We start from the raw sequence: 72089 nt of genomic DNA on the forward strand, positions 1-72089 counted from the left end.
TCAGACAATGGATAATTCATTACCCACGCATCTCTGTCTGAACAGGGCAACACAAGTCATTTGGCGTCTGCAGACCTAATTAGGTATCATTAAACGGACTGATGCTCATTTTCCTGCCGCACAACTAAGAAGGCAATTTGTTTGTGTGATGCAGTTGCAAAGATGGAGGAAGTGTTAAAATCTACTTCAACTTTGCATAACGTGACTGCAACTGGAATTGCAGAAAACCTGGGGTGGGAGTAAGGGGCATACAACATGGGACAGGTTTTTGGCCTCTTACACCGCTTATGTGACGTGCACAAGCATGCACAACTGCTGATGTTCAGTTTGCTATTGAAAGCAGCAGGCCCCACACAAAATACACTGAAGCACTGGAAACCTGGAGAGAGGGAAGCATAAAATCCCAACATCTGGAAAAAACCCTCCTTAATGAGATATTTTACACCTTTCTCTGTTTTATGCACTGCTTCTCATTACACAAGAAGAACACAAGCCAGAGCCCACGGAGGTCACAGTAACCTTTCCTAAAGAATCATTCAGGTGCTAATACATAGGTGTTCAGTGCCCTTCCGCACAGTCTAGAGGCATCCAAATGGAACTAGGTCCTCAATACCTACCTTCAGGCATGTGAATTACTCTCAGAGTTGTTTCAGAGGGCACTGGCTGTAGCTCCACATTGCCTCTGTAGCTGATAAAAACTCTGCTACAAGACCAAGCCAGGTGAGACACTCGCAACACCTCCTGCTTCTGTTTGCAGGTAACTGCTTTTTTTACTGAACTTTTCAACTGGAGTCCTAGACCTGAAACAACCCAGTGTTTTGAAGCTGCTCCAATACATGGATTCTGCTCCAATAAGTATATTCTGCTAAATCCAAGGCCAGTTTGTGGTTTGGGGATGTACCCTAAAAAGCATACAACCAAGTATTTTTGCTGTACCCGAGCTAACATCCTGTTTGGTTTTCTTTGTACTTTAAATTATTTACTGATGCACCAGAATAACTGATGTGGTTGTCTCTAGCAGGTACTTCTTTTTCCATGGGGTGATGTAGATGTTTTAGATATCATATAAGGACATATACCAGGCAGACCCAGTTCTGAATCTGGATGAAGGAATGTCATATGAAGATACTTCAAATAAACTGCTAAAGGCACAAAGCAATGAAAGTTTGCAGAATTACAGCTAGCTGAAGCACCATATCAGAACCACATATATACTCAAAGATCACACCGAGTCTAAACACGTATGTTTTAGAAAAACTTACTCTCCTGTGGCCAAGCTTGAATACCCACACATGGATTACAGATTGCATCCATACTGTTATTTCATTAAGGTAGCAGTCTCCAAGCTTCTCCAGTGCAAAAGTTGCTTGCACAGTGCAATGGCAACTACAGTGAAGTGCTCTGCTAAATAGCATCTGCTGCTACTCCAAAGCCATGTTGGCATTCTGTATGCCATACCGAAAATTGTCGGTTGCACAAAACATTCTGGAAAAACCACCCAGAATTATTGGTGTTGAAATATTGAAAAACGTGGCAACAGCCCTATGGGCTGTACTTCCGAAAGCAGTTATTAAGAGAGTGACTTCTTGTAACGACGTGTAATCAAAGGGACTCATGCTATGCTGGCTTCTCAATGCTTGAACACTATTGCAAATGTTAACAACAACCTTAAACCATCTTCTGAGACTGCTTTTGAAATCTGTGTCTTTTAGTAACAGGTTTGTGGTGACAGCATTTCTAGTTTGGAAGGCAGCCACAGTCTGTTTGACTGAAGGTAGGTACCAGTATAAAAATTGGAAGTTTTATCTACCTTAGTCCAGAATTTGCAAACCCCCCAACTAGAGAAGAGCCCCAGCCTTGCTTGGCAGCTCATTGGTAGAAGCCAGCCCTGGTGCATTGTGATGCAGGATCTTCCCGTCCATCCATTAAAAATGACAAGACTTAGGTCTCTCCTTAAAATCCTCCCTGTTCACAGACCAGAGCTGCACTTACTGGGCCACTTACCAGGACAGCAGCTAAGCAAAAATCACATGCATCGAGTATTTGGCCTATACTATCTAAACAGAAATTCAGCCAGGCCATTTAAATGGTGAGGAACCCAACCCAGTACAACCTATCTGCAGCAAACCTAGACAGCTCACCAGCAGCAAACTGAGTAACCCCCAGCATCTTCACCCAAGCTCTAGGAGCTCAAAGGACACTTCTGTCTGGGACTCCAAAGAACCTAAGACGATTAAAACCAACAGCGCACTGAAACTGGGTAGGGGCTTGCATAGTTGTGTCCTACAAGGATGCTTTTAATATGCTGCTGCAGGCAAAAAGTACTTTCCTCCAGACTGTTCTTATTTTTCTGCCTTCAGATTACTCCTGAACTACTAAAAGCCTGGGAGAACATGAGAGAGCGCTACAAAGCTACTTAAGACTTGGAGAAGAAGCATAAGGAAAGATTACTTGCTATTTATCACAGTAAGGGAATGTAGCAATATTCACTGAAATGATCAAGTGGAAGGTTTAAAACAACCAGAAAGATGACCTTGACACCTCAAGCTGGGAATGCCAAAAAGCAAACAGATTCAGAAAGCAACTGGGCAAAAAGCTCAGAAGTGAGGTATATGGGGTTAAGAGGTCATGGGATGGCTGCCAGCCCACAGACACTGCAGAAGTCAAAGAAAGCTATATCATCAACGCCAGTTCAGGAGAGGAGGCCATTACACAGGGAGCAAGGTGATATCACGGTGTCAGACGGGTCCCACATATAAGTCCATAAAGCTTTAACCTGGCCAAACCATAACGGTCTTTTCTGAGATTGCTGCCAAGTAAAGTATTGTCTGAACTGTTCTGACTGAAGTCAGCAGTGAAATTGTTACTGGTATAGTTTTGTTTATGATAAAATAGAAAGTAAACTCGGACTTTTTCTTAGAGAAAACCTAAATGTGTTTATGTTTTTATCAAGACACTATTTCAAACATGACCTTGACAGAAATAATAACCAACAGCCCTTAAAATATACTTAGGGCAAAATCTAAGGGGTGGAAATACAAGGAAAGGAATTCAGTTTGCATGTCTACAAAGGAAACAACAATAACTTCTTCTACAAAATGTTTCATTTTTTGATTTACCTGTTTACTAAGCCATATAAAGCAAGATGCCTTCTCTCAGTTCTCTTACTAAGCAGAAAGGTCAAGAGTATCTTGACCTCATCAGTAAAGGCAGTTACACTACTACTGTGCTGTGATGCTTCCTTACAAGCTAAAACAATTTTCTCTTGAACCAGATGATGCTAGTGCATGAAACACATGTATAGTGGCTGCAGATTGTATTTGTCTGGTCAACCTCCTGGTTACTTGCCTACATCACATTTGTGGTGGCACTGGCCGTTACTGCTTAAATATTTACGGGTCCAGGCAAGGCTCTGTAAGGACATACAAAAAAGATGGGTTTTGCCATGAGGAACTTTTGGTCTGACATGAGATACAACTGCTCTGGTTACTTTATACCTGTGCTATCCTCCAAACATTATCACTACTGCTAGCACAAGCATCTTTTGCCATTTGTCACTCACCCTGACACCACAGCAGCTATAAAGAAGGTAAAAACCCTACACTTGCCTTGATTTGTCTATTTTCTGCCACTATCGGACAGCTCTTAGCTACACAACCCCATCCTTATATTTTCCATACATTTCTGCCTCACCTGAGACTACAGGACAGAACTGCTCATTGCTTTCAAGTGCCTTGTTTCCGAGTTTGTGTTTGGTACATTGCTGCTTTCTTTATTTACTGAACCTTTGCTTAAAACCTCTCAGGATTTGCGACTTCAAGCTTTCCAAGATGCTCTTTGCAGTTGTGCCTCCCAGACCAAAACACATCTTACCTACATACCCCAGTGGAATGGTATGAGGTCATATTAGGCCTGTTACTCTAGAGAGGGGGATCTGAAGCAAAGAGATGTTATAATGAAAACGCCCGTTACTTTTAAGTACCCAATCAGAGATGCCAAAAGATTTCATATTTTTTTCTATACAGCACATCCTAAATTGCAAGCCCAGCTCCCCTTGATTTCAGACAGACCGTAAGGTGTTCCACATTCCTGACAAGTACACTCAGGGAACGAAGGGTGTGCTAACAGTCCCCTGGAATGAGGTGGTCAAGACAGTACTTGCATGAACACCACACCACACACAGGAACTGAATCCAGTTCACGGGGAACCCTTTCTTTCCCATGAAGACACTTTGTTCCCCATGTGACACTTGCCGGACATATCCACTGTGCAGCTTTTGAGACTACAGTCCATCTGAAAGATGCCATAATGCCACTGCCCCAAATAAGCTGCTCCGGTGCACACGAGACAGAGGTCTGCAGAATACCATCTCATAAGCATGATGTGCAAGATCAAATTCCAGCCTCCTTTCTGGCAATTTCTACCTATTTAACTTTGCAGGTAAACCCCTTCCCATATACCAAGGGCCATGAGTTATAAAGTGTGAGATGTAGATCTACTGTTGAATCATATTCAGTTACTGTTGCTGTCTCTCTTTTCTTTATCATGCTCAGTATTATTTAAGTGAGAAGAAAAATCTCCCTATACAAGCATTTTCTAGGCTATTCCAAAGGCTGAAGCAACTCTCACTTTATTAATTAACTATTAATGATAAGGCACTAAGTAATACATGGACTATGAACTACCCCCTCCTGCTTCTCTCAGACACTAGCATGTCTCTGGCTTATCCTTGTGTCACACAGATGTAAGATGTTTTTTGTTAATTTCTGGCCTATGTGGTCAGGAACATCTTGGCTTTTGTCTTTCAGAGTGGTGACTAGCTTTCAGGATCCCAGAGAACAACTGCAAAACTGACCAGAAGCAAGGATGGATTTTGTTTTGGTCCTGTGAATCCTCAAGCTGAACTGCTGAGGCCAAGGGGGACTAGGACCAGATCACCATTTGGGGCTGAGGGTTAAGTAGTGCTAACCCCCAGTTAACTTGCAGTCGCTCGAGACAAGTACATACCTGGGGACAGCCATATCCTCTCCTCTTATGTAATTAAGGCTCTGCCATAAAAAAACCCCATAGTGCTTGATTATCCATGATTTTCTACTAAAAGCATGCATTGGTCTTGCTTTGCATATGCTTGCATAGGCAATAAGCTTTATCAGGCCAGATTCTCAGCTGGGACATTCCTCAGTTAATAAACTGAACTCTGTCGAGCTGTTTTACACCAGCTGCTAATGTGGCTTCTTGGTCTTTGGTTTTAATTGCCAGCTAAACGTAATCCTACAGATGTGTACTTTGGACTTGCTTCTACTAATCCCTTTAGCTTTGAAATGGCCAATGAAAGGGGAAAAGGCAAGAGTCAGCCTAGTTGTCATGTCCGTGGGCATACACTAGTCACATCCTACCAACACACTCGCAGTACAAGGCAAGACAAAGCAGGAGGACTTCACCTCGCCTACTCCTTGGGAAAGCCAGCCACGAAGTCCAAACAACTGTTACTGATTTCAGGAGGCATAAAACAGCTTCCATTTTCTCCTTGCAGAGGGAACGGCAGCCAACAGCTTGGTTTTTAGCCAGAACCGTACATATGGATAAAATGGGGTCACCTCCCATTCTCAGGAATTCAAATTCATGCACAGCTGTTTTAGCTGGACTGATACCAGTGCATGATGTACCAGTGAGGGTGGCACTGGATCTTTTAAGCTATGGAAGAAACAGCAAGGGGGTGGGGGGAAGAATGGGATCAGAATAATATTTCCAGTCTTTTGCAGCATTGTCAAGCAGAGAAATCTGGAACCCACAGTGTTAACAAGTATAAGCTGCTTTGACAAGGGAATATATACTGTTAAATCTTGGGAGTTATTTAAAATGCCAGTGAGTATAATAGCAGTGCTCTGAAATAACCATTTCATCTGCCTACATTACTCTAAAATTAATGAATAATGAAGCGATGCCCTTCACATTCTCTTCCCTTTCCATTCCAAGATATATTGATCAGATGACATTTATTTAAGTTTGGGATAATGTATTAATTTCAAGATAATTATTCAATATACTTTTGTCACTGTTGATATGCTTCAATGTCATACAGGGGCCAGGGGATGAATAAACTGTTATCTGACATTGCTGGACAGGGTGCTAGAAATAAATGCAATTTTTCTCCTTGAGAATCACTGTCTTAGTTTTTCCTTTTCTTTTTTTTTCCCCTTCGGTGGGGAGGGAGTGTCGAGGAAGGCATTCTGATGGAGCAGAGCCAGGCGAGACAGATAAGGGGGGGTGGAGGGAGAGATAGTACTGTGGGATGAACTGCTCTTTCGTTGTCACTGGGGTCAGCCTGATGCTTAGCAAAGCTGACAGAGCCCATCCTTAGTGGATGCCACTGCAATATTAACACTCATTTGGAGCAGATGTGGCTAAAAGCATAAAACATTGAACAAACAGCTGCCACGGATCCAGTGCCATTGCACGAGCACTTATGTTCTATTAATGCAGTGTGTTCCTGAGGCCAGGAGGGCAGCCTTTATTCCCCTCCGTTCTTTGGCAGATGGGTCAAGCAGCAGCATTGTGGAGCTCCTTTTGTGGCGTGCCAGGCTGCACCGCTCACCGCACTCAATGCCCACCTGACCCCTCTGTGCCGCACCATTCCACCGCTTGTTTTACATAGCGGCATCATTTTTGCCCCAGATTTATTCATACAGAGAAATGGTAACTTTTTTTTTTTTAATCTTCAGTCTTTATGTGGCCCTCCACATATCACCACAGCAGACAGCAAAATGGGACAGTAAAGACTCAAAAATCCCAGCTCAGCTTTGGGAGATCTCTAGTGTAAATCTGGAGTAAATCTGTTGACCCACACAGACTTATTTCTGGTGTGCCCGAGAGCCAAAATCTTAGCTGTCATGTACGTGGATGAGAAGATGAAAGATACGAAAACCTTCCTCTGGGCTTACTATTAAAAAGAGAAGAGTTTGCTGGCAGTGCCAGTCTTGTCCTGCTAGCTCTTGCTCTCTTCTCTCCTAGCTCACTTCATGGCAGTACCCTGGCTCTCTGCAATGCAACCAGCCACCAGCTGTGGACTGGGAGGAACCGTGGAGCTTGCTGCATCCTTAAGTGCCCACGTATGTCTGTGTCCCTGAGAGGGGCAGACACATCCACCTGTTAACATAGGCCTCAGCGTTACATGCTGCAGCACAAAAATACCCAAGGGAACTCATACATGTTTTCTAGGTGTGATGACAATGATACAGGTGTTCCAATTTGCTCTGGGTCTTGTGCTCTTAAATAATTTTGATGTAACAAATCTACAGTTATTTCGGGATCTACCTAAAGTGCCCTCATCATTAGGAGCAAAACATACAGCAAAGCTTAGCTGAAGGCTGCATTAGCCAGCGGACTCACTGACTTAGCAGACTTCTGTTCAACAGTGGCAGGGAGTTACACTCTCAACCAAGAAAAAGTGCTAGAAAAACAGAAAGGACACTGTGGCCAAATAAAGGCAATTGGGACTATGCCGGCATCCTTGATGACTGAAGGAAACTACTAAAAAACAGCAGCTTGAGACTTCTGTATCCATAACCAGCTCTTATCTAGGTATCTTGTAATCAGTGGGGCTAGTCTCCCTACACAGTAGTGAGTGTCTGAAGGACATGTGGATAAGGGACTTGGACTTCAACTCAGACCTTGTGCTGTGCGTGGGCACCACCCTGAGCAGTATCTCCAGGGAATCCTCAAGTTGCTGTAGAGAAGAATGCTCCATAGCAGCTGTTGGCATTCACATCCTGCACCTCCAGAGCTGAAATAGCCCTCTTCCTTCTTCTCAGACAGAAACAAAAAAATATTAAGGGAATAAATGTCACTACTTGGGAGTTAATGCCTTGTGACTTTTACCTTATCAAATGTATGCAATAAATTCCAAGGGGGTGAGCTCACTGCCTTTAAAAAAATACTACTAGCAACAGATCTGCAGTTGTGAAGATAAGAACCCCTGTATATATAACCTGTCAGGCAAGCCAAATTTTGTAGCCTACCACGATTGGAGAATTTTCATGGCAGCTATCAAAGGTTGACTTGTATGTGAACTATGTAGAAAAGATGGCACTCATCACCTCCTAAGAAACATCCCAGCTCTCGCATGAGACATGGGGTGACACTGCTGACCCTTTAATATCCTTTAGCCAGCAAAACCAGGTACTAGTGCCTTTTTTCCCAGGCTGAAGATGTGTGGCTCCAAGGGGACAGCGCATGCTAACAGCCTCCTCAGCACCACTGCTGAAGCCTGTGTGGGGACATGAGATGACAATGAGTAGGAGTTCACTAGACAGAAGATGCATCAGGCTCCTCTAGATTACAGCCATATGTATGCCATTTCGGAATTTTAGGGTTTTCTAAATGATTTCTCCCCCATATTTTAAGATTGCCATCTCTTCATCTGCTACTTATCTAAGCTCTCCTACCAAAAAGAACTTCAGGTAGTAAAAAGTAGTTGAGTCTGCTGAGGTAAACACTATTAATTTAACATTAATTACCATAAAGCACCATTAACTGGGAGTCCTGTTTGAAAAGGAAGAAGATTACCCGGTTTTCTTCTATTTAAGAACTAAATCCTGAAGAAGGCCAAAAGCAAAGAGGGCAAAAAGAGAAACCTGTAACTTAAGTACTATTTCAAATAGAACAAGTTACCTACCAAGAGGGCAGAAAACCAAAGGACACTGACAGCTAGGACCCTAATCACTGTCACCTCTTTGTCTCCATTTCCTCCTACTTGCTCAGGGTCACCAGCAAGACATTAACTCTGTCTTTACTGTACAGCAGGGTTGCATTTCAGTACATGTGGAAAGGACGTTTCCGGTGCTTGTAGATTCCTAGCAGCTTAACTGAGATATGTTTGTCATCATTATTATTTCAAAAGTAAGTCAGATGCCGTATTTCCCCACCCAGAACCAGGTATTTGCTATTCAGGTTTTCAAAAGCAAAGGCAGCCACTGCCACTTGTGAGATGAGCTGCAAAGGGGGACTCATGACTCAGGTTTCTGATATGGCATGCTGCAATGCAATGCAAATTCTCCCTTAAGTGCAGTAAATCACACTTGGCTTTGCAGTCTGTGCTGTTTGCCAGCTGACAGGGATTCCAATTTTCCTCTTGCTTGTCCTAGTTCACTGAGGGTACCTTCAGTTGTGTAGAACCCTGCCTTTTACTTTTATTACCCTTTGATGCCTGCATTTGCATAAGCCACAATGGTAACAAAAAACACCCCCCAAAACCATAAAGAAAGGGGAAGATCTTCTATTCTCAAGTGCTGTGAGATGCCAGTGAGAAGCAGAAATGGCACCATGGCACAGCACGTTCACTGACACAATGTAAGAGCATCTCCTCCCTCCCTCAGCATCAACTACAAGATACAACAGCAGCATAATGAAGTGTCATTGCCATCGTTAGTGACATGATGGACTGTCCTCCATTAATTCACCTGATGGTCAGGTCTGCCCTCTGTTCACCTCCTTCCGCCTTTCAAGCGTGCTCCTAATCCTCACACTTCAAGTAGCACAGCCTATAAATCAAATCGTCAGCAGTTCCTTTCCAAAATGGGCAAAACTGCGTACTTAACTTCCCTTTCCTGTGTCTGTCATCATTCTGCCTAGTAAATCAGAAGCTGATATATATTTGTTATGTCCCTGACAGAATGGAGATGAGTCAGCGTCAGCAACTCCCTGAAGGATTCGAAATTTATACCAGTGACAACTCTGGCCTTTTCTATTGCCTTTTCATCAATTAGTGTAATTCTGAAAGCTGTATTCCCCCACTCTGGTACGTTTCTTAGTTCTTACATGTTCAAAGCTGATAAGTAACAACCGGGCAAGGAACAAGCAAAAAAGTTTCTCAAGGTCTCTCTGTCTCTTCATATTGCACAGTAAATCTGAAACACACAAAACCCATCATCTCTAAAAGATACTGCTCAATCACATGACAGCACATAACCAGGATGAATTTTGAATAAAATGCTGTGCGCATACATGAATAAGCCACAACTGATTCCCAGAATGCACATTAGCCTATATTTGTTGGAAGAGATGCTCAAAAATTATTTTGGGAGGTATTTGCAAAATGCCTATGTGACTTACTGTGTAGTCAATGAGAGCTGTATTTTCAATTTACAAAAAGCTTTTGTAAATGTCACTATGTATACATATGGCTAACTTAAAGTATATTGGACAGCCACAGAAATACACAGATGTGCTATATCTGTGATTCACAAACCATCCCAGAGAAAAGGCCAGGAAAGCTGCATCCAGTTTATGCCATATTACCATAGGAAACAGACACCTACCTGCTCCTTAAGACTTCTGCAGACATTGCTGCATTTGTTTCTTGTTTCAACGACCCATACCGACATTACAAGAAAGTCAGCAGCCCAGACTAGCCCCTATACCAACCTCTGTGCCTGATCACACTCTTATTCTAACTGGGCTTAAGTGAATTCTATGCCTCTTACAATATGGTGTGAGATACTAAAATTAACTCACAAACAGTTAAGCTACCAAGCCCTTTTGAATCGCAAGACCTGGGGTCAAGGCTTACATTGATGGGAAGCATGTCAACATAGCACTTGGTCTTCACCTCACACTTCTCTTCCTCTTGAAATAACATATTAATTCTTTATTCAGCCATGCAAGCTAATATAGAGACCGTGGAGCCACAATGGTTCAGGTCCTCTGATCTGCACAGAGCAGCTTCATCCTGGCTGCAGCGAGAAGGTGAGGGGTGCCACAGCTCCCCAGGCAGCAGACAGGACAGGTGGGGTGGGACATCCAACACAGAAGGGTGCTGCAAGCACACAGCAGAGCCCTGAGCTGGGTGAGGTTCAATCCTGCTCTCTCTTCCAGAGCCAGGGGGCCACGACATACCTTAGACGACAGCACAACACAGCTGGCTTCCACTGCTCTCAGAAGAGTCCCCAGGCATTTTTTGGTATCTCTTTTTTCCAACTAACCAAAAAAATGGAAGTGGTTTGATACCTAGTGATGAAAAATGCAACAGCTCAGCAAGACTGTAAGAATGAAGACCAGGACTGACTTGCCCTGTGCAAGTACTCTCTGAGCACTCTGGAGACACTCTGGAGCATCAGAAAGCATTGTAGTGGCAGACAGCTGCCTCTTGGCAGGCAACAAGTTCTCTGCTACAGCCCTCTTTTCTTCCTTTCACATCCTATAGGGAACCTGTGCCAACGTTTTTGCATTTGGCTTCAGCTTAAACAGGCAGATTCTTTCATGCACTCCTTTTCACTGTTTCATTACAAAATAGAAATTAAAAAAAAATCCCCCAAAACAGTAATACCAAAACCAAAGTCTGCAGTCATGAGTATAGCTTTCATATTTGTTTCTTTCAAGGTTTTGTCTTTAGCCTTTGAATAAAGGGAAGAAAATCTGTATGATAAGCAAGGTTATTCTGATTGCATCTGACAGCTTTAAAGTGCACCCCTTTCTCCTCAAGAGACTTTGATCCTCTGGCTAACAGGACTTGTAGCTGCAGAAAATTACCTTGTCATCTGCAACACAGTGTTACAGGCTGGTATTGACAGTGCAAAGTGTCAGTAACCGATGCACAGACCAGCAAGGCTAAATAATTAATAACGCAAACTGGCTCCCCCTTTCCTCCCTCACCAAGCAAATGCAGTCCAAGCTGACTGCTCACTAGGATCCTGTGAAGGCATCTTCCTTGTCTTGCCCCAGCTCAGCAATCTCAACACTTACTATAAAGATGTACCAGGACAAAACCGAGACCATCAATAAAGAGCAGAGATCCAAAAAAGGGCAGATGGAAACTGCAGAAATTTGCCAGGTATTTTTAGAATTATTTTTTAGAATTGCCTGTATTCTCCAGCAGGGCACAAAAGAAGCGTCTGCACTTCCACTTTGAACAATGGCTAAATCAACGAGAATCCCCCAAGTTAAAGGTCAATGACTAATTCACTGAGCTGTAGCACAGTATATCACTTACTCTACCTTGTAATAACACATGGAGGCACAGGGGGAAAAAAGACAGAAAATCTATCCTGGTAGAAATAACACCTCTGGCTACTGGGTATGAAAAGTGCATTTCTAAAAGCCATTTCATGATTGAGATGAAGCAGGGAAGGCAGTGAAAAGCTGAACCATCTGAAGGGTGAAGATAGTAGGTGAAGTAGGCAAGCGAAGGGAAAAGTATCACATTCCTGTATTCAGTTGCTTGCAGCTTTACAGCAGTGCCCAACTCCCTTTAACGCCCAATGAAGCATCTCCACTCAATGGCTCAGACTCTGCAACTGTTGGAAGCATCTAGCAGGATGGAAAATGGATGTAGACAAAAAGTGAAAAGGCATAAATTTTTAGCAGATCATTTTCCGAGCTTTCCCCTACTCCTTAGATGTTCTTAGCATTCACAGGCTGGCTACCTCCTGTTTCTCCATTTATCACAACTGGAATAAGCAATCTGGTTTGCCTAGTTTGCTGAAATTCACCTGACATTTTCTGCTCAGTCTTAGATATGCCTACTGTCTTTTGATTTTGTATTTGTATTATAAAGCCCACAGTCTATACTCACTTCCTTAAGTCAGTGATAATGAACCTGTGGTTGTGCTTTGCTCCTTCTGTCTTTTTCACAAGTTTATTCCATTCTATCTTTAAAACAAGCCCTGTACACTCTTAACGCATTTCAGATCAAACACAAATATCAAAGCCAAAGCAATCTGCATCTATCAACTGTAATCAAGATCACTGGCAATGCTGCTGTGGCATCCTGGGCTTCACCTGCCCCATGAGTTCAAAGGCTACAGCAATATTAGCATATTTCCACAGACAGGGCAAAGAAATGAGTGAATATTTCAACAGTGCTAAAATATCACACACACCTCCTCTTCCTCAGAATTGGATTTGTCAGCTCTTAAATTGTGTGCATTTTCAAGCAATGCAGCTTACTGTCTGAAAAGCCGTCACATAGTTCCCATTTCTATCGCAAATTGCTTTATAAATGTTAAAGGATAACGTTACATTCCCCATTGCAATTAGGCAGTGCTTCCTGACAGACAGGAATAATGTGTTCCATATATAGTTCGTTATTTACCAGGGAGGAAGCTGGAAAGATTTGTGCTTTCACAAGCAATTGGATACAAATAAAATCTGGGGGCCAACTGCAGAATGCTTTTACGTCTCCTGTTCACATGGAAGCTCTTCACCGATGCCACATTTCCCTGGTAAAGACACAAGAATGAGCAAGGCTGCTTTTACTGATCAAATGAGTACAGGTATGTAGTCTAAGTGCCTTCTCAGATAAAAAGGACAAACAGAATGAAGACAAGTAAATACATTTTATTTATCACCAACATGTGTCACCGGATGGAGTCACGTTTGATGTGCGGAGATGGCATTAGTGAGGATCAGGGGGTAATCTTTGCCCACAATACAATGTTCAGATGGCTCTTGGCTCACTGATTCTCTAAGAGGTAACAGTTGGTTGGTTAAGTAGTAAAAGCTGGAATCAAGCAGCCTGAAAGTTTGCTTGTAACTGCAGGCTTACCATAAGTCACTTCTTTAATAAATAACACATAAGTAGAAAACCATGACAAAATTTTAGCAGAACTTTTGAGAGCCCTACACTCATTAAACAGGCCAAGCTGTGGTACCTAAGGTTGAAGACAACACAGTAAAGGTAAGGGATAACACATCATGCTTCTAACTCAGAATATATCAAGTAGCAAAAACACACCCAAGCAGCTAAAAAGACACCACTGAAAGACCACCCAGGTTGGTGCCTTCCCTTCCACACCCAATTCGCTGTGACAAACTTGAAACTTAGCAATTTTTTGGGTGCATGGCCAATGAATTAAAAACCAGTATCTTATCCACTTACTGAGACACACCCACTGAAAGGTTAAAAAATTTAAGTATTATGGCAAGACTTAATCCAGCTGAAAACGTTTTCTGCATCAGTTCTCACGCACCACCCCAGGGAGGTACTCTTATGAGCTCCATCCTGACAGCTGTGGGCACCCCAGAAAGCAGCACTAGGCATCCTGAGAAAAGCTCAGAAATGAATCCAAGGGGCGGCTGGGAACTAGCTTCAGCGGCCAGATGACCACAAGAATGGGAGATGGTATCAAGCTAGGACCATTTGTGAACTAGAAGATGGGGAGGAATTCATTACACTGCTACACCAGGGTATAACTGAAAACTATTTTAAAAAAAATATCTAGGTGATAGTAGGCAAGTTCCTGGTCCATACTGGAAACTATATGTTTTGGTTTTTCTTTCACTGAAGTCAGGAAGAGAAGAATCATTTGCAGTTACAGGATTACATCCCCAGTTCACATTATTTAGTCTGTTTTTCTTGCTCTGTTATATTGACAAGGCACCAAAGCACTTAACTCCAGAATAACCACGTTTTCAACAGGAGAGGTTCAAAGTTTCAGAACTACCTAAAACTACCTCTGTCCCCACAGAAAATGTTCCCTACCTCAGTCCCCACAGAAAACGTTCCCTCACAACTCAAAAGAAGGAAAATAAGCTTTCAGCTTATTTCAGCCCTGCTTTTAATTGCAAGGACTGAGAAGTAACAGATGGCTGAGAGAAGAAGAAAAGCACCTACTGACCCTGCAGGGCTACGTCTGCTGTGCGGGTGATCTGACTGCATAGCACAGAGTGTGCGCTGAGCTCATACGCAGGACTTCATCAGCCAGGACCGGATTTTAGGCCTGTTATTGCATGGGCTACAGATGAGATAGCCAGGTTCAGTTTCCCCCCTGGAAAAGATGTCTCTTGTTTTCTCTGTCCAAAGCTTGGTTTTGCTGTTTCTGAGACTATAATAATGATGGAATTTGGTCCCAGGTGTTTTTCACACTATCTGTCCAGTTCTGCTTGAGATAGTATTACAAATAATGTAAACCCTCCAGAGTATGAAAAGCAACCGTAATGATTTTTGTGGAGAAGACAGACAGGACAAGAGAGAAGAAACTGGAATGTTAAGACTTAAAATTTAGGGACTATTCTTTTCCTTCTAGCCATTTTTATATATCAAAGCATTTCCCAGCAATATAGACTTGCACTTAGTTCATAAAAAACAAGTAAACCCCATACATTAATATGTTTATTTAGAAGGAAATACATCAAATGATGTAAAGGGGATCAGGCCTTACTATAAGGAAAAGGTCAACAAGCTCACTATTTTGGTCACTCGGCTAGAAAAAACAAATAAACTGCTATGTATTTAAAGGAGTAAAAGCCTTCCACTTCCTTTACAGAGGATGGGAAGAGCCAGGGCCCCCAGCAACGCTGGCTGAGGTGGAACTGCTTGCTCCCTGCCTGGCTACAGAAGCAGCAGATGACTATTCTTTAAACAGCAGTACACATGCCCCAGAGCCCACCAGTACTCTGATCACACCAGCCAACAGTTCAGCGTGGTTGTCCACCAGCTGCCTCCAATGGGAGACAAAAAGCCAAGAGCAGAAACCCAACCAGGGGGTGAAACCTGGACACCTGCCAGTGTGCAGGAGTTTGTGGCACACGGGATTAATGACTGTACTAGCTGATGGCTCCTGTTAAGAGTCCCCAGAGGTGTCATTGACTGGACTAAGGCAGAGGTGCTAATGACAACTCTACACCCACAGCGCTTGTCTCCGTGACTATGCTGGGACTTCCAGTTTTCACCATTTAAAACCTCCCAAACCTCCACAGTGACAAAGCGACACAGGACATGCAACACACAATCAATAGAGCTGCAGGGGGAAGCGCTAAAGACTGTTAAGCTTGTGCTCATAGCAGCACTGTTTTTATTCCAAGATTACTGTTCCAGCTTTGCCAACTCAAGAGGGTATGGGGCAAAAGGAGAGCTGGCCTGGGGCCAGGCACAGTGCCACAGCAGCTCAGGCTCAGTGCTGGGCAAAGTCATCTGACCACAGCTGCCTCTCCAGGGCAAACCAACACCCACTTAGTGCCTGAGACAGGGAAGGGCAGCCTGGCCAGGGCAGCTGGGGAAAGGCCACTGCCTGTGCTGAATCTGGTCAACCCCAAGCATGGGGTAATGTCATGGGATATGGTGCTTGTCCATCAAACTCAAGACTTAAAAGCAGTAGCACACTCCAAATGAGCTTTGTTGAAAAGGAACGATAAATATTTTTGCTCCCCTTCTGCTCTGGGAATGGAGGTGACCCTTCCCCAGCACCCTCAGTCGGAGAAGGGACCCACATTACATGCTCAGGGGCTGGGCAGACTCCCCACAGCAGCGCTGTCTCTGTACTGAGCTCGGAGCTGTCTCCTATAACCCCATGGCCACCACCAAAAAGACTCTGCTGTCCACTGCCTTAGTCCATAAACACTCCCAGTAGCGTCAGGGGAGCCACTCACAAGAGGAAAACGTTCCCTGGTGCCATTTCTAGCATTTAAACTCTTCCATTTTGTGCTGCCAGTCATTGGGCTCCTTTGGATTAAAAAATCCCTCCAAAAGAGGACTTGCTAATTAAAATCCAACAGTAGCTAATCCAGACTAGTGGAACTCCTGGACACTCTTTACATCCATAAATGTCCTCTCTGCTTAATAAAAGGCAATTCATCAGTGTTCATTTACAGCTGAGATGCAGGACTATTTCTAACTGCTCCAAAGGGGGCCATGGAAGAGTATTTTATTCATAAACTGAGGCTGCTGATTTTAATTACCAGAGCATATAGATTATTTAATAATGCTCACAAAGGACTTCCTTTAGCTGACCCCATGCCCCAGGAGACAGAGCTGGTAGTTGGGTGAACTGTTCTTTGACAGAAAATGTCAGTAACAAAGCAAAATGTGAATAGCTTTGAGGGAGGCTGCTAATGGCTCTCTTGAAGGACAGGGCGGAAGTTCTCTAGCCATAAGTTTACACACTGCACCACACCCCAGCACAGAAATGCCTCTTGAAGAACATCAACAGAAGCTACCTGGCCTCATTTATGCAAAAGAGCCATGGAGCCGAGCATTGAGATTGCTCTGGTCTGTACTAGCATGAGTGTATTTTTCTATTATAGTGCCTGAGTCTCCCTGTTGATACACTAAATCAGTGAATACATTGCTGAAATCACAAGTCCCAGCTAAAAATTCCTTGGTACTGCTGCTATTGCTCCCATTTTGAAAACCATTTTACAAAACTGGGAAACAGATTCCCTGGAGGCTTTCCCTGTTGCTCTGTGCATTTTTTTGAAATCTAACACAGCAGCCAAAACCAAGGGAACAGCTTAGCTTTGCCACCAGCTCAGACCCTGTATTACCGGGACAAAGCCCCCAGCTGGTGCCCATAGATCCAACTTCCGTGACGCTACTGGGGCTGAGCTTACCTGTGCTGGCTGGGGACTAGCATTCGGCAGTAATGATATGGGTGGGAGAAGTCACAGGCTTCCTATAAACACATCTCATTCTGCATGGTGTAAAGGGCAGAAGGGAGGCAGTTTTCAGAAATGCTTGTCAGTGCTTGATTCAGAGAAAATGTAATGAACAAAAGGTCAAGTCACTCTAGCATGCCATCATAATCAGACACGTGCAAAGGCAGGGAAAATAATGATGGAGACATACAATTTGGCTGTGCGTAAAGGACTCCTATTTTCTTTCTGCATCACATTCTAATCAGGCTAAACATCACTCCTGTCTGCTTCTGCTAGCCAATTTTTAAGGAAGTGTTCATCTCTTCAGGGTTATTTCAGTGGGTTTTTTCCCCCATTTTTTTCTACTTCGACAGAGATTGAGCAAAGTGTGATAAAAAGTGTTGAAGTGTTGCCTGAACAAAGGTGAAGTCAAAGCAAGAAAGAAAAAGGCTAGGCACTTGCCAAAATAATTTGCGCAGGTTGCAGAGATTCAATGATCCTTAAGCAAGGGCATATGCAGAACTAAGCGTGCATGGATTGGTTTTTCTTTTTCCTTTTGCAAAGGACCCCGCTTTAAAAACAAAAGCAATACTGTTAAGCTTATCAAGCCAGTGGAAAGACTATCTCCAGCTTCAGCAGAAACAAAATACAAATACTACAAAGGCACTGGAAGCTTGAGGTGTTTTCATAGGGAAGAGAGCACTCTGTCTGGACAAGCAGCAGCAAAGGCCCTGTTACAACTGCAAGAGCACAGCCACATCAGGCCCAGAAGTATTCATTCATCTTTGACTTCACACCACATCACTTCGGTGGGATGTACAGGATCTCTTCTCACATAAGCAGAGTGCATTCAGCCCCTATTCAGCTGGACGCTGAAAAGCCATTCCCCCATGTCAGATGTGTGTCCAGGCTCAGGTATCTTCCCTCAAGTGCAGTTTTCCACATACTGAAGGGAATAATTCCCCAAGCACAGTCCAAGCTTGACCCCGCTCCGCACCTTTCCCAACTTGGGGAAGCTCTGAGTGCCCATACGGTCACAGGCTACCCAAGCCAACCCAAACATCTGCTCCTCCTCTGACCAGCCGCTGAACCAGAGCATGCCCCCAATTCCTTTGTGCAACAGGGCTTGTTTTCAACACCCTTTCCTTCATGCAAGCGCAGGTGAAGAACACTCTGTGCACAGAGAAACAGGGCCCTGTTCCCCAGACTGGGGTATCCCTTTCTCTAGCCTATTGCAAAGCTGATACAATCACTGTCAAAATTCCCACCAGAAACTAGGATGCATGTGTATCACCTGGTCAAAGGAAGCAGAGTGAAAAGGAGATTAATGCCCCCAGAGAGAATGTAACTTTTAACCGCCTTCTTGCTATTGTCATTGTGGCGAAAACTCATGACATGTGCAATTCAGAGGAGAACAGCAAGGTGTGCCAGAACCTTGCTTAATGACCCGCAGGACTGCTCTACAAGCGGACAATAATCCTCTGGGGCTCAAACTCTGGCCTGGCCGTTTCCTCCCTCTCCTGACACACCCTGTTTCACCCTACTACCTCCAAAATCCTCTCTGTTTTGGGGAGGCCAAAGAAAAAAAAAAAATCTGCTACCTGCCAGGGTACCCTTCTACAGCCCAGAGGTCCTCGTAGGAACTAAAACAATCCATCTTGGGGAGGTAAGACCAGACACAACTTTTGCAGGGAAGAAGCATGACTGAGAATTTGATCCCTCAAACTGCAAGGTAACCCAGACTACAAGATACTCTTTGTGTGAAGCAGAAGATTGGGAACACGCACATATGAAAAGGGCTCTGCTGGCTCACCCAGAAGGTGCATGAGTTTGGCACAGTGTATCTGATGATGGTCAGCAGCACATGCCCTAAGAAGACTATGAATGCGTGAATCTCATGATTGAATATTCCCGCCCTCACCCCACAAAAAATGCTCTAATGGGTCCAATTCATAGAAATTGGGGGCCCTGGATGTTCAGCTCCCAGACAACACATTTCCCTAGCTGGGGGTGGCTACAATTACAGCCAGCTGAAAGGCAATAGGCTTGTTTTGGTTTTGTCTTATCCTGTCTGCCTGCCTATAGGCCTGTAAGGAGTTGGGCCTTAATACACTGTCCCGTACAGTGAAGGTTTTATAGCCCAACCTAGAAAGGAGGTCTTTTCCCTTGGTGATCCAGAGCAGAGCGAGCATGGAGACATGCCAGGCAGGTGCATTTTTATGTGATAAATTATCAGTTGCACGCTCAGTGTGTGATTCTTGTTAAAATCCAGCATTGGAACAGCTCCCAAATCACACTGCTACCACCTCCAACAATCTCTTTTGCATCTCATTGGCATTTGAGAACGTTAATTGACTCATTATTTCAATTCATATTCAGGGAAGGAAGTTGATTAAGGCAGGCAGATGCAGAATCTCCAGACACATTTGTAGCTGCGTTGTTGTCCCGGCAGTTTACCCGAGTTATTAGAATACTTAGGAGGTAATAGCCAGGAGAACAGGAAACGAATCCTGGGAAGGGGGGGGTGTCCCTTGCAGAATCTGTCTTTTAACCCGCAATGACACAGCCTCGCCCTTCATCAGACCTCTCCCTGCCAAAGCTCCAACAGAACAGCAATTTTGCCTGAGCACTCAGGGCTAAACACAAACTGCTCCAACACACTGAGAGGCTCCCAGGAAACTACTCATTGGTGCTTCTCTTTGGGTTTAACTTTGTTGTGGAGAGCCTTCTACAGAAAGCCGGTATCAGTATTTCGTTAACTAGTATCTCATCCCCACCCTTTGCTTAAAAAAAGTACAGACATCATTACTTTCAAGACAACAGCTCTGCATCAGTGTAAAACAGGGCACAACCTAGCCTCCTACATTTTTGCAGATGTTGCTAGGAGAACTGCATGAAACCCACAGTGACCAATAAAGCACAAAGATCTTCTCAAGACTTTGTCAAGCACCTACATACTGTGCAGGCCACGTTATTTCAGGCTGCTGTCCAAAAAAACCCAACCCCCAAAACAACCACCTACCACCCAAAACCAGAAAAATGTGACTACTTGCAGGGCTCTTCTCGAGGCCCCTAAAAACACGCTCAGCGGGTAGGTAGCTAATAGCCATTGTGAGTGGTGTCCAGGAGGCAGGCCATGGTGTATTCCGCATCAGCGCCCAAGCCCAGGTCTAACCTAACCTGCATCCTGGCCACAGCACAAGTGCCACAGCACCCTTCCCAGTGCTTTTGCTTTTTAAATCACTGCATTGCTTATGGATGTGGTCTTTTCTGTCCCAGCTGCAATGGCCTGAAGATTTTTGTGGGAGTGTTCTACAGCATTTACTGAATGCCAGGTTGCGGGCTGTGCTTTATTTCAGCTGGCTGGAGTGGAACAGTTGGTTTTAAAATGCTTGGGGCTCTTCTTGGCCCCACAGGCAGCTGCACCTACTCACAGTCCATGAAAAAGCTCAAACCACTTTGTCCCTTTTTGCAGGAGGGAGCTGCACTTTCAGTAGAGGTCTGACCCAGGGAGAGAGGGGAGGGTGGAGGAAAAAAAAGCCACTTTACACCTGATCTTAACCTATGTAAGTCTTCCAATAAGTAGGGTCTGGTGGTGACCACATTGGACTTTATAATGTGCCTCCACCACAATCCAAACAAACTCAAACTAAATCAAACATCAGTTTCTTTAAAGAAAACTTCTGTTGACATGCAACAGTTTCACACAAATAAGGGCAGAAGGATGACTAACCTCCTTCCTCTGCTGTAGTGCAGTATTACTGCTTTTGCTTAGAGCCCCACTTCTCACTGCTGGCCTCTTTACCTTCAGATGCACAAACACCAACCTGAAGAAGGAAAATATTCCTTATGGAAGTCTATTAGGAGTGACACAGCAGACAATAATGGATCCTTTGGAGCTGTTATGATCTGTCATGTAAATACATAATTAAGGGTTTGTTAAAATGCAGATTATGTAAATATATATTAAGGGTCTTCTCAAAATGCAGATTATTGACCCACTGGAACCAAATGACTCCTCTGGAGCTGTTCATAAATACATACTTACATTCTGAAGCACAGATTACCAACCCAAAAGTCCAGTAGCTTCTCCAGTGACTCTTAAAACTGCCTGTACATGTATCTATACAGTGAAGCAATACTTATAAAAAAAATTCTGGACGATTGCCATCTATGCAAAAGGAGAGGCCTCTCAGCAGAGAAGGTCTTTTCTGAAAATCACAAAACAGTTGCTCAGTGCCTCTACCCAGCTGATGCTTCTTCAAGTTAGGAAACTCTGGACACACCAACACACACTATTCTCCCTACCAAACTAAAAGTATGGACTCAGACCAACCTTTTGTGCTTTAAAAGGTAGTTAACTGATAAAAGTCATAAGATGCTACCAAAGAAAAAGATCAAGTAAAATTAAGAATAGTTTCTAAACCAAAACAGTCTCCTTGCAACAACGAGCATCTCTTCATCTCTTACCAAGCTCCACAAGCATTTCTCTGTCAGGGATATTTTTGCTATTCTCAGGAAAGTGCGTCCTCTGATCCACAGCGGTTGGTAGCTGCACGTATTTAAGTCATTCTGCTGCAAGCTCATAATTCACACAGGCATTGCAGATACATCTCTATATACATTTATCTGTATCAATCCGTATGTCAAGCATGTATCTAGCAAAATCAACAGAGAGATTGGTGGAAGTATAATTAAAACACCAGCCTCAAAGCTTTTCAAAGGAGTCCCGTGTTCCTCAGCTTAGTGGCAGATGTCTAGAGTCACGCAGCAGACCCGACTGCTAAGACAGAAGAAATCAGAAGCATCCAGTTGTTTGGGTGCACTGACCTGTCCTGGAACAGAGATACCAACCACTACTAGATAGGGCGATTCCTTCTCCAGGGAACTCTGCTCAAAAATAACTCCTGCCTCTGAACAGCTTTGCCTCATCACTCAGCTCGGCTGAGGGGTTGTAGACCCAACGGACAACTTACAACTTCCTCCACAATGAAAATGTAACAGGCAAACAAACCTAACAACATGTTGGTCACCTCCAAATCTTAACATTTCTTCACAACCCATGAATCTGGAAGAGTATGGTAGCTGCTGGATAGAACTACGAAACAAGACACTGGGAACAATCTGTTTGGTTTGTGTTGTTTTGGTTTGGTGTCCCCCCCGCAAGCTCCTGTGAGGAACATAGGCCTATCAAATCAATAAAGCTACATCATTTTTGCACCAGCTGAGGTTTTGGCTTACTGAATACGTCAGTGGAAGCATTCTTACGTATGCAGTACCCAGTACTCTGGGTGGATTAGACAACTCCATCAAAGAGCCTGCTTGCTGAAGAAACTACTTCTCCATGACAGGCTAATTCTATCAAAAGGTAGCATAAAAAAATTAAATTGCAAGCTAACAATTATTCTAAAAAACAGATTGCACGTGGAGCCATTTCAGAACCTGATAGATGCACAGAATTTCCATGGAAACTTAACCACTCAAAATGTAACACACACTTGTTAAACCAGAAGAAGTCAGAATCTGCCAAGGTAGATTTTGCCCACCAGAAGGGAGTTAAGCACTGAAAAAAAATTACTCCCCCCCAATCCAGATAATGCACTAACCCATAGGGCTGGTTCATTTTTATACATAGAAGCAGCTCCATTTGCCTCCCCAAGATCAATCATGTCTCTAAAACATCCACCAATAATATGAATAATACAAGCTGAATTTGTACTGATATCACTGTCAAAACCAGAGAGTGCTAACAACATTTCTTCAGAGAAACACAGTTTTCAAGTAATCACTTTTCAATTGTATTTAGCAGAATGCTTAGATACCTGAGGAGAGCTGGAGAGAGAGATGGGGCAGATTTTTAAAGATAAAAAAGTCAAAGTTTGAATTGAAAAGCTATACAATAGATCAGATCTTTGCTGCTGCCCTGACAGACAACAGCTCTTCTGATATCAAATATGCAGGACTGCTTAAGAAGTATAGTTGTAAGTACCTTGGAAAAGGGGATAGGTATGTGGCCTAAAAGGGTAAGAAACAAGAAACCTTCCTGATTCTGCTCAGTATCTTGGAGGTGTTCCACTTTCACTGGTTATAGCTTGAGATCTATGTCATACCCCATCTTGTTCCACTGCTGACAACAAATTGTACAGCTGACTTTCATATTCACACCCACTTCTCCTGTCTCCTCTCTTTTCCCCCAAAACTGTCTGATCTTATAGGATACAAAGAGCTCACAATGCTCAGTGTAAAAGTTCATAATGTCCATGTTTCTGTTCCGCTTGCTAGGAGTTTATAGATCTTGTCTCAGGTTCGTAAGCCACATTATTTGCTGTTAACATCACCAGGCTTCAAATCCAAAGAACTAAGACCTAAGGTACTACAACACACTTAAATAATGTTTTAGATGTCTTTCAGAAGCAAAAAAATCGGTGCCAAATAAAGGTGGGGATACATCTCCAGGATGTTCCAACTCTCACGAGATACTTCAACGTATTTCACAGCTACACAGATATGGTTTAAATCAATTCTTCACTGAAATAATTGGACACCAGGAGACAGAACTATCAGAGTCACCTGCCATTCAGGTTGTTTAAATTACCTCTGCGAACAAGTTCCTGTACCACATTACACTACACATTTCACAGTTTGCTTTACCTTCTGTGTTGCAGCACCTGTTCCAAACATAATGTCACAGTGTGAAATTCAGAAACACTCTTGGATATCCCTGCTCCTACCAGCCTTCGATTCACAGCCCTCTGAAGTCAGTGCCATGCTGTCCCTTTGATCAGTGTCAGCAGATTCAGAGTTCACGGTCAACCTCTGTCAGGAGATACTACAGAGAACACTGGAAGGACGTAGCCATATTGGGAGCCAACCTGAATCTGTGCCAAATTGGACTAAATGGAACATTATCAAAGTTAAGGCAAGATAAACATATGTGACAGGTGACACAGCTATAACTGGTCCTGCTGTGGTGTGGTGGGTGAACTAGATGGCCTCTGGCAACCTCTGACTCTGGCATCCTCGGTGAGAAAGCAGTGGAGTCCATTATCTTTCCTAGAAGCCTTTTAGGGATTGAAAAAGGTTGTTAAGTGGAGAACTACAAATTACTACTGCAAACTCCAGCAGTATAGTTTCACTCTTGAGAAGAAGCTAGAAACAGAAGAGGAGAGCTAAAGAATGTTAAAATATATGCATATAAGAGGCAGCAGGGGGGGAGAAAAAACTCAAGATGATGCTTAGAAAGTTCAGATAAATATAATCTCCTAGCTAAACATTTTTTCCTCCAAAAGTTGATACCTGTATATTGAACAAACACAGGAACAAGCTACTTTAATAACCAAGAGATGTGGTACTTGGTGCTGACCGCTTGAAAATCTGACCTCAGCTTTTGGGAAAACATGGCTTGCGGAACTTATTCAGACCGCAGATTGGCCCAGTGCTATTTCAGGATGTTAGTCTAGCTGGTCAGAAATATTCTGAGAGAATAGCTTCCTGTCACACAGCGACAACTTGTCCAAATTGAAATGTTTAGCATGTTTTGACAATATATCACTTTTCAAAATGACAAAGGAACTTCTGATAAAGTGAATTCACTTCATTGCAACTTTAATTTTGATTTTCCCTGTTGAAATGAGTTTTTCATTTGAAACTTTTTTATTTCCGTATGAAAATACAGTACAAAGAGAACAAAGCATGTTGATTGACTTTTTTGGGTGGGTTTTTTTTTGCAGAAAAGAGAACAACAGAGGCTGTAGTAATTGTTTTGCTACGCTCCACTTCAGAAATGAAAGCTCACAATTTTCTCTGTGAAGTTTAGAATACAATCTAGACTCAATTCCAGGCATTAGTTACCGTATGAGTGACTCTGGAAACCCCACGCTGCTGGTGATAATGTTTTTTAGAAGTGAAGGCACCTTTTTCAGATGGTCTCTCTTTGACAGCAAAGCCTGACTCTTCAGTCTACCCTATCCAGTACCTCTGCTTCTAGTACAAGAATCACTGTCTCACACACACAGAGCCAGATTTGGACCCCAAAACACGAGGATGTGCTGATGCACTCATTTGAACTTGTACCACTGCTGTTTCCCATGGCTGCCATCACAGTGCCAACACTAGCAGGTTCAGGGATCCCTGCAGTGCAGCTGCTCCCTGGCCTGAACCCCCAGCGTATGGTCTCAGCTCCTGAGCAGTCTCAGCACATGGTGTGCACCTGAGCTGAGCCCAACAGCTCCCATACACCAACCCAGCTGGGACAAAGGCATCCCTTCTTCTCAGAGCTGAGCCTGCTTTCCCGAGAGGACTCAAAGTGCTGGACCCCAGCGGTTAGCACTCAGTGCTACTGGCTGCCTCGGCCCATGATGGGCCAGCATGCAGGAGGCTCGCTTCAGGGGTCTTGGGGAACCAGCACAATTACGGGAGAGGCAGGAACAGCACGAGTTAAACAGAAGTAGCTGCCACACCAAGTGCTTTAGGGAGAATAAAAGCCATTCTAAAAGAAAAGCTGGCTTCCTGACAAGCACGTTCCAGCAAATATGATTATCTTTAAGGTCTGCTGCTTTACCAGTAGTAACTAATAATAACAGACCACCCTGCATGCGATACTGAGTGTCTGAAGATTGAATATTCACTGTAAAAACTCTTATTTACTTGCTCTCTCTTAATTACCAGTTTAATGCATAATTTGTCAAGTGCTGCCATGTGTCTGGTGTTGCATGAATAGGAAGATGGACAGTTCCTTACAGTCCAACCAGACATCCTTTGTCTCTTAGGTGGTATATGGGGGCAAAAGATTGGCCTCCCACCACTCATTTTTACACCCCTGTTTACAACTGAGTGCAGATGACCAAATGCTGCCCATTCCCTGTTCTGCTCAGGGCTGATGCTGATGAGCTGAGCAATTGCTTCCCGGGCTCCAATCCCTGCAAACTGGTCCATCAGAGCAGTCCCAGCCCAGAGCCCCAGAGCCATCGGCTGCTGCAGACAAGGGCCAGGAGCAAAGCAGGGAACAACAAGGGCACTGGACTGTGGCACACTTCACTTCACAGGCAGAAAGAAGAAAAAAACCACTTTGCTTCAATCCACAACAAAGATAGACTGCGCAATTCAAAAGATGACAGAATTAAAAACATGCAGAGAAAAATTCTCCTGAAATTTTTTCCCATTCATTGTCCAGTTATAATGCTGTAGTTTCTTCCAAAAAAGGGGACTTTACAAAACCAACCCCCAAACCCCAACCTTCTCCACCTACTTTTGTCAAAATTACTTGCAACCAAAGGAAGAGCAAGGGCATTATTAAGGAAACAAAGCAAAGCCAGGTCTTCCAAGCATCTCAGTCTTTAGTAGACCATAGCCGTTTCCAAACTGGAGGGAGAAAACACCTTGTTATTACATATTGCTGCTGCTACTGCTGCTAACGGTCTAGGCTGATTTGCATTACTTTTAATTAATATGTATTTTCATGTAGAGTACTTACTCTGAGAAAGCACATGTAGTGCTGGCATGGTGGGAAGCAGACAATGCCTCACCTGTAAATCAGTGCTGGCATAAAGTCTGCATATTCATGGATGAACCCCTTCCTTTTATTCCTTTTAGTTCACCAAGGCTGTGTCATGGGACCTCACAGAATGGACAAGACCCAACCCCCTAGCCTAGCCAGTGGAAGGACATGCGCTTTGGATATTTGCTGCCTATACTGCAGAGTGTAAGCTGGACTGTAGCAGTTTTGTTTATGGGAAACAAACAAGCTGACAGTATTATTTGGACCCACTGGTCCGCTCATGCTGTGGACCAACATTTCTTTGAAGTGGCCCTTTTAATGATGAAGTCAGACATTATCCTTAATTACTGCTTTTAATTCCCAGTGTCCAGAGTCTAAGATTCCTTCTTTCTTTTCCATGGATCTGGTGATATTAGTGTAGGTTTTCCTTCTGTTTTCAATTCTTTGTCCATGACAGATTTCACAGCAGGAAACAGTTCTGTGGCATATGGCCACTAAATTACAGAAACTTCAGAAACTTCTGTCCATGAGTTAATTTTAAAACTGAAGAAACAGAAAATTGTTTTAAAAAACTAAACTAGACCACATAAAATCCTTTCCCACTACCTATCCTTAAGCATACTATCTCTGTCCTGGTTTGCAAAAACAACTCTGCCATGGCTGCTGGATCACCTTCTTTCAGATCACAAGGATAGTTAGGACTTCACGTGAGGGATATCAGAGAGCACCTACTAGCGCTAATGCACGACAACAACCATTAGCAGGCTGGGCAGGCATTAAGGTGGTACAGAAACTGTTTCTCAGCTTCTTCAATGACTGCTCTATTCAACAGCTGATCCTAGAGAACACATGAGGGAAAAGCCTAGTCTCAACTTGGACCTGAGCAGTTACAAGCTGAGAGGTGAAATGCTGTCACAATGGCAGAACTGGCTATAAAGATCACGGGCACAAGCCAGCAACCCATTTTCAACAGGCAAAAGGTGGAACAAAATTTCTATAGGGATTTGTCTCCTGTAGGTGACAAAATGCTCTGTAAACATGTGTAAAGTGTATACAGATTGCAAAAAATTCCATAGATGCATCAAGACTAGGAAGGAATTGAAAAAAACACCAAAAAGGAAACTCAAACAAGCCAAACCCACGAGAATCTCTTGGAAAATCAGACAAACTGAAACCACACATGTATTCTGTGCATCTTCAATTCTTCCTTTGCCCTCTGCCAGGGTAGATTCTCCTCACCTAAGACTGAACATGCTCCTTCTAGAGTACATGAAATAATTGTGGAAGCATATGGTACAAGTAAATTGTGTCTTACAGCCCTAACCAAAATACTGCACAAAAATAAGCAGGTGTGTTTGGTTTTTTTAAAACTTTACAAGGGAGGAATTGGGCAAACCTAATAATTAAAAATGAAAGAGTTTATGTACAATTTCTCATGAGAACACACAATTATTGACACAAAGGCTCCACCATGCAGGGTATTGGTGAAAGCAGGAAAGTATCTTTGTAAACAAAACTGCCAGCACACAAGCACCGCTGCTTAGGCTGGGAACATGGAGCAATAAAAATGGACTGGAGCACTAAGCCTCTAACAACTGCAGTTGAAATCAGAGAAAGAGGTAATACCAAGCAGACGCAAGGTACATAGCCAAGGTATACATCCATAGCTTTGAAAAACACATGCGGAGGTAATGTTACCTGGATTTTGAGTAGAGAGGCAGGATGACACCCACTGCTTTCCCACACCATGTTCATGAAAGTGAGCACCCACCAAAGGCAGTGAAGTGACGCGGCAGGCATTTGAGGGAATGATTGCATGATACCTTGTGTGTCATGGAACAAGGAAATTAAAAATATTTTCCACAAACACTGCGTCACCTACATTGCTCAAACTGGATGTGCCATCACTCCCAGACGACAACGCTGCTCCATTGCTAACCATTTCATGGGATTAACTACACTCCAGCATTGAGGAGCCAGTGGACAAGCAGGTATTCACCACATGCAGGCCTGCTGTCGCTACTCCTGGGCAAGGCACTGAGGTACTGCCAGCCCATGGCTCGCTCTGCATTCCCCTAAGGACCTGTCTAAGCAGTCTCACATAGCTATTCAAGCAATACCATAGTGAGCAGCACAAACTCCACCTTTCTTTGCTGGGGCTCGAGCTGCACATTCACTGCTTAGCACACTTGTGTTGTGCACGTCTGCGGTACTACATCTTGGCAGGCAGTGGTCATAGGGCTGCCAGCAGCTGCTCTTGTCTGCCTGCCCCTGCAGGGATCTCCGAGGTCAAAGCACAGTCTGGAAGTCCTCAGAGCAAGAAATCAAAACGTGTGACACACCTTCCTTTCCATCTCTGTTTAGCAAACAACAAAGGCAACACACTTGCTACAAGCAAATACAAAGCAGCCCTTATGCACCGGTGCACATCTAGAACTCGTCCCCTCTTTTAGTGATGGTGTGCCTATAATCTTGGTGACTTACTATTCTGTAAACCAAAAAGATGAATGCTGCTGTACAAACAGTCTGATTTGATCTGGCACAATCAAGGTTTCTTAGTGAGAAAGTGTACAGTTTCCTAATGCGGCTGACAGAAAGCCACACTCAGACCTTTTCAAAGGCTTTCAGGAGTTATTATCACAGATTAACTATGGCGTGAGCAAAAAGGTTTAGAGTCTTGTTTATAGTTAGCCTATGGCTCTAAATTAGCAATTTATCTCCTAAATGATCAATTGAGTCATAGGCGTTAATGAGTCAGGTTTAGCCAGAAGGGGTGAGGAAGGAGGGAGAAAGATCTCAAGCCACTGCTTTGCAAAAAGACAGTATGAAAATCTCAATAATTTCTAAAGTCAAATTGTATTTTAATCAATGCCTCCCAAATAAGATGAAGAAGCCACACTGTGACTTTCCCAGCTGTAAAAAATGGAAGTCTGGTTTCACATTTGCATGATTTTGAAGGTCAAATGCCTGCTATCCAAGTCTTACTGATCCATATGGACTAGAAATGCCACAATATGCAATCATCATGAAGGCAGATTGTCTCCTGTAAATCTGTCCTTTTTGTAACACATTCAAAATGTACCGTATTGGATGGATTATAAATCCATTCAGGAAATACAAGCAATATTGTACCGAGTGTCTCTGGTTTGTGAAAACCCATGCGTACGGGTGAATATGCACGTATGTGCGTGTGTGTCTGTGTGTGTATCCGTGAGAGAGAAGCGGAGACAGATGGCCCAGTCTTGCCCTCACTGAAGTCAACGGGAGTTTTGCCATCCACTTCAGAAGACAGAAGCTTGGATTTCGGCAGAGAGGGACTTTTATTAGCACAATGCTTATTCTATCTGCATTTAGAAATGAAAAACACTTACTCATACTGGAGAAGAAAATGGGTAGGGCTGTTAGGAAATTTTCGCTGAAAGGAGGACACTGCTCTTTGTCTAGTAACTCCTTCTTGTCAAAACGGCCTGGGCATTGCAAGTAGCCACGAAGCAGACAACTACAATACTCTGCCTCCTGCGTTCCTCTGTCAAGGAGAAAACATGGGAACTCTGTTTCACATAAAATCATTAATCATTATTCTCATGTTAGGGCCTTTCAAATGACACTGGGTTTTTAAAATATTTCAGTATTTCTTTTGAGGGAAGGGCTGGAAGGTCATCACTTTCTATTGCGGACTAAGAGTGCAAAGTGTTTTCATTTCTCAATTTTAACAAATCACTTTACACATTGCCATTTTTTTCTTCCAGCACATGTAATTGAAAAGAGACATATGGAGACCAGCATGCAAACCCTGCAAACATTTCAGCATAGCTTCAAAACTAATGCTAATCAATTTTTTGGAACTTCTTTTTCCCTCCCTCCCCCCCCCACCCCTGTTAACTCAAGAGCAAATTCTCAAAGAACCCAAGGTGTTTTTTTTAAGCTAGTCAGCATAGCAATCCTCAGCCAGTGACAGGGTGCCTCCCCACCAAATCTTCTTCCCCCCCCCTTTTTTTTTTTTTTGGTTGTTTTTCCATCACATGCACACACAGGGTCACCCACAGCATTCACATGAAAGCCTTTGAGCTGCTGCCTTGGAGAGCTTGGATCAGCACATCTGGGAAACCACAGACTGACAACTATACAGCAGTAGTTGCATCAGACACCAGTTCCCCTCTTTTTCCCCATGTCCTTGTCAAGAAAAAAACCCTGTAATACAAGCTATCAAAAATCTCCTTCTGCATGATTGTGCTGAACATTACCTGCGAACAAGGAAGGCACAAGATGAACAGACCTTTACAACAGAATGTGCATCTGCCAAGACAAAAATACCCAGTGAGCTTCTGGTGCTGGCACAGTGACAGTATAAGCAAGCTGTCTTTGCAATGATTTTGCAAATGATCCATTACAAGATTTGAGTACGAATTCTGCAAAGGCCGTAAGGCCCCAAGGGCAGCACGTTCTATATACCGTCACCTAAGCATTCACCAGATAGACAGGGCTATGGGCTAAAAAGAAATCCTTCCAAGACTTTTTGTACAAATGCTTTGCAACAGACTTGTGAGTTGTTTTTTCCTCTCTCTCTCTCTTTTTGTTCAGTTGCCTGGCATTTGCTAACCCACAAGCTGCTGTTTCCCTTTCCAAAGAAGCTCTGATGGGTGGAGGGCCAGGAAAAATTAGCCCAACTGATGAATGCAATCTCGACAGAAAATATGTTTTTTATCAGAGACCACATGTTGCCAACAGCAATTAAAGTAAAACTGGGAGATTTCATCGGATATAAGCCTGCATAAGAACCCCAGAGACTCACTTACCAGGTATCTGTCAGCTCAAGTGGATTACTCATGGGTTCTGGAGACTGCCAGCAGCCGGGGAAGGGGCAGCCATGGAGTCTCAGGAGGGTGCCAGAGCTCCTCTGGCAGCACCACAGGGGCGGCGGACAGCAGACTCAGCCCAGGGCACACAGCTCCGGTGGGAGGGCTGCAGTCAAGCGCTCATCCTCACGGCTTTCCAGGCTGAGCGTGCCACCTGCTTTGGACGCACATGTCCTCTTGCACTGGCTTATTAATGGGCGCAGGTGATCACATTGAAGACTACAAAGGATATGCTGGGGCGAAAGGGGCAGAAATGCTACAGGACTCATGCATGCTTGCTGGGATTCTGCTTTCCACCCTAGCAGTGCCAACGTGAAGTACGTTCATGGGTCTCAGAGGAAAGCCATCCCTGAATCACAGCTGTGGTAGATGAGAACCTGGCTTTACCTTCAAATGAATGAACTTGGAGTTTTATTTTTATTTACAGGGCCTTGCCAGGCATTTCAAGTAAAAAGTAAAAGTGACCAGACAGAGCATGAAAATGCTGCCTGACAAGAACTTTCCCTCATTAGCGCTACTTGTGTTATATATGTTCCATTCATGAACTAGCTGAGGCTAGGAAACTTCACCATTAGAGGAGCTGAATAAATCATGACAATTGGCATTTTAGTACTGAAGAATGACAGGAATTTCCATAAGGGCTGTGAATCATTTTCCCAGCTATCCATGTTAGGCAAAGAATTCACCAGGATTATTTTCCAATAATTGAAAATATCTGGTAAATGTAATTGAGCCTTGTCTATTACCCTTGATTTCAAATATATAGTGCAATCATGCACTTAAAAACTCATGGTGAGAAAGAACATCACTTGGCATCCCCTCTGTATTACCCATCACCTCATCGCAAACTAAATAGAACAAGAGTACTTATAGCTATAATATTCATTTAAGTGTATGCAGCATACGAAGCGGGCAACCCTCAAGAAACTTTGGCTATCCACGTAGAGCAAGGGACTGAGTCCTTACAAGTCCACTTTCAGCGGTACTGCAAACCATGCAAAACATAGCTATCCTGCCTGATACCTGCTATAGAAGGCTTCAGCCTTCCAGCCAGAGTCACAGTGTCTAACCTAATTCCTACTGAGGCAAAGAAAGAATCAGATCACCTTTCTTAACAGTATTCATGGGATTTATTCCCAAAATTGTCCTTCAGCTTTGCTGAGTTGCACACCATGAACAAACGTCGGCCAAGTTCCTTCATTTTCTTGTTGATTGTCTTCAGAAATACGAACACAGGTGCTGTGAAAAGCTGTGCAGGTAAGAAAACACGGTATGTTCATGGAGGAGCAGAGAATGGAGGGCAGCACTGAGAGCAGATCCAGAAAGGAGAGGGCAGTGTGGACAAAAAAGGATAGGGGAACAACACAGCAGGCAAATGACAAGGACGTATGGCAGGGAGATGGGACAACGCCACCCTTTCACAGCTATGAGAAATCAGCAACACAACAGGAGGCAAGGGCTCACTGTGATCCTTTGTGCAGATTTTCATACACTGCCACTCTGAGGATCTCACATTGCTGGGTCCAAAACCTAAGCAGTTAGTAAGTGAAGAACCATTTTCCACCTATCATACATCTTGACTCCTACAGTGATTGCCTGTGATAGTTAAAAAAAAAAAAAAAAGACACTTCTCAAACAAAATAACCCTAACACACTCTAAGTTAAATATTTCCGAAGGTTTAGTAGCTAATGCAGGAACTTTGAAAGGCATGACAGAAGGTAAATGTAATTCTAGTGTTAAAAAAACCAGCCTCACAGACTTGAATAAATGAACTTAAAGCAGAAAGGCAGCAAGTGAACACAAACATGTTGTTTTATGAGAAAAAAAGAAGCTTGTGATCTAAGGCAGTACCGGCCAATCCCTCATACACCCGAATCACCCTGCATACCTCTATAGGGGCACAGGCAGCCCACCCAGGCGCCCTCCTTTCACACAACCCATTACTCACAACCTGTCCAGCAGTGTAATTTATAAGGGACAGAGATAAATTTCCCCCCAAAGTATGTAGTACTAAGCAACATCTACCCTTTATGAAAAATTATTGTCTGCACACTAAATAGAGACTAAGGTTCATCCCTTCTGATCCCTTCCAAAAATGTTTACTATCTCCAAAACTACTTCCTTAAGGGAAGAGGATTCCATCCCAATGTGCTGACTACTCATAATAAACGTGACTTGGAAATCAAGGTGAAGGGCATGTTCTAGATACACAGCGCAAACAGCCTTTTTTTTAAAGCAAGTTTTTTTAAAAAATAAAAAACAAAAACCCCCACTGAAGTCCCAGATCTAGTAAGAGTGAATTTTTTACTAGTAGCATCTCAGAAGCAAGGAAACAAGATAATAAGAACTTCAGGTCCCATTCCTTAAGTATGATGGCAGAGACTTGCACTAGCAGGTCTGTGCTTAGGCTTTGGTTATTATGGCCTATATGAGACATGCCTCCCAGTGACGATATTGTTAATCCGAATTCTTCAGCTGAAAAGGTATGTTAAAATACAGAGCTACATTTGCTTTCTCTTCAAAAGGTAAAACCAAGGGAATTTATTTTTTTGACTCAGTGAACCAGAGGACAGGTCCTGTGATATGTACATTTAAAGCATCTGTAAAAATAATAATCATTATTACTTAACAAACCATTAAAACTGCATATGTCTGCTTTTGTTACATGGTCAAACTGAAGTGAATACAAAGGTTTAGAGTATATACCCAACTTTCTATTTCTATTAATAAAATATTTGTTTTAGTCCTGGAACTGAAGATTTTGCAATAAGCCAGAGATAAACCAGGTTCCTGGACAGTATCCTGGGCTATGTGGGGGAAGCAAATTGGACAATACCAAGATTTCAACCTAGAAGCCTTTACTGACTGCATTAAGATTTTACAACTAACCAGCAGTATCCACAAAAGTGAGAAGAGAGTATTTTTGCAGGCTTAAATATGCATACCGTGTTGTTATAAATTTATGTCACTCTTCACATACATTCAAAAAATGCAGAGATATCTATACTCATTTACACACAGACATACACAAAATTCAACCAGCTAGGGGCTATAGCAAGCTCCCATGTTTTGGACATAGATAATACCTGAAAAGGTTTCTAGAAAAGCACATCCATTGGTGCTGCAACAACAATGCTGCAGCGATATTTCCTTGTGCGAACGTGCAGTGTTTACAAGCTCCAAATCTCTGCAAAGCCATTGTTGCTGAAAATCAGCACCTTTCCGAGTATCAGCATCACCTTACAGTTCCAGAATTGCAGCAGCAGCAAGGTAATGCACTGTGAAGCAATTGCTGCGGTAGTTTTTCTTCCTCTACAAACAAAGCTCAGTGATGAGTAACTTGAAGCTGGCATAAGTCCACCTCCTGCAGTAGACTGATGATTTACACCTTAAAAGCCTAGAGCATGTTTTTACTGGAAGGCATGCCAGTCCTTAGACAGACCTGCCCAACCTGACTCAGCTAAACATCAGCTAACCCTAGCTGAAACAAAGACAAGGCTAGCAGCTCAGCTCGCTGTCTGCCTGAATCTGAGGGAAAGCTGTTGACAGAGAAGATCCTTTAGCAAAAGCTACTGAAGGAAATGCTGGAAAAGCAACTAGAAATGAGAGAACCCATGCCTCTGTGGGGTTAAAAATATTAAATAAAGTATAGGGACACATATTAAATGGTCATCTTGATATTTTGAAGTCCCCATTTATGCTAAACTTAGTAATTCTAAATCCCAGGCTCTGGGAAATGACACTGAAAATAAAATCGGGGTCTGGTTTGCACTGGAGTCTTCCATACCTTCTTGTGCACAACTTTTTGCTGCAGGGTCCACCTGCCCTCCACAGCCAAGTTCCTTCTCTCGGGCATCTTGACCAGTCTTTTAGTTTTCTGTTTTGGTAGTTTTTTTCTTCCTCCTTCTCTTCTCCTCTTCTGTGCTTGCTGCCACTATTTTCATGCAAGTGTCAGAAGGCCTCCCAATCTTTTCTCTGAGCCCTAATAACACTATTCCAGGTACCAAAAACACAAATGCAAAAATCTTTTTTCAAATCATCTATCTTTTTCAAGCTCCATCCTAAGACCAGTTGGGTTTGGGTTGGTTGGTTTGTTTTGTTTATTTTGGGGTGGTTTTGTTTTGTTGGTGGTTTTTTTGTTTGTTTGGTTTTTTGTTTGTGTTTGTTTTATTTTTCCCTTTCCACCTCTTACATTGTCAGAGCCTGAACATTACTGACAGATAATAATCTTCCTTTAATTTCTAGATAAAGTCTATTTGCTGACATTTTTGCCCCTGTCCTCCTCACCTTCCCTGCAGGGGCTGCCTCTGCATAGGATTTACAAGCATAAGACATGGGAGCAATAGTATTGCATTTGCTTGTGTTCTTCAGTCTTTCTTTTTCCCATTTTGAGAGGAAAACTCAAAACTTTGTTTTAAGGCAACTTGGTCACGTTGTTGAAAGAGAAAGGGTTGTTCGTTATTCGTGTTTTGTTCTGACCAGGGAATTAAATAAAGCCTAACAACCTTCACACAACTAATCCAAAGGCAGACAAACCCAAGCTGCTCCAAGCTGATACTGCTGCTCTCCTGAGCACCAGGAACTATGCTGATAAAAGGACATGAGCCTCTATACAACAGATTTAGACTCAGCTCTGTTCAGAAACTCAGACCCTTGGCCCTGAAAGGCATTCACTCATCCCACCATGAGTACCTACCCACTGACGTGCTCAAGGTGAGACAAGACAGAAGAATCTGGAGAGAAGCAGGACTATTTGACATGACATGTATTCACTGTTTCACCAATCAAAAATCATATTGTATTGCATGCTCAGCAAAAGCAATTCTGTTGGCTTCACTAGTGTTTTCCTGCTTTTGTCATTTGAACTTTAACTGCTTCCTCATCTAGACATAGACAGTCCTGATGTAACATATCTTTAGTGGCTCATTCAATAGCCTCCCAAAACTGCATACATAAAGTAAATAATTGATTTTAGGACATCAAATATAAAGAGAGAAGTCAGCCACTGCAGGGCTTCAGAGCCTCCTGCTCTTTGTACAGGATGGGCACAGTTACTTGCACATCTGCTGCCCCCAGACAGCCATCTACTGCTAAGAAAGACAGCCAGTCATAGAATATGCTTTTATTTATTATAGATCATACCTACATGCATAGCTTAGCTTCATCAAATATTAAGTTTTGTATCAACTCCCTACTAGTTATATGAGCAAAGTAGTTTTGCAAGCTCATGATAACTGATTTTCTCATATTTAGGAATAACCTGGCATGAACTGATCCATGGGATCACTCCCCAAAAGGGTGTAAGTGAAAATGTGGGAGGTGTTCCTTAAGTATCACTGGGATCAAGACGAGGTCACTGTGCAGCATTACCCCACAAAGACATTTTGCACAGGCCATGTGGAGTTTACATAACTGGCTCTGGTCTGGGCAGTGGGAAATTGCTCCAGACTATGATCCTGTGATTCTATGTATACCATTGTTTGCTCCTGTAACTGAGGCACAGCCTTTCCAAAGCCTGCCACATTGCCTAGCACGTACCTGGCTCCAACAGCTGGCTCACATGTGCAAAGCTCAGGCAGCTCTCCGCAGCTGCATCAGCCTCCTCTCTATCCAGCTGCTTTCCTTATTGCAGATGGTTTTGAGCAACTCAAATGGCTGCTCACCCAAACACAAAATAGCTTTTTTGCAAGGCTTGCTTTCAAGCAATGGGAAAACCCTGAAAGACAGAAGGGGGAATAAAGTACTGACAGGTCAACCCAGAAATAGCTGGTTTCCTCTTGTTCTCATTTGTCTCTTAGTGGAGGTATTTATTTAAAGACAGACAAATAAACAGACAAAAAAACATATAAAAAGCTCTCCTACATAAGCAAACTAGCTTTGGTGATTCCAACATGGTAATTTGAGAGCCAGGCTGGGGCTGCCACCAGCCCTGCACAGCTGACAAGAAACTTGCAGTGCTCCTACAAATGCAGAGAGCCACCAGTGCTGGGGGTCCTTCAACCTTCAAGAGCACAGCTGGATTTTTACATACGACAAAAAAAAAAATATCTCGTATTTCTGTCTCTGAGTCTTGCTGATCCATAACCGTTTCTGTCAAAAGCAATGATTTCAACCACTGCTAGCAGTATATGCTTTCCAAGATGTGTGGATAAAAACCTGTGCTATAAACAAGTAAGGCTCTCACAGCAACATTTGTTCCCCTGTAACAATCACTTCAAGTGACATTTGCATTTGGCCCATAAGCAGAGGAGTTCACCTGACACAGGGTGGCCCAATTAATGCTAAAGACCTTGTCTCTCCGATCCTGAGATGACGCTGGATTCCAATACAGCTCCCATTTAAGGATATTACAGAGGAATCAATCACTTGTCCAAAGGGAGCAGCACACGGAGCTTTGCTGTCGGGAGAGGTTGCTCCTCACAAGCAGCACATCAGGCTCTGCCTGAGAGACTCAAACTGACAAAGAGCCAGTCTCTGTTGGCCATCAATTACTTCTAGCAAGAGTGGCAGAGGCAGTGTTGTGGCGGGCAGCCGGCAGGCAGAGCTGGGCAGGCAGGAGGGAGCCAACATGCAGCCCACTGAGCTATGGGCCAGCTGAGAGGGCTAAGAGGGCTGCCACTGCAAACTGCAGCGGGAGAGAGCCCTGCTTCCCCAGGAGAACACAAGGAGCAACGTGCAGTATTGGCACAAAGACTGCTCCTCTGGCTTGTTCTGCAGCTAACAGCACACCGTCTTAGCCAGTTTAGATTGCAGGGGCAGAATCTGGGTTACAGAGCGAAGGGGACAGAAAACGCTATCGTATTTCAGAGGTTTGCTTCTACAACTGCTCAGGAAAGAAGAAAGAAGAGGGAATGATCCCCTTTGTCCTTCAGTAACATGAAGTTCTGGAAAAGAAGCGACTGTTATTTGCTACTAAATAAGAGCACAATATTATAAGGTGTATGGAATATTTTTTTCTTTAATGCATAAAGGAAAAAGAAAAGGAGGTGTGCTAGTGTCACTGGTTTATATACGATTGCTGCCTTGTTTCTTGTAAAAATGCCAAAACCTAGGTGAATGCAGGGCAGAAACAGCACTGTTTTGTGTTTGTGGACACAGAAGATAGCAAAAGGGTTAAAGATTTCTGTACGGTCAGATCTAATTTAGCATCCTGACTGCTGATCTAGAAGGGCAACTGAAAAGCAAATTAATAGCATTTCTAAAAAAAATAAATAAAAATCCACCATTTAGGGATTGTCCATTAGAATGGGAATGGGGTACCAATACTCAGATGGAAATATTAAAATGATTACCAAAACATAGGAAAAAATAAACCAGCAGTGAGAAGGTATCTATAAACTATTACACCATAAATGAATGGAAATCCCAGCCAACATCAGGCCAACAGTAGGTGTGCTAAGAGAGAGACTTCCTTGCAAAAGCCCTTACAGCCTACATAGGCAGAGGGACCACTGTCTGCTTGCCTCACCTGAAAACCGGGACTCAAAGGCAATCCAAGGCAGCAGCAAAAGGAAGCTTTATGTAGCTTTTGGTCACCAGTACACAACCTTCATTTCTGACATGCTTTTAGATGACATTTGTTCAAACAAGCACAGGGAAGGAAAACACAGAGATAAGCACCAAACAGCCACAGTGGATTAAACTACTCCTATTTTAAGAAGTTAGTTTAGTGCTGATGGGTATAACATAACTCTCAGGGACCCAAACATCTGGAAAAATTTTCAGGAGGCAACAGCACAACTTCCTCTAATTCCAACAGGATCAGGATCTCACTGCCTCTGTTTACATTCCCAGGTTTGTGACCCTCCGAGATGCATTCCCTGCATACATATGCATCCATAAATGCCAGCTGCACAACATTACAACCAAAGACAGGAACAGGACAGGAGGTCATGCATTAAAGAGTAACTTCAGGAGCATATTCGTTCTCTATGTCAGGAAGTAGTTTCTATCAAGACGTGGCTCTTTAGTCTAGCAAGCCGTAACGCGAGCCCATGTTTGGAACCAAAAAGTAGACAACTTGAGATTAAATTTAGAGCCTTTGTTTTTAAATGTGAGTGAAACGAATGGAACACACTACATAGGGACAAGGGTATACTCCCTGTAATTGAGGGTTAGGCGCTTCTCCCAAAATAACTTTTTTTTTTTTTCCCTGTAAAGACCTCTCAGTACTTGGGGGTACTGCACGCCACTCTTTCTGTGGCCAAGCACAGAAAGAAACATCAACCTACCCTGGTTAAGAGGCACAGGCACCCCATCATTTTTTTCACAGCCTAGGAGGCATAAAATTGCCTGGCTAGCAATTAAGTGTAGTGCAGACTTCTACACCATGTGGAGACTGCCACAGGTCTGCTGTGGAAAAAGATTTAGGAATAGGACTAAGTTCTGGGGAATAAAGCTTTTCTGGGAGTTAGCTTGTGAATACAGTGCACAGCAGGCTAGATCATTAGCACTGAGATCAATGCAGCTAGGCCGATTTATATGTAAAGACAATTTGGGCTATATTTTCTGCATGGCCTTAGGACAACTTCTAGTGCAAATAATTTTAGAAGGAAAGAACCTATGTGGAAACAGTCACCATCCGTGATGCCTTCTTCTCTAACAGGAGCAATGACATCGGACTTCAGTCCAAAGAGCAATATCCACTGCACGCAAAGAAATGTTTCTGAATAAATGGATTAGGAATACCGTGGGTCATGTCCTAAAACAGGCTTCTGGACCACAAATACAGTGAACCTTGATGAGGAAAGATGGCATCTTTCACTAAAGCAGTGCAGCTGCTAGAAAGAGAGTAGACAGGTTTTCAGACACATAGGCCCTTCTTATTTACCTGAAACTTTTCCTTTTTCTCCAGTTGTCTGTTATTGTATCTATTTCACATGCTGGAATATTGGTTTCTGTTGTAATATGGACTATCAAATCTCATTTGATTTTTTTCATTTTGTTTGTTGGTGTTCTTTTCAGTACAGCTTTGAGTGGAGTCCGATTTTAAGCATATGAGATAAAACTAAACATCTTTAAGATGAACTGGAGGTTGCTACGTTACCATGACAGTAGGCTTGTGTTGTAGCTGGTGATGGTTTGTGCTTGCTTGGATGGTAATTACTGTCAAAATGCAAAGGGTTAGTGAACAGGGCCCATGGGAAAGGGCAGGATGACAGTCTATGCAAGACATCCTGCTAATAGGTCTGAAAGCAATTACTGTATGGTTTATGATCACAATACTTAACCCTCTACCTCTCAAATAGCCTTTGCTTTCTGTGTTTGTGCCCCACTGGAAACCAGTCTCACTACAGCCCATCAGGATGCCCGCTGGCTCTGTCAAGCCACAGAGCTCTGCAATACAATTATTCCAAGCCTAGGTCATAACTCCACCATGTAAAGCTGTGCATCAGTCTGCGGGCATCCTGTAACAAATACTGGAAAAAATTTAATAGAATTTGTTTAGCTACCTCTGAAAACTATAATTAACATGTAATTTATTTTTTAGCTACAAAAGTCCTGGCCAAACACAACAGGAATCACCATCTAATAGTCTTATTCTATAATATCCAGCCCCAGGAAATCAGGAAAAAAATCCAGACCCAGCTTATTATAGAATACAACCAGCCTTTCGTTGTCATCTCTAATTTGACCATGCCCTGGATCTGCTCAGACAATACAATTCAGAGCAGGCTGGATCTTCTATCAGTCTGAGGAAAGGGATAGACATCAAGGGCACTACTTGAGAAATTGACACTTTCACTAAAGGTGAACCAGTTTTTAGTCTCTGCTGGATCTCAGCTGCTGCAAGGATGAACATCCCTTTGCACTTTCCATCATTTTAGATCACTTTCCATGCACAGACATTTTTGGGAGTTGATACCTGTGCCTCTGAATATCCACAAAACAGATCTGCTTGCATGCACGCTCGCAAGCATTTTTCTTCACAAGGGTGTGATGTAATTAAAGGTACTGTGAATACTTGCAATGCTCCCTCTCTAGGGGTCATGGCCACTTTCTGTCTCATTTACCTAACTCCAGCCAAAGGACACAGGTAGGGAAATGCAGAGAAACTCACAATGATGCTGTCTGTCATATAGCTGCTCAGTGACTTACAGGGGTGCTATTTTGTTGAAGCTGTAGGTATTTTATGGAACTTCCAGTCAGAGGACACCTGATCTGCACTCTAATCCTATCAATTCAGAATCCTTCCCTACAGGAATAAAATCTGAAATCCAACCCGTGTTTACAATCCCGAACTTCTGCCTATCAGAGAAACCTATTTGTAATACCTGTAATCAGCCTCCTGACTTAAAATTTGTATCAATTAAAAAAATAAATCATAAACAGCTTGGAATACCTATTTCTTTCTTATTACCAGTGGTATTTACTTTACAGCTAGATGAATGATTTTTCAACAAAAGCACCTGCAGCAGATCCTGCCCTCCTCAGCCCAAAACCTAGCCAAGGATCACAGAGAAACCCAACCGCGTGGCTTGGCTACTTGGCTCAATTCCAACAGGTCAGTCTGTCTGTGAGCCTACTTCTCATGAAGCATGTTGTTTGCGTAGCATGGCTCAGGTAACTGCATCTTCCTCCTCAGCTACTGAGAGGGCCACACCAGTGCCGCTCTCCAGCTCCGCTTGACTCGATGGAAGATCTAAGTATTCTCACGTGTTATGGAAACATGCTGTAGGCACACACTGAAGCGCATGGCCAAGACTGCCCATCGTCCCCAGGACTCAGTCAGGCTCTGTCAACCTCTGCCATGCAGAGCCCTTCCCAGTGCAGCACAACTCCAATTATAATCTCATTCCGATTAACGGTGCCTTGATGGCAATTTCATTACTCAAAAAGTAACATTTATTAGTCTTTTGTAATGTGTTGTGATTGTAACTCTAATGCTAATAGGAAGAAGTTTAACCTCATTTCATGTTCAGTACAGTTAAAAACCTTGTAACAATGTTCATAAATCAAGGTTTTAAATGTCATGGAAGTGAAGTTGCAGTTCTACACTATGCGTATCTTTTTTTAATTTTTGTATTTCATATTAATCTCTGATCCAGTCTTTCAGAACTCCACTTACAATCCACATTTTATTTAGATTATCATTATGATAGCAGAAAAAAATCCTCACCCTGCATACAATTTGCATGATTTAGGTAGATTGTGTTTTCAATTACATTAATAACCTAAAATGAGACATACTGATTAGAGCCCTTTCTCTCACTTAAAATGAACATTTTCATTAGTGATTTCTTCAGAGATGCCCCTCCCTCCCCCAGCACTCTACACACCTACCATGAGATACGTTATAAAGAAAACGCACCATAACTTGGGTCTCAAGGTATTCTGTTCTCACTGGCAGTCAAAGAAGAAAAGACCCTACAGAAAACAATGTAGCTAGACTAGAGTTTTTCACCTCATCTCTTGATTTTATGGGCAGATCATTTTAATTTTTTCCTCAAATATTTTCAGATGCTTCTTTGAAAAGAATTATTTTTGCTCTAAAGGTATTTTCAAGAAAACACAGGAGATATGGATGCAGAGTTCCTTCACTGTGCCTTGGGTTTGCTTCTCTCCAGGTAACCCACAGATTTTCACAATTCCATCTTCTAAAGACAATAAAGAACACATGCTAATTATGCCCAGCATTTTAGGTTTAGTCTGACAGAAGAGGAACCTCAACTTGAGTCTACATAGGAATAACAGTTTAGTAGCTTGCACTGCATTGATATTACAGCAGACCTAACTGTTCTCACTTGAAGCACCAAGGAATTTAGTTCATTCTGTTCATTAAGCCCACTGTCCTTCCCATAAGATCTCACTTGGGATGATGCAGTCCTTCATGCAGGAGCTGCTGTTTGGAGGAAGGAAGTGCTTCTCTTGAAAGTCACCAGAAGGGAGAGAAAATGGGCCCATTTCTCCTGCTGAAGCCACAATGCGGGCTGGAAGATTCACGTTAAAGGCAGAAATGGATGCTCTTTTCGAAAGGCTTTTTAATCTCTTGCAAGCCTCTCATTTAGTAAGGCTTCTCTTCCATACCTGGAGAACAAGTGACAGATCTGTCAAAGGCAGATGCAGAAAGCCGTGCTCTGGTCTTGGCCACGCAAGCTGCCATGTGGCATCAGTTAGACCCAGAGGCCCCTCTGAGCAATTGGTACCTGAGGCCATAGGACTGGAGAGCCACATTTGGTTCCTGGCACTGCCGCTGCTTACAAAAATCCACCATTTTCTTTTCATCCTGTTCAGCTAGGGTAATGCTGGTCTTTAAATATTTAAAGTCTAGGGGGCAGCGGAGAGGTACAGCAAAGAAGGGAAAGCACCTCAGACCTACAGCCTTGTCAAATGTGGATGCTGGCACACTCTCCCACAAAATGCCTGATGGGTCCAAGCCTGAGGCAAAAATCTATGCCCAGCCCCCACGGCAGCTGTTTATCTGCTCCATAGATGTTGGAGGATTTCTATTCCTTCCTACAGAATCCTGTGCTCCATCGCCAAAGGGAGCCTTGACTGGGAATTGGACTCAAAAACACATGCACCAGAAACCCAACAGCATCTGTTTGTGCTCTGGAAAGAGAGAGATTTAAGAGACCAGGGACCTCCCAACCCTCCTGTCCAATTCAGACACTCCATCTCCTTTCTGCATACCCCTCCCTCCACCAGCACCACCCCTGAGACTCCATCCTGCCCCTGCCACGCACAGGCAGAGATGTTGCAACAAGGGGATGGAAGAACAGAGGCAATTTATGAAGCCAGCTCTGCTTGCTTCCCCCTAACACCTGGCTCCTCTTCACAAGTTTTCAGCTGAGGCAGAGGGAGCATCTGATTTCAAAACAGACTGTCTTTGCTCTGAGTCTAAGGGTTTACCAAACTTCTCTGATCATCTGTTCTATATCCCTTACCACAACCAGAATGTTACACAGCCAAATAAAAGAAACCTCCCTCCCTCCCTCAACCAAATTTCTCCTTGCAGCTTCAGCTTGATCTGCATTCACTCCTTGCCCTTGACTGTTCTTCCTGTCCAAAATCCCCACCCCCAACACCAATGCACAGGCCAAGCCTGCCCCTCAGCCCCTTCCAAACACTACGTTACCTACCTCCCAGGGTTCAAGTCCCTCTCCTGTTCATAAAACCAGTTAAGTTGTCTTTTTTTTTCATGTTCTTCATTTCTTGTGGCTGGTATTTTTCCATATACAATTAACACCCCTGCCCTGGTCAGTGCTTTCTCAGGACAGGCAGCTGCCAAACACCAAGCACAGCCACCAATTAACTCTTCACTCGCAACCCCTTCCAGAGTCTCAGATAAACAATATTTTCCTTTCATTGTATCTGGAAGCTCTGACTCTTTCTGTGCAGAAGTACAAACTGATGAACTGGCAAGCATCAGTGTGAGTAGGGGAATCCCCCCTGGAAGAATATCACAGTGGCATGGTAGACTGATTTCCAAACTTTGGAGGCTAACATTGCGGAATCAACCTGCCTCAGAAGGCTGCCTCACTGCTGTTGTGTGCATATGGATTGACAGATACATAGATAGTGCTGCGTTGGATGTACATGTACGTAGTATTCATTGTTGGTATCACAGATGGCTCTCTAAGGCCCCATTACATGCAAGTCCTGCCATGGGAGTCCCAAACATATATTAAGAAACAAGGTTATGGTCTCAGAGGGAAAAGCAGAACAAGAAGAAACAGATGCAGGGACTGACTTGCATCTAAAGCCAGTCACAGAGTTAGGTTTCTTGACAACAGCATCTCAATGCCCCAAAACCTAGCATTGCTACCTTTCTTCAGCACACACCTCAAGTACCTGTTTACTTGTTTGGCATCTCTGGACGATAGCTTCCAATGAACTGCACTATAAATCAGCTGGCCTGACACAGGAGCTGACAGATCTTCAGATGAGTTCCCCTTTTACCTGATCTTGCCAACTCTCTTGGGAAATGCTGAGCACTCAAAGTCTTTACCCTCTGCCCTTGCAGGTAACCGTTCCTGAAGAAAGACCTCAAAGCTGGAGTATCACAGAGCAGCAGCAGTGAGAGGCGAGCACGTACCTCATCCTGCATTGCTGCGTGAACTCTGTGCAGAGACCAACGGTGTATTTGAGCTCAGAAACAGCTGGCAAATCCCCACTTGTCAAAAATATTCACCCTTCAAAGCACACAAAAAGGAAAATGGGGACAAATACCACCAGTCTAGCTCACCAGCTAGAATAAAAGCTGCTTTTCTTGGGCATGCTAGTGACCTTCATGTGACCTGGTATGCTACTGATGAAAAAACCAGCAAGGAGATGGGTTGTGCGAGTTGGGGGTGGGTGGGGTGGGGGTGGATAGGAAGGGTGGGATGGGAAATTATGAAGACTGAGGATTTCACTTGAATTGCTGGTTATTCGGCACATGAGCAGCTTCCCTTACCTTCCTACAGTCAAGCAGAGTGTTTTGCAGCAGACCACACAGACTAAGCTGTTAGCTTGCTGAGAAGGAGCCACAACTGAGGCAGCCTCATTTCCTAAAGCTGCAAGATTGCTATCAATACTTCTACCTTGGCTGCACTGAAAGAGGTAATGGTTTCTTTGGAAGATTAATTTTCTAGCTGCACAGACTTTGTGGCTGACCTGAAGTTCCAGTCTAATTATTACCCCTCAAGTGCCATCAAGCACAGGAGAAAGCTGAGCCTTCTGAAGGAACTGATTTTTTGGGGAAGAAAAACTGTAACACTGGGGTTCTTTATGAGAAGAAATAATGCACAAGTCTCGATGTTTCAAAGGTGGGATAAAAGCTATGCAAATGCCTTAGGGGTGACTACGTATACTTTTTCCTAGGTACGGATACAGCACAAGAAGTGTGCCACAACTGTCTGTCTTGTCTTTTCTATTCCCTTCCAACAACACAGGAAGCACCTGCTGAAAAGCCAAGATATCACCTGGCAGACAGGCGCAAGTTATATTGCTGCTGTTCACGGCTCAGGGAAGGCTGTGATACTCTTGCATGCTTTCCTGTACTTGCTAGGTATAATTATCCTTGATACCCAACTGGAAATTGAGCACATCTCCAAACGAAGGCACACAGCTCCACCCTAAACCCACACCTGTGTGGTGTTCTTTTTAATCCTGACTCACAGGGAACCTTCCCATGCCATTAAGCTATCACTAGCGCACTGGTAGTCCTATCAGTTGACCATTGAAATAGATTTTCCATACTTAAGTTGTGGAGGAGCAGTGGTAGCATCCTTTGTCTCATTGGCCAGTGCGCAAGTAGCAAGAACCTGTGGGTTTTAAAGGCATCAGATACTGCTTCATGAGCACTACTAGCATAACTTGACAATACTGGAGCAAGTATATACACACCTGCTATAATATAAATCAGTGTCTGGGCAATGTTACTGTGCGTGAGCACACAAATTATTCAGGTAGACTCCTCTTTCTCAATAAAGCCTAAGCATCAGCAAGGTGAGAGTTGCTTTTTCCATAGCTACCCTGCTGTGAAAGACAGGCGTTGGTTGGCAACTGTGTATATAAAATGAAATCAGCTGCTATGTGGGGAGAAAGGCGCAACAGAGTACTTATAAAGTACTTACAAAAGGAATACCTTGTTTCTTGACTACAGTGGTAAGTTGAAGGAGGTGGTTCTGGAAAGCTAGAAGAAATGTTCTAAACCAGCACAGGAAAAGTGTTCCTACTGAGGGAACCAGCAGAAATCCAACTCTGTTGACAACAGGTAGTCCGTCTAAATCCTTCTTGGCTTTCACCATCCATGACCTGGTTTTGCCTACCTAGCGAAAGGGTGTTTGGAGTCCTTCCTCCAGCTCTTTTCTCAAAGGTTCCCCCCGCAATAGCAAGGCAGTCCTGTGAAGCCAGTACAAAGCACGGGGCACAGTTTTAGCTATACAGTAACAGCCACAGTTTTGAAATACTCTTTGACAGCGGTCACCATGGACAGATTTGCTAGCAAGTCTTGGTTTTGTCATAGTGCTGCAAATAAACATTGTGGTGCATGGGGAAAAAAAAAACCCCACACAAGAACTGTGCTCTATTTCTGCTGACTAAACATCTTCTCCCACATTAGGCTGAGCAGACATGGGAAATGTGTTGAGACATCAGCCCACGTATCTTTTTGAGACATCAAACACTGAGGTGCTGATCCCTTCCCACAGTAACCACAACTTCAAAGACACTACACAACCGTGGACCTGGCTCACAGGCTGCTCTAAGATACCGTCGCTCCCCTTCTGCATAGATGCTACGTCTCAAAATTCTATCTCCCACTCGGAACCAGGATAAACTCCTCCACCTTCTCCAGGAAGAGCCCTTCAGAAAGTACACACGGCGAAAGCCGCTCTGCCTCACTGAAGGCAGCGCCGCAGCGTTCCCCACGCCACCCTCCCCGCAGCATTCTCACCGGGACTGGATTCGTTCTGCTCTAAAGGCACCTTTGTCTCCACAGGCGTCGCGCCGGGCTGGCCAGGCCTCGGTCACCGGTCCCTGCCCCAGCTTAAACTCGACGGCGCCGCGCGTGCCCCCGCACCGCTCTCCCCGGGGCTCTGGGGGAGGGGCGGGAGGGGGCGCCCGGGCCCCTCCGCAGGCGGGAAGCGCGCGCCGGCGGCCCGGCTCTGCGCCCGGCGGCCCCGGCAGGGGGCGCCCTCGGCCGCGTGCCGCCCCTGCCCCTCGGGCGCGCGCGCGATCCGCCGGGGGGGGGACACGCGACACACAGACGGCACACCCGCGTGCGGCGGCCGTCACAGCGCGCCCCCCCGCGTCACCGCGCACGCCCGGGGGCACCCGCACGCAGCGGCTGCGGGGATTTACGGGCGGCGGAGGGGAAGCCTGGCCCTCCCGGGACAGCGCCCGGCCTCGGCCTGTCACCCGCCCTGCCGGCCCGTTCCCGCAGGCAGCGGCTGCCTCCAGCGCCCAGCCGCGGGCAGCGCACCCTTGGATCGGGCCCTGGAACGGTGACGGCTCAGGTAAGAACAAGCAGTAAGCAACAAGTCTCCTCTCCGCAAATCCCTGCCAGAGAGCCTGGCTGGAGCCTTGTTACAGCAAGAGGGTAAGGGAATCCGGCACAGAACCTTTGGTTGCAACAATTTTGCCCCAACGAATCCGGCAGCGCTCTGGCAGAGCTGGTGGGGTAACGCCACAGCTCTTAACTGCCCCATTGAAGAGATTCTGCCAAAACTCTGCAAACGCCAGACCACAGTGAGGACCAGGCCTCCATCTAACTGTGCTGATGCAGCCCAGAAGCTGGATTACTCCAAGCGCACCCAAGAGAGGCTGCTCCCACGATCACTGCAGTTGGCCAAACACTTGCATTTACACCAGCAGATGGGCACGGTGAGCACAGATCCTGCCCCGAGGAAGGCCACCTCCCTCATTGCACTTCATTCGGAGCATCTTTGTTGCACAGGTTCCATTCTGCTCATCTGAAGCCAAAACCAACTTTTGCTTGTACCTGCTCCCAGCAGACCTATGCCTGTACCTTAATTAACGCGTTCCGTCACAGGCAAATGAAGGTCACAGTAGCTCACTCTTTGTTGCACAGAGCCAGTACACTTTGAGAGCAAATGAAATGGAGTCAGAACATCAAGGTCCACGTTCCTACCTGTATCAGCCTGCTGCAAAGCCCACCCAGCTCAACACTGGGCCACCCAGATTGACAGAACACCAGCCACACAGTACCATCAGTGAACCAAAATCCAGTGCAGTTCCTTGGCTCTTGCTGTCAAACAAAGAAAAAAACGCCCTTATTGGGAAACAGCACTCATAAAAACCACAAAATGAACTAAAGTGTGCCGGTTATTCCTGCTTTTGGATTTGAGATCAACCCCAGCAAATACCTACACCAGCCACCAAAATAAAAAGGTCATTATTTCCTTTTTAAATACTGACAAAACCTGACACTTTTCTCCTCCATTGCTTCTGGGGTTCTTTCCCCTTCAACCCAGAGGTATTGCACTGGTTTGTTTTCCTTCCCTACAGGCATCAATAGCTTCAGGTGCTGACCAGCCATAGCACTATCTCCTTGATAGACTCAATAACTGTAAGTTAAGTGGCAGAGAAAACCAAAAGAGAAGGTAACCCCAATTTTGATAAAGGCTGTGTAGACATCTCAAATCAGGACACTTACTGCCTATAATGAGATGGGAGCAGATGGAATAAGGAAGCCCATTGAATTCAAACTAAAATAGGGCAAAATAATCAACAGAGTGCTGTCCTTCACCACATCCAATCTCATGAATTTATCTTTATATCCTAGATAACCATCTATTATGCTCTGCATAGGAGAGGATTCAGACCTTGCCATAGGACATTATTTCTTTCCCCTTGACCAGCCTGCTATAAGATTCATATTGGATGCATGTTGATTCTTATAAAGACAGCTGCTTCCATTGACTGCCAGCAGTGCAACCATGCACAAGTTTTATCAGTTCAGATCAAGTTACTCACCTGACCACAAATGAAAAGAGAAGGGAAAAAAAAAAAAAAAGAAAAAAAAAGAAAAAAAAGCGCCTAAAATCCTCAGCCAGCGCTGGTACAGTACAGATCAGAGCAGCTCATTAATAGCCATGACGTTCACCATCAGCTTGACTTTCCTTTCTAGCCAGAGAATTTTTGTGCATGTCTTTCCCCACTTAGGAAAGTCTAGAGTCAAGAAGTTTATGGCTAATGTTAGTAGCTGAAGTTTCCAACTCAACCAGTTTCTATGCTATTTGTTATAATTTACTATATTTTTTTCTGGACTACAGGTAGCCACATCTCCTCAAACTGTGAATATGCAAAAAGGATTTACCACCACCCACACTTTCTCACTATATGAGATGTCCACCACTTCAGACCCCTTGTCATCATCTTCCAGTTGGGCATGTCTTGGGTCTACCTGAAAACTAGCTATTCAGAATCAGGAAGTCTGGCCAACATAATTTTTCCTCTAAAAGGAAGATCCTACACTTGGAGGTTCTCTGCAGAAGCAATGACATCTTTCATTTGGGTACTTGGCTTACATTTGAGGTTGTCTTTGGATCAGGTGGGGCAATTTACAGCTATAGCATCTGTTCACATAGATGCAAGAGTCTGTCTGGGACCCGCAAGACCCCCTACGCAATCCTGGGAAAGAATTTGGGTGAGGAAGCCCAAGAGGGGCATGAGAGCATGACATAAGAACAATACTGCTTCAGTCCAGAAGTCCGCTTCCCCTAGGCATCTGCTCTCCAACCACAGCTATGGCAGATGCCTCTGAAACCATTCCTTCCAACACACTGCCAGACTCTAGCTAATTTAAGCACAGGTGATTTCCCAAGCCTGACCTTGCTTGTCCATCTAGCAGCGTTTCCCCTTGCCAATACTTGTCTGGTGCCCCCTGAGCTCCTGTAGAGATGAAAGGTATATAAACACACAGTCTTGTGTATTTCCTGAATGTTTTCACAGAATGATATGTAAACACCAATAAATATGAAACACAAATATGGAAATACTAATAGAACTACACCTGTTTCATCATAACACCATCTTAAAAGCACTCTCCTTGCAGAATAGCTGTCTTCTGGTTCTGAAAAATCCAAGCGGGACAATACTTCTTGATTTCCCCATTCTTACTTTCCTTTTTACCCTGCTACCTCTGCCACAAAGCAGAAGGGGAAAAATGGAAAACTCCTTTTTATGAATATTATTAAGTAGCAGATTTTTAATAAATGGATTTTGCACCATTTTGCACCATGCAAGATGAAGGGGGGAAGGCACAGCTTGTGTTACCAAGTCGTGTAGCGACACTGTTTCTGACTAACAGTGCTCCAGCAATGGTGAAATCTCTGTGCTGGTTAAAAACAGGTCTCTGAAATTATTAACTCACACATCATTTTTTCTCTCTGCATTACCACAGAGGACTCAGAAACAGTAAGAACTAGGAGAAAAAAGACGAAGAGTGAAGCCCCTAGCCCAGCCTTCATGAAAACAAATTATTTTATTCATCTGGGAGTTCAAGACTTGCTTTAACCAGCAACTTTCTGGTTTTGCACAAAGGTTTCTTTAACCAACCTCTACACTGTTAATATTTCCAACACAACTGGATGTTGGCAAACATCTGAACCCATTCGCTGTTACATGCATCACACACCTCTCAGCTTTTCATATTATCTGACCTTGCCAACTCACACAGAGTCACTGCTGAGAAAAAACTATGCTTTACCCACTGAAAAGGAAAAAGCTGCCACAGGTCCCACCAAGTTTTACACAGACTAAAAAACTTACAGGAGGGGTAAAACTTAGATCAGAAGTTTCCTACTGAGAGCACTCAACATTTTAACATACCCATCAGAAAAAAACCCTACTGGGCTCTTCAGCAAGACCTGCTAAGCCTGTTCCTGTTTCCGAGTATGACTTTATGGAGGAAGAGAGGAAAGTGGTGAAACCCTGATCTAAAGTACAATATGAAGTCTCAGGGCATACTCAAGTTCAGTGAAAACTCTGAACACTTTTCCACCTACTGAACAAACTTTCCCCCCTCATTGTTTCTCCAGGAACATGATTCTGTCTTTCTAAGATCCATTCCTTAGGTCTTCTGGGGAGTTATTCCAGGGACAGTATTTAGAGGCACTGCAAATGAGACTGCCCAACACACTGGAAAGACTTTAGAACCAGTACCAAGGAGCATTACCGGATGGTAAGCCATCAGCAGTTCCTCAGGAACCTGAGGCTAGAGTTCCTGAGATGCTGACAGGGAAGGCCAATATTATCTATGGTGCAAAACAACTGGTGGGTAGCCAATACCCTACCCAGCACTATAACTGCAGTAGGGGTGAGGTCAACGACCCTTACCCTCATGACTGGTAAATCAGAAGGAATTATTAAAAGTTTATCGAGCATTCTGACCACTATGAAATAAAAAGTGGTGTCTGTACAAAGTCTATTTCATTCGTTTCTTTCCAAAGACAAATCATGTCTGTGACATACAGGATTATATGAGGGAACTCAACATGTTTGAGCAAGAAAGCAACAAACAGCCAACCAGTAAGACAATACCTCAAACCAATCTCATTCAGTTAAATGTGTCTCTTACAAAGCCATAACTAACTTCTGAGACTAAACTCTACTGACCTTTAGTTATGATTGTTCAAGTTAGTTGCTCATGTAAATCTCAGACCTTTGCTTGCTGGAAGGTCCCTGACAAAGAGATGGGATTTTTGTGAAGCTCATAAAATCACAGGTGGACCTTTTCTCCATCAGCCAGAAATCCTCCCTCCCCCACCATTTAAAATAAAGACCATGAAAGGGGACTAAAGGTACCAACCTATCTTCACGTAATGTGAAGGCACAGAATACATTAATTGCAGTACTCAAAGTAGTACAGAACTCCAGGATGTAATCAATCCTTTGAGGATGTTGAAGAAAACTTAATTATGGTCTCACTGAAATATGAAACATGAGTTGTTCAAAATCCTATTAACAATCTACCAGTTTTGGCTTTGAAAACTGCGTCACTCTGCAAGGCTTTATGATGACCAAGTACAAGGCTGCTTTTCACAAAGCAGTTGACACAAAGAAGAACCTACCCTAAAGAATGTAATTAACAGGCAAAAAGATTTTATTTTTGGGTTTTTTTGTGTGTGTGTTTTGGTGTTGTTTTTTTCCCCCTCAAGGTCCTTCAGTCTATCAAAAGATTTTTATTTTTTTTTAATGTGCAAGCAACAAAATGAATGGGAAGCTGAATGCAGAGGAGACAAATCAGCCCCAGCAGCTGCTTCTCCTGCAGTCTGAAAGGATGGCATGTCCCTTGGCAGATAACCACGTGTGATAAGGCAGCTCAGCACCTCCCAATGTACCATGAATATTGTACGTGCTGCTGAGACTCAGAATGCTGCTGTTGGCAGACAGATTCACTGCATCTTCTGCTGACAGCTGACCTGATCCTTCATACAGCAGTATCTAGGTGCCCGAACACTAATATGCTAGTTCATACATGTTCAGAAGTACAAGCTTGCTCACTCAGCCTTAGGAAAGGAAGTGCGCTTTGCTGTACCTACACTTTCTGTTGCCATGTCTTGCACTTTCTTTTACTGAGATTGGATCAGATACTTACAGACCCTGCAAGCAGTAATAAAAAAATGGAAAAGAAAAAAATAAATAACTGTTTCAAGCATCATATGGGAAACTGCTCTTTCACCTCAGGCATGTCAGTCTGAACTTTCTTTTACTTCATTTCGCCTGGCAGATATCCTTCACTGCCCCGAGGTCAGTCACAGCATAAGCATTTTCCTTCCTGTGGCTGATGATCTGAGGCCTTTCTTACACCCCGTCATTCAGTAATGCCTTACATATTAAAACTCCCTCAGCACCAGAGTAGTATACCCTTTACTTGCCCATGGCTGCAAAGTAGGATAGGCAACATTATTCAATCTTGCAAAGTCACTCTTCATTTTGCTCAGAAAGGATGCAACAGCCTGATAGCAAATATGATCCCTCTGTAGGCTGGGAGTGTCAGCTCTGAAACATTCTCTGGAGTATCTGGACACAATTCATTTAGCTACTCAGCTGCTTATCAACACTGAATCCTTTTATATGAGAAGTAAGAGCTGCTACCACCTACATTCAACTGCTCCAACCTAAAACTTGGAGAGCTCCTAAGACTTTCATCTCACAACCTTTGTTAGGTTAGTTTTTGATGCATGCTGAGTAACTGCTGTACAAAATGTCATGTTTCAATCCAGTATTTTAAACTGAAGGTAAAAATATCTTTCAGTAGGCTATTGTCAAAGAAAAACAAAATCATTTACTACTAGAAAGCAAACTTTTGCGTAAAAACAAAGAAGGGAAACCAACCTACTGAAGTTTCAAGACCCTCTGTGGAGTCCTGCTTGTGCCTACTGTGTAAGTGATAACCTGGCTCTTCTGACAGACTCCCGTGACTTCAGAACAGTCCTCAGCCACTCTACTGAATAAAGGGAACCTCCATAAAGGTGTTATTTTGAGGAAAATACCTCATTACAAAACATGGAAACAAAACAAGTTGCTGTCCACAGAAAATACTGATCTTTGGAAATGAAACAGAAGAGGGCCTAAGAGAAACAAAGCCAGCCTGATACTTCCTGCTGGCCAGGGGATTGGCTCTCCATGTTACTTAGCAGGCAAAATCACCTGAGGATCACAGAAGCTGCATTAGGTACACTTCATGCACCCTGAAGTTTTAGGAAAATCATTCTGCATGAAATGTCAGAAAATAACTAGCTACCTTTTCCTTTTTTTAAAAAAGTAAGTGTGATACTAAATTCTACAGTGATTGCTTGTAAATATTTATATCTTTCCACCTGCAGGCTGAAACCTTAGACAGCGACCTATTAGAGTGAGATGGATTATTGAACAAGGGGAACAACTGCCTTGATGTTTTCTTCTTCCACTAGCTAAAATCATGGCCAGAACCCCACTCACTATTTTGGGTCAGGTTCTCAAGTGACATCAAATGGTACCAGCCCTTCTGATCCTGAGTGAAGTACACCACTTTGTACCAGCTGTGTCTCTGGCTCCATTACCTCTTCTATATTCTGTTTTTTATTTGCCTTTCTACTGGTGAGCATTCAACGGAGACAGCCATACCCCTTATCTCTTCCACCATACTCCTGAGTCCCATAATTTCTCCCATAAGGCTCCAGTCAGGCCTCTGAGGGCTGCAGGATTGAGGCACAACATGTGCGTGTTGAAGTACTGTCAAAAATTCTGGTGCTGTAAAAGAGATTGTGAAAATACCATCAACTATAATGTGAAGCAGATGAGAAGCACGAAGAACCTGCTCAAATTATAACCACTTGACAATTGTTTTAAATTTAATTTTCTCCTTCCTCACAAAAGAGTGCCAGTAAATTCACTACATCTCTTTGTCCTTGAAGGCGAACATCAGAAGAGAAGAAATCTTCAAAGAGAAGTTATTCCTCAAGTTCACAGTTAATATTTCTTTCTTATTTGTGGGATTCTTTGGGGAAAGGACTGTACCAACAGAACCAGGGTAGAACGAGGTGAAGGTGTGGCCTCTTGCTTCCAATTACCTTATTTTGGTCAGGGGCCATGCAAACCAACACTCTTTGTCCTAATTGATTAAGTAAATGTATCGACTCCAACACAGATGAGAAAACATGAACAAGGCAAGATATAAAGGTCCTCAACCATCTTGTCACCCACTAAATGGGAGAAGCATAGTTAACGGCACTAGAGAAATGTTTCCTATTTGATTTTATTAACTGATTGACATGAATTAATGCATTGGGATATTTGATTGTGTCATAAAATGTGTATATGAACATCATGATTCAATTTAATGTACCCATTACTGCTTGATGTGCCATTATATTAGACTAAATTAAAAGAATTTTATGGAAAAAAAATTACAATTAAAGACTCAAAATTGATTACATTCATAACTTAGAGGATATTCACTTCTATTCATGTTTTGAATAATGACAATAAAAGAACTGGAAAACAACATAGACTACGTAAAGATGGAGAAAATAAAGTATGGCAGAAATAAACAGTACAAACAAAATAAGAGGTCCATAAAACCCCACCTTCCCATGGACTGGGAAACATCTGAGAACAAACAACCAACACAGCAACAGTGTCTTCTATTATAGGATTAATTTTTTTAAGCGTGCCCCACTGCAGCACAGTTAAAGAAACACACAAGACAACATTTTTCCCAAGCTGCACATCTATTGACATACTGGGGGTGTCTTTGTCAGGGTGGGGTTTTTGAGTGTGCATGCACATGTGTGGTGGGCTCTGGTTTTTTGAGTGGTGTCCATTGCCATTATTTCTGTCTTGGACTGTAGCCAAAATATTTCATCACGTATCACAACTTGGGTTCTAGGTGTCTGTTCAGCTACCACTTTTGTGAGACTGAATATTGCTCTTTATCCACCCAAACCCGCACCTGTGGATCTGGGTTGCTGCTCAGTCAAAACTTTCTAGTGAAAATCCAGTCACTTTGACTCCGATAATCCATGAGAAGACCTACTTGTTGGTTCACACTGCTGGGGAGAGATGTTGCTAGCTCATTTCCATAATTACCAGTATCTACCATGCAAGCAATGTGTCAAAATTAAGTGGGGGAAACTATGTGGGGGACAAGGGAGAAAGAGGACCAAAACCTATATAAATTAAGAACATCTTAGCATTTTTAGCTAAAAAAGAGAAAATGGGAGAATGCACACAGACATGCACTTTAAGGTACTTATAAAGATCATGCAAGAACCTTCCAAAAGACTACTATAATTTCATTTTTTCCCCAAAACTCTTGGTGACCACTTACAAGCTGCTAGGTAGCTTTATCTAGTGCTTTACCATCTTTAGAGCTGAAGTGTTTTCCAGTTTTTCACCTGAAGCTTTGGTGCCAATTAAACCTCCTATATTCTTTATCCTCTTTCTCTAAACTGGTTGCATATATGCTATAAAATGAAAACAGAAAATATCAAGTAGACCTGAGCCGATTAGAGATCCTTTCAGCTGCCACTGAAGACAGGTATTAGTGACACAGTGAACCAGTGATAAGGGACTGTAAGTTCACAAGAAGCTGTCATCATGAGCGTATTTCCTAGGCTTGTTATAAGACCTTCTCTTTGAATTAGCTAAGACACAAGAATCTTTCACAGATAATTCAGCTCACTATTTGGGAATACTCCACCACATTCTATGGACTTGAGTCTACCCATATATATACAAAACCTCTAACTTGTCCTCTGTTGTGGCGCGAACATTTACTGCCTTCTCAGCAATACTTCAATTATCTGTTCATTACTAGGGTTGTTTGGGAATTTGAGAAGCCTAAGAGAGCCATACAGTCTTCATTCTTTCTACTGTCATCTGTTATGTGGGTTTCTTCCCCACAAAAATACACCTATACTTCCCTTTCTTTCTTCCATATCTGACATGTGAACAAATACAATTTTTCTTACTTTCTCAGTAAAGATAGTGGTTCAAATAAACTATTTTGAGTGTGAAAAAATCTGTCACCTGGAAAGTGATTAAAAAGATAGCTAAAACCAAACTATCTCAGTATGCCTTTTGATACCTATTTTTATTAGCTTATTGACACCTTAATTCCCTGAAAATAATATAAAACATTGTTTCACCAAGTCTTTCATATGGAGCTATTCTACAGGAGTGAATTGTCTTATTCTCCAAGCACAGTACAGAAAACAGCTTTGCTTCCACAAAGAATACCTTGTCTCAGTTCGGTCCTACATCTTTTAAGGATTCTGGTAATGTCACCCTTACTAGGTTAAGCATTTTCCTGACATTTCTGGGCAACAGCATCTCATCCTAACAGCAAGTTTTGTCAATATATATCTCAACCCTTCATCTACGTTTGGCTGACTTCAAGTGGCATTGACTTGGTGAAATATTTGGTCTCATGTTAAAAGAATTGTTATTTTCTAGCGAAAGTGTTTGGTAGGTGAGACAACTTTTTGCAGTATGTCCTTTTGCTCATCTGGTGTTTTGCTTGAATATTTATTTCAGCACATATATCCCACGTGCTCTTCTCAGTTTAAGATCCATGGCACCAAGGAGTCTCCTCAATTGAAACTGAAGAGAGATCTTTTAGGGAAAAAAAGGTTTTCTCTGTTCAGTTTAGAAGTGAAACTTCAGTTGAGATCACTAGATTAGAAGGGTTTTTTTAATGTCCTGATAATAAAGTATTTCTCAGTCTCAAGCATGGTCACAGCCCATACAAATTTGATGTTGGGTTAAACAAGACTTTTTTCACCACTGATTGCCGGAAACTAAGAACTTGCACCAATGCCACAGAAATGAGACCCATAAAAGAACTGGAGGTCAGTAAGTTCCTACTGTGTACATACTGTGGCTGCATGATTTTGGTCTGTTGATCATCGCACCTGCTGTTTGGAGTCTGCCAGGTAGAATGAGATACAAGTCAGGAACAAGCAAAAACTACCATATTTCCTTGCTAGTAGCTTCATCATTTTCTCCAAAAGGATCAAAAGCCTGAACCTTAGAGTAGGTAACACCAACTATCCGTACTAACCTGTTTGGGGATATTAATTCTGAGATCACATCCAGTGTCTCAGAGAAGTCAAGGTGAAAGAAAGTATCACACTACTCTCTCACAGTTGTTTTCATCTCCAGTCAAGATGCAGGGTCAGTGCCAGCTGGCTTTACAGGCTAAAAGCAACCCACTGACACCCCGTGAAATTAGAAAACCCTTTCCAGAGTCAGAATGGGCAGAGTCAAGCAGGCACACAGCTCAATCACCAGCTCTAAACCTGCACTGCAAGGAATAGCTCTGAGCCCAGCTACATTCTCAGCTACCATGTTCTGCCTCTGACATCTATATAGTCTGAAGGGCCGGTGGCACTGCTGGGCAGTGTGGTGCCCTTTTTCAAATGAGTGACTGTGACCCAGCTAGTCTAAGTGGGTCAATGAATGCTATAAGCTTTCACTGGAACATGCTAAGAATCTACTCATCCAGGCAGGATGCACCTCGACAGCCTGCTCCCTCTTCCTCTCCATCAGCAGGCCTGGCACAGGTGGCTAGAGCTAGGCAGAGCAGTAACTTGATCCTGCACAGAAGCCTTCTATCTGCCATGCCTGCTGCTGAGCAAATCAACCCAGATCGTGCAATCTTACTCCATTTCACTCACAGCATGAAGCCAGGGTAAAACATTTCTGTTCAGTAACTGAACACTATCCTGTGGACCTGAAAGAAGGAAAAAGGGACAGGAATTCCCAGACTCAGGGCCAGAACAGAAAGCTGGAGAGAAAGAAAATGTCAAAATGCACTTCAAAGGATGATGAAGATCCATGGAAAACACAGGTGTAAAAACAAAACAGAAGAGGTGTCAGAAAGCTAATGGTAAAGGCAGTGTTTTCAGGACTTGTAGCCTCAAATATTTCTCCACATCTCAATGCAGACCCTGGGGAGTGTTGTGAATCCATCCACATGATGCTATTACTGTCAGAGCACTGCAGAGGTCTTGCACACAGTTTTTAGGTATCGTACAAGCCAGCTGAAATCCAAACCCTGCTGAATCCCAGTGACATCCAAAGGGGTTAGCTTGTGGGCTTAGACCCACACATATACTCCACTAAAAAGGTACAAGGGAAGAGTTGACGCTCTAAGGTCTATTTTCAGATGGCAGCAAAGAACAAATGTCAAAGCATGTTTTTACTCTCTCGCTTTGCAGTCCTGCCTGCACCTGTTCTGTCTGACCTGAGTGTTTCAGCTGAGACCCCCCAGTCTGATATCACAGTGAAACAGATTCCAGAAAGCAATCATCTAATTCTGCTAACATCCAGCTCAGGTTCAGATTAATACCTGCGCTGCACTTTGCAGGTGGGATTTACGTGCTTAGAAGTTAAGGCATGGCTTTTTCATTCAAAGCAAACAACATTTCTAAGAAGCTATTATTTCGTACTTTAAATTACGCTGCTACTATTCACAAGGTGTTTTTTGTTATTTTGCATTTTGGTACACTGGTGAACAGTGATTAGGGTACTGAAGTGACAAACCCAGTACAAACCCAGAAACGGCTGGGAGCTGAAGGGAGAGCAGTACTTGTTAAGGTAGCAATCAACATATCTACTCATGAGCCTCACAATAATTTGGTATTACCATCTTTAGTGTGCTTTCTTCCTAGGAGACTTTAAAAAGTGCCTGTTTTTTCAGTAAATCTATACCCAAAAGTATTACTCAACATGAGCAACATTTTAAGGACCACAGCTATTTTTTTTCTGGGAAATGAGGGACTGACCATCAGGATTTGCTAGCTAGCCACTTCAGTCTAGGCACTGGAAATCGGTTGATTTCTGAAAGACAGAAGTTGGACTTGGTGAGATATTTGAAGGAGGAAGTGGTAAGGGCCTTGTGGAATACCCTCTTGAAAAGATGCCAACAAGTAAATTGTTGAAGAAAAAAAAAGTACAATGCATGTCAGATTTTTAATTACATGTCTATTTTCCCAACAAAGAAGTGCAATTAAAGTTAATCATTTCTATTATATTACACAATGCCTCCATTACTAATGGAATCAGGAATGCATGAAGGAAATGCACATTAATACATAAACACTCTTTTCAAACAGATGAATATTTTGTACTCCGAACACATTCAAATATAGCAGCGCTCAATTATGCATCACCCACTTTAGCACATAACTACGTCAAATGCCTTTGGGGGGTGTGGGAAGAAGAGAGAGAGCGAGGCTGACTTACAAACTTCAGCGTCCCTAAAGATGTTCATTTGCCCACATGTCCTGAAAGCATCCAGGAAAGCATCCCCAGCTGCCTCTGACAGCTGTCACCCCAGTATACTTATGCGTAAACCAGCGTGCCTTTCCACCTTCCTCTGAGCCCAAGAGCAGCCCCGCACATCAAATCCACAGTAGTTTCAGTATGTCGGGCAAATAATAAACAGCCTGAATAACAACAGAAAAGATCAGAGCCTTGTATAATTTATACAATCCAGTGCAATCTAATGGAATTCGAGGTACACCCGGTTATTAGGATAAATTTTGCTCTCTGGTGTCAATCCAGAGTAGTGCAATTGAATACAGAGGATTTAATGTCTATTTACAGCAGGTGTAAATAAGAGTAGAATTTTAGGTTTGATGGGGTTTTTTGGCAATTACAGAATTGTAATTTTATTTTTGTGCTTTAATCTATTTTTATAGACTACTATGGCTCCTGCAATCACTGTCAAATTCTATCTTTGCGTATACCTGGTCCCTAAGACAAGATCTTGCCCCTTCGGATGAAGAAGGTTGCTCTCAAAATCAGCAGAGATGAGGCTGGTGCCTAGCTAGCTCTGTATGTAGCAATGGCATTCTTAGGAGCATCCAAAGGCAGCTTCCACACCTACAACATGTGACCTCAGTCCATCAAGGGCAGGGCAGGTGCAAATGCCTCTGTAGCAGGTACTATTGGCAGTGCTGCACATTATTTGAGTGAAAAGAAAGTTAATGGCAATGCTCAACCACACTGCCAGCTCTACTGCAGAAAATGACATTGAGATTTCATGTGTGCCCTGCTCCTTGGGCTGCACCTCTGAAGATTTAGCCTCCTGTCAAATTGCTTAAAAGCTGAAGATGTACATAAACATGAGAAATTTCCACACTGATTCAAAATACTTGCTACTTTAGTTCCTCTTCCACCCACTCGCACCTCTTGGCAGGTGAGCATAAACTTCACATGAACATTTGTGCAAAAGGAAAAATTAATGACAATGGGTAGCACATTTCAAAGCAGTTTCCATGTACTTTTGGGAAAAGCTGCAATTTAACCAGTTCTACAAGCTTCCATGGTTTTCCTCAGATGCTACAGAGCAGTCTCCCATATTTCTTATAGCATCAATCCAGCCATGAAGACATAGGCTGAGTTTAAAAATACACCCGGCATGCAACAAAACACTTGCAAAACACTGCTGCTACATGATTCACCGAGTCACACATCTTACCCCAGAGACAACTGAGGGCCAAGAGAACAAACGTAGTTGTAATAAAATTACTTATTGAGCCCCCAAGGAAGACAGTAAGCAAGACCTAACAGCAGGGTCTTTACAGCCAGTCTAGTGTCTCCTCAGCATCTCCTAAATAAACTATCATCAGAAATAACATCACCATCAATGATCTTCATTTTGAGGAACGTGTGTGTCCATAGAACTACTTTGAAATGGCCGAGTTGCCAACCTAGAGAGAAGTAAAAACTGAAGGACACCAAAAAGGAGACAAAAACCTGCTCCAAAGCATAAAGGATGGGCTGGAATTATTCATGTATTTATACTCTTGTCTTGTTTGCTAGGGAGTTGAGCTCCACAGTGACATAAGTGCTTATCCTGACCATCAGGAAGATTCATGCTCAGAAAGGAATCACGTGCAAATGATCCCCTGCCTTTAACACTAGATTATAAAGAGCTGTTTATTTATTATGCTTTCCATATGGAATCATGAATACAGGCACCCTCATTTTGCTATACTAGTGTTACCCCTGCTCACCCTCTCGGCCTGTTATCCTAGGACAGGCTGTGGCTACAGACAACCTAGCGTCTGCCCAGGCACAATCCCTGTGAGCTGGGATGGTCTATAGCAGGGGTCCTCAAACTTTTTAAGCAGGGGGCCGGCGCGCGGATGAAGTGGCAGGCAGTCATCTGTGGCTGCTTGGTTTCCCCCCCTAACCCCCGGCGGGAGGAGGGGGCGGGGGGGGGGAGGTGGGCGTGTGGGGGGGTCTGTAAATACCGGGGGTCAGATTGAGGACGCTGTGGGGGCTGTATCCAGCCCATGGGCTGTAGTTTGAGGACCCCTGGTCCATAGGATTAGGTTAGACACACCGTTAGGCCATGCAGGCACCTACCAACAGCCTCCATGCTGTGCATTTCAGTAATGCTCAACGCCCCATGCCACAAAAACTTCTGGACCCCAGATGGCTCTTCTTTCTTCAGCAGAGGTACTGAATTATGTTCTCCAGTAAGCCACCTGCCTCAAAAGCATCAGAGATCTTCCTCCAGTAGCTATACAGAAGTCCAAGACTCTCCAAATAACTAGTACACGCGACCACAAATAAAAATTTGTTCTTTATTCCTGTTACCACATGCTGGACAAGAAACATTGCCTAAGTAGCAGCAAAGGACTCCTGGATTTTTTTTCTTTTTTCCTTTTTTTTTTTTTTTTTTTTCCCCAAATCTATGTTCCGGTAGAGATTTTTATGTGACCACAGACAACCATCTAGGTCTAGCCCACTGGAGATATTTAGGTTCCTACTGAAGTGAACAGCCTGCACTCCAGAAAGGGAGCACACAGATGAGACAGTTTCTCCAACCTGGCACTCAGCCTGTTCCTCGGTTATTCCTGACAACACAGAGAGAAAGGAACCTCTGCACCAGTACTATGGCACAACATAGGTGCTTAGATAGCAAGAGGACCATAAGAAGAACTAAAATAAAAGGGTCATTTTATAAATATGCACGTAATCCATAGCACATACAAACATGATTTCATGCAGCTAAAAATACACGGTCATTTCGCTTCCATGTGCGATGGATGACCAGAAACTGGATAAACAGCTGACTGCGTGTATGAAGCACCTTAAGGCAGGTCAAAGGAGTCACACAGAAAACAAAGTGTAAAAAGTATAGCTTTGCAAAGCCCAGCAGCTTGCTTCAAAGTTCCTAGCAACTGATTAATTGAAATAACTTATCCTAAGTTTTACTTTTATTTTGACTTTCTGCCAGTACAGACAATTAACAAGAAACTTTATGTCCTGGCTGCATTTTTCTTTAAGACAGGTAAAACCAAGTACATTCAAATGGAGCACTGACAGCTTTAACTGCTTTTACTGTGGTGATGAACCATCTTGGAAAAAACCCTGAAGAAGCAAATAATTTGCAGAGAAAATATATTGTTTTAATTTCAGTAAAGTCGATGCAAGCCCATAACCAATGCAGGACATCATTATCGAAGCTGTCTGAACTTAAATTACTCTTTTTGAAATAGCAGTTCCTAAAGAAGTGTGTTGTACCAAGGCAGAGAGAAGGGGAGAAGGGATGAATCCAAAATTGGTCATCTTTTTCTGTGAGCACCTCCGTTAGTAACACTGCTCCTCCTGCTCAACCCAAAGCATACTTTTAGACTTTCATGTATTTATTTTTTTAAAGCTCAGATTAAACACAGAAGAACTCAAAGAAAACTTTCATTTACAGCAAAGCTAAACCATTCAAGCACTTAACTGCTTTCTACATGTTTCACTTAGCCACTAAAGATCTACCACTAGAAACGCTCCTTGACAGTCCTCAAGCCATCTTATTCCTTCTGAGCTGTCTCAAAACACTTCCACCAGACCTGTCTGTCCCCGAGACAGGCTTCTTTCTCTACAAGGCAAGTGGCAATGCATCAGCAACCTCTTGGCCAAGTATCTCTAATCTTCTCTGTAACCCCAGTTTTACACTGCAGCCTTAAATGATCCTTCAGATACTCCCACACAATACCACTACCACAATGTCTCTGCTGAGCACTAGGCTGGGCTGGCTTTTCCAGCTAGATTCCATGCAGCCCACAACTCTGCTTTCAGTCAGGCTTCTCAGTAGGAGCCTGACTGACTATTAGCTGCTGCGGGATGCCTTCGGTTAACCACTTCTACATAGAATATCAGCTGAAGATCTTGTGCAACAGGCAAGCCTACCCTAATAAACACATCATGAAACAACTAAGGTGACATAGGAAGACATTTGGGAGCAGTAAAAACAGCAGCTCAGTGGTATGAGAATTTAAGGAAGATGCTGGATTTCTTTCCTTTAAAGAGAGGCTCTGTAGATGGCAGTGAAGGGCGTGTAAGTGATGGGAAGTGTCCACATGAAGAAGGATTTGCCAGTAAGGGAGAGGAAATTCAGCAGACATCCTTGGGAGTGGAGCTGAACCTAAGCACTGGTTACCAGAATCAAGGATTCAAACTCTTCAGAAGCCTGCTTCATCCCATTAAAATATACACTTACCTGAAAACATGACTTAAAATTCAAGACACAGAGGGCTAACTATTATTGAAGAAGAAATGTTTTATGAGATTCCTTTCAGAAAATCAAAAGAGTACGAAAGAAAATGTACAATGGGACTTTCCAGCTAGCAACTGTTGTCAAAAAGCAGTATTCAGAGGAAAAAAAAAGTTTAAAAAATTACTTAATGGTTATAAGTTGGGTCTGTTAGATATATTCAGACTTACTGAAATTCATTATTTTTAGCAACACATCCTGATTTGCATATAAACCCCCTCCAAATAGCACACAGTATCAAGGTAAGTTGCTAGCATCAAGCAAAAGAGTGTTCTTTTGCATAAATCAACAAGAACATCATTTAGCCTGGGTTTCTGAGTAGGCAGATAGTAACTGAAACTAATGGCCAAATTATGTCTCGATCAGTTTAAATTAAGTCAGGAAAATAAACATACAAATCTGAAACCCTCTAGAAACTAAGAATTCCTGTGTATGCGGATCGCAGTGGCAATGCATGCAGTTTTCCTGATGATCTTATTAAACTGGTAAGCTTATTTGTTGAAGACGTTACAGAACACCTGCCAACGTCTTCAAAGAACACAAAACCTGAGCAGTGGCATTCTCTGGCAGCGACAGTTCTGTTCATTGCAGATGGTGCAATAATATACAAGCAGATTATTTTGACAATCTTAGCTATAACTATCTGAAATCCTTCCAAAAGCAAGACCTCTAGGTATTTATAAGTGTTGTCAAATGGAAGGTTTAAATGGTCTTGAAATGACAATTCTTGTTCATCAGTACATTACACGCTGCTCCTAATCCAGAAAAACCATCATGTTTAGAAATAGTCACATATTATTTGTATCCAGACTTAAACACACATGAACATTAAACAAAACTTCTTTTGGGTCAGTGTTCAGACAAAAAGATTGGAGAGATACAACCAAAGATGTTAAAAGGGTAAAGACACACACAACGGTACTACAATTCCAACCCCCCAAAAATGTTTTCCCTTGTTTTATGAGCCATCGACTAGAAACCAAACCTTAAGAAAAATCAATTTGCAAGAAGCTGCCTTTGCAGTACAGCACGTCCTAGTACTTGCTCATAAGGTGAGGGCTAGTGCTTCGGGCTTAGGCCAGACAGGGACAAGCTAGTGTGAACAGTTAAACTCCAATCTTGCAAAAAAATAGGATCTTAGGACTCACCAAAGCATTTACTCAGCATCTCAGGAGGGTTTGTCAGCTCATGCCGACTGCTCCCTGCTCGCGCCACTCAATCACTAGCTGACTTTGACTAGTCGATTTAAGTCTCTGTCGGGTAGGTCTCCAAGAAAAGCCATCACCAGAGCATAGACAGCACTGTGCCTTCAGAGCCTAGTGAAAAACTGTAGGCAGGGAACTTTCTGGAATCAGACACTGTTCCTCTCTCCCCTGTCCTTGCTTAGCTCGATTTAGCTGTTGTTTGGATTCATTTGTTTTCTAACCTGCCTCCGGGCTTTTTGTTACGATTACTGCAAACACAACACAGACAGTGTTTATGGGTCTGAAGTAAGGATTCACTGAGAATTATTTGTTTACAGTGTAGGTGTATCACACGCTGCTTTCTCAGAGCCAGCCAAGAAAAAGGCACAGCTCCAAAAAGCTATGCCACCAGGCTGCTGGCCACCAAACAACGTCCTACTTGAAGCCTAACTGGCAGTGTCAGCAGCTGAAGCCAACAAGATGAACTTCCCAGACCATAAGTGTGACACTAGTTCAAGCCCACCAGTTGTCTTACAGCTATCTAAGGCTTATGAAAACATCAAGTAGTAGTTTCACCAGAGGACAGTATGAGTGTTCTTCTCTGGTTGCCACACTCTCATCCCAGGCCTGAAGGTTTGAGTCATCTTCGAAGGCAGTCAACGTACATGCCCCATGTGGGAACGAGTTATCAGGCTCTAAACCTAGTAGAGCTCTATCCTGCTGCCTTCACTGTTCCTGCTTTTCCTGCCACTGACACACAGAGCCACATAGATTTTGCCAGCAGCTGCAGAAACACTGACTTTAATTTGGCTGCAATCATTATGCCAGCAGTGAATGCATAACCCTGGTCCAACACTTGCCTCCGCTGCTTACCCAGAGGATGTTTTCTGTCTGGGAAAATTGTCCCCTTGGCTGTCCTCCCACTGCCAGTTCAGCTGCTCTTCAGCAATGTCTCCCCATTTTCTCTCAAGCACTGTGGTGTGAGATTTCTTCACTGCTAAGTGTGCTTTAAAACTCTTAGAACAATCCCAGACAGAAGAAGAGGGCAACCAGCCTTCTGAGCAGTCTTAATGGCATTTAGTGTCCTGGATTTATTAGCCGCATCCCTCCTCAAAGTTCTAACGCACCTTTGACATTTTCTATGTGGAAAGCACAACGCCTCCCAGTTCTCTTTGCCAGCTTGCCTTGTTATACTGAGAGGAAGAAATACTGTTAACAACTCCATCACAGCACTTGGATGACTTCAGTGCTGCACCTCACAGATGATACAGAAAATAAAATTATAATTCACCATTTGCCGCATGTAATAAAGGTCAAGGCTTTGACTGATACAGTCAAGAACAACTTGAGGATGGACAGCTGCTCTCAAAGGAGAAAAATCAGACTTTGCCAGAAGTGGAAGTGCTGTCCCCATGACCATCTTTTCACATCCACACCATTGATCCTGCTGCAGGAAACAATGAGAGGATGCCTCTCATTGGAGGATCAAAGAAGATGCCTGAACCCCTGGACATTAAAGGGCTACAAATGACACCTTCAGGCACTGGCGCGCGCGGGGTGATGGAAGGATGAGGTTAGGCTGTCAGCATTAACCACACAGCCTAGAGCCATCCACCTTCAGACAATAGGGAGCTTTCTCAAAGTCCTTCCTCCCACTGGTTCCCTAGGCAATTTATTATGGATTCATCAATAAGCAGTAAAAGCTTATTGCCAATGAGTAGCTATTTAAGAGATTAATACAGCTTCATACAGGAAGGTCTTGTAGGACTCAACACAGTGGAGTGGCTAAACAGCTCGAAAGTTTTTTACTGAACCGCAACATGTGTGCTGAAAGCCAAACATGCGGTGCTGTAAAACCTTCAGTGAGATGGATGTGCGAGCTGGATCAACACATCATGAAAGGCCCATTATCAGAGGACAGGCAGGGGGGGAATCAGTCTGACCATTCTTTCCACTTGGTTGTCTCACAAGTTTCAGGTTTTCCATTATACTCTTGTGGCTACTTTTAATAGAATTTGTGAATATGTTCACAAATAAGGAAACCTTTTATTCCCCTAGTTTGAGTTTGAGGTAAGCTGAGGTATCAAACAGCATGTATTGCAGATAAAAAAAAAATCTTCAGAAAACTTAAGGAACTTCCATGTGAGCTCCTACAATATTTTGAAAGAAGTTCAGTTTCACTAAACAAAAGGTTCCTGAATATGCGATAAACTATTTCTCAGCAAATAACAAAAGCAAGAGGAACTTTGACTGGTGGTCAACCAGAAGTGAAAGCAATAACATGAATGCAAAGAGCTGTTCAGAGTTCACTGAGTGGAGTGACAGAGCACAAGAAAATATTTAAAACACTGCACAGAGAAAAATGACGTTTTTAAACTGTGCTTTTTTATGTTTTGGGGTTATTTTCTGGTAATGAAGAGTTAAAGAAGAGACTAGGCGTTTGCCAGCCACTGAAAAGTGGTACAATTTCAGCACATATTTCTTACTAATTTCTTTAATAACCCCTCTGAAGTTAAAAAAAAAAAAAACAAACTCTGTTCTGTAAGCAAGTTTCAAACTAGAAATATATCAGGGCAGGAGTGTGTGTAAAAAATTACAAACCATTCAAGCACAAGTTTTAAAGCACAAAAGGTATGTAGCATTTCAGACAAGACAAAAATCAAGGACCATGTTCTGGACAACATCACATCTAAAAAGCGAAAAAGAGAGGCTTTTAAAAAATAAAAAAACCCTAGTTGTGGAAAAAGAAATGAGAATAGAAGGGAGTCCTGTGCACGTGAAAATCAAGGATAAGCCAGTGGTCGAAAGTCCCAGGCCAATGTGCCTACCTTCTGTCTGATTCTCCACTGTTCACCCAACCACCTGCCAAACTATGCATCCTAACATTTATTAAATTTATGGCAATTATTGCTATTAATTGGCAATAACTGGGCACCTAATACCCCTCTTACCCAAAATAATTTGTGGGTTTTTTTCCTCCAAGTTTCTCAAGTACAACAAATGTGAGTAGGTGGGACTTCAAAGCCAAGTGAAAGTACTAACTCATCCCGTACAGCAATTGTACCTGGGGCGCCCACCCTCTCAGCGCCTCAGAATCCCACGGCATCGCAACCAAAGCAGCTACTAAACACTGGTTATGTCATTGTTTACATAAGCAGATTACAACATCATGGTCTCATCAGTTCAGCTATTGTGTCTTGTTAGCTTAACTAAATTTCAAACTCCGTAAGGAGCATCGTTTCCCCCTGAAGTTATTAAAGGGTAGATTTCTTTTAATTAAACTCATTTGCATGACTAAATTAGATTTAATTACTCCCATTCATTTCACTAATACCTCTCTTTGATTGGAGAAAGGCAACTTTTCTAATTGCTTAAAACAGGACTCGGTGGGTCTTTCCCAGTATAAGCCAGCAAGAGGCAACAACAGCTCTACCACTGAAGGAGAAGAAACTAGTGCAGATTTTTGGGTGTTCAACTACTGGACAACTTTTTACTACTGGACATTTGTTGTGCATGATGCAAACTGACAGCCCAACAGATAACTAGACTTATTTTCTTTATATCCGTATCATCTACATTTACGGCATGATTTAAAACAATTGAAAATTCACTACAAATTCTTCTCAAGTACCTCATACCTGATCAACAGATACCTGATCAAGAGACATACTAGGAGATAAACTGCAATTAAATTTGCTTCCCCTCTTTTTAGTTTTGAAATTTGGAGGAGGAAAGAAAAAAAAAATATAAATTTTGGAATTGAAGGCTCAACACGTTTTTACCAAGTAACAGTTATTCAGCTTTTTTGCCTGTCAGCCAGGAAGTTCACTACTTTAATTCTGATTTTTGTAACCACAACTTTTGACATTTAAAAATTTCAGAATCAGGAGGTTCCAGGGGGCTGGCATGCATAGTTTTTTTGCCAAATCTGAGTGGGATCCAACCCAGACTCCCCACTGACCCACCCCTGTTCCACCAAGGGAACCAAAAACAGACACATGAAGACTTCCCTTACAAGTTCTGTACAAAAATGACAAATATGACAAATGCTAGTAGGAAAAGGACACACTCTGGAGCCTCTTCATATAGCAGTCATTGCCAAATGCATTAGTATGCCATAGACTGTCCCAGCAATGCAAATATTCCCATCCTTTCTCAGGGCACCCTTACTCCCAGAAAGCACAGAGAGCGAGCATCTTCATGAACTATTCCTCTCAGCTAGCCTTTGGCACAACGATTCACATTTTCGGTGACTGCTGTCACTGTAAGAATAGCCAGCACACTGCCATGGAAGCACAATGACATTTGTGGGTCTCAAGAAAAGGGGCACCATTACCTATACCGCAAAATTAAACTCATGGAGCTACTACCACCCTTAAAAACCCTGACCTGGAGTTGTAGAATTAAAAACAACAACAAAAAAAAAATAAAAGCCATTTTTTTTGTCTCTGATCCAGTACCCCATTTTTCATGCCCTTTCTGATGATCACATAAGTACAAGCAAAGGGAGAAAAAGCTCAAATCTCTATTGGCATATTTAATAAAACAAATATTGCACAAGTTGTCAGATTGGGAGTGGTAGCTATTCAAGGCATGAGGGAGAGACCAACTGCAATAAGCTTCAGAAAAACGTTTTAACAGAAGACAATGCCTGTTCCTCACATACAAAGTTATCTCAAGACAATTGCTATTTCCAGCACTGAACAGAGAAATACGGTGCAGAACACAGAAGTAAGATCAGTCTCCTAGGGTCTTGCACACATTATCTTACATGTAATACTTGCCTTCTTTTACAGCCGAAATAAACTTGCTATCTAAGTTGTCCATGAAGCCAAAGTGTCAAAGACAAAATTCCTGCTAGGCCAAAAGAAGTCATCATGTTAAACTCAGCAGGACTGTCTGGCACAAACACTATCCCACTCCCCACCCCTAGTTCCATTCCACTAGTCATTATCTTGTGTTGTTCTGTCTCAGTAACAACTAAGCAAAAGAAATTACATTCAGAATTCACAATACACAGAATTTCTAGACCACTCCACATGTAACATCAGCGATTTCACTCATGTTAATTGTAATTTTGCCATTGGTGTCACTAGGAGCCAGGCTGGACATAACTTCCTGAACATACACAAAAAGGCTCAAAACCCGCATAGGACATGGCAGAGGCATCCAGGTTTTGTTCCACGTTTGTTTCTGCTAAAAAATCCACATATTTACTTGCAGCAAAAATGGATACATATAGCTGATACATGCTTTCTGTCCTCAAGTATTCCATAGACTTAAAAATACTATGTATAGCCAATTAAATAAAACATACCTTGCTGAAGTAATACAGCCTATAGAAGACATCAGCAGGAAATTTTAGGCAGAATTGTAAGGTCTGAAATGGAACAAGTGCTCCAATTCTATCTACGCAATGCCAACACTGTTGCATATTAGCTCACTAGATCAAACGCAACCCCCTAACTTCCTTACTTTTTTTTTGGTTCCATTAACCAAAATCATAATCCACCACAGTGGCATTCTGACAAAATTTGAACCCATCATGAAGAACAGCGTACCTGATCTTTGTTCAAAACACAGAAATTAACACCTCTATTTAAATAGTAGTAAAGACAGTTTGCAAAACACAATCTTTGTGCTTCACAGAATAGAATTAATGATAATTTTGCAAATTAAATCATCACACTGATATTTTCT

Source organism: Falco rusticolus, chromosome 1, assembly GCF_015220075.1.
Source record: "Falco rusticolus isolate bFalRus1 chromosome 1, bFalRus1.pri, whole genome shotgun sequence".
In the NCBI taxonomy this organism is placed as follows: Eukaryota; Metazoa; Chordata; class Aves; order Falconiformes; family Falconidae; genus Falco; species Falco rusticolus.